Source organism: Pogona vitticeps, chromosome 2 (assembly GCF_051106095.1).
Source record: "Pogona vitticeps strain Pit_001003342236 chromosome 2, PviZW2.1, whole genome shotgun sequence".
In the NCBI taxonomy this organism is placed as follows: domain Eukaryota; kingdom Metazoa; phylum Chordata; class Lepidosauria; order Squamata; family Agamidae; genus Pogona; species Pogona vitticeps.
The window spans coordinates 93611026-93683114 of NC_135784.1; the positions used below are offsets into that span (position 1 = coordinate 93611026).

At 41.6% G+C, this 72089-nt stretch overlaps 1 protein-coding gene across 1 annotated transcript; it reads left to right on the plus strand.

Annotated features, from left to right (window-relative positions):
• Window positions 1–5332: 5332 nt before the first annotated feature.
• On the plus strand, window positions 5333–38253 carry SPARC (secreted protein acidic and cysteine rich). The gene is made up of 10 exons (XM_020809969.3): window positions 5333–5792; window positions 26528–26597; window positions 28549–28599; window positions 29792–29876; window positions 31030–31151; window positions 32351–32471; window positions 35083–35216; window positions 36016–36164; window positions 36625–36773; window positions 37471–38253. Exons 2-10 carry the CDS (start codon window positions 26541–26543, stop codon window positions 37497–37499), a joined length of 897 nt encoding a protein of 298 aa, XP_020665628.3. The 5' UTR covers window positions 5333–5792; window positions 26528–26540; the 3' UTR covers window positions 37500–38253.
• Window positions 38254–72089: the final 33836 nt, after the last annotated feature.

Here is a 72089-nt window from a genome sequence, read left to right on the forward strand (position 1 = left end):
ATTTATTTAACAGCTTTAATAATAAATAATCACATGCCATCAAGTCAGTTCTAGGTTATGGTGACTCTTTCCAGAATTTCCTAGGTATAGAGTAGTCAGAAGTTGTTTACCATTCTCTTCTTCTGGGGGCATCTTTTCCCAAAGCCACACAGGCTGGCTCTTCTCCCAGGAAGTACAGTGGGGAATCAAACCCCCAATCTCTGGCTCTGCGGCCAGATACCCCACTCTCTGAGCTATCCAACCAGCTCATAGATGCCATCATGCCTATTTTGTTCCCGCAATACAATTCAAAGCAGTATTTATATCTAACTTTTGCTGGGTATCACTCGCTTACTATTTTAGTTTTTGTAAATTCAGGCTAGTTTCATGATAGTGTGGTTGAAACTTTCCAAATATGCACATTTACAGCACAAACATAACTGATTGTGCCACCAAATCTCATCAGTATTTAGCAAGAGAATCAATTTTCCATGCCCAGGTTATAACAAATGTTGTGATAATAGATTAACTTAGATCAAGTGCAGAGTTCCCCTTCTACACTGCAACTGCAACACATTCTTATTAGACATGGTATATTCGTATTTGTATCCTGGGGGGGGGGTGTTGTTCTCATTGCCCCAATTGTAGAAGTAGCCCAGGTGGTGCTTCCCCACCTCCCCACACAGCCAACCCTCCAAGAAGGAGGCGAGATGACAAGTCTTCCCACTCAGCCGTTGAGTTGTCAGCTGTGTGGGGAGGCAAGGAAGTGCTGGCTGGGCCACTTCTGTGATTGGTGCAGCAAGAACAACATTCATGACAGTAATTGGACCTGCGAGTTTGGGGGAGGGAGGGACTAGACTTCCCAGGCACCTGTGGTGCTCATATTCTTATTTGTATCCCCAGGGATATGAATATGACTATCCCACGTCTAATTCATATTGCAGTTACGTGCCATCAAGTTGGAACCAACTTGTAACGACCCTAATATGGCTTTCAAGGTAAGTGAAATATTTAAGAAATCATTTTTACCAGTTCCGTACCTCCAACGAGTTTCCATGATTGAGTGGGGATTCAACCCCAGGTCTCATAAGTTCTAGTCTATCACTCTATCCACTACATCACAATGGGTATCCCAACTAGATTCCTAGGGGTTCTTAATCAAGAGAACAAGCTTCTAGGCCAGCACCCAGGCAGGGACCAGCCCTCCAAAAATGTACCTGTTAATGAATTAAGGCTGCAATGCCATGGATAAGTACCTATGTGAGAGTAAGTCTCACTAAACTCAGTGGAATTTACTTCCGAAGTGATACATATAGGTTGTTGTGGGTTTTTCGGGCTCTTTGGCCGTGTTCTGAAGGTTGTTCCTCCCAACGTTTCGTCAGTCTCTGTGGCCAGAGTGCTGTCCTCTGAAGATGCTGGCCACAGAGACTGGCGAAACATTAGGAAGAACAACCTTCAGAACATGGCCAAAGAGCCCCAAAAAACCACAACAACCATTAGATCCCGGCCGTGAAAGCCTTCGCGAATACATTGATACATATAGGGTTGCACTGAAAGCCCTGGATTAGTCATAGTGTTATTATGCACATTCATCCAGACTAAGCTTTTTATTAATTACTGGCTTGCCTGAGTGGGGTTGCTTCAAATGTGTTTTGATGTTGCTTCTGTTTACCATTTTTACTGTGGTATTCATTTGATCTTTTTTAGTATTTGTATACTCATTTTTTTAGCTTTAAATATTGTCTTTGAACGATGTGAGCCACCTTAGTCCTTAGGAGAAAGGCGGGCTAGAACATACATACATACATACATACATACATACATACATACATACATACATACATACATACATACATACATACATACATACATACATACATACACACACACACACACACACACACACACACACACATACATACATACATACATACATACATACATACATACATACATACATACATACATACATAAGCAAGTGAGCAAGCAAGCAAGCACATTTGGGGGGAAAAACATCAAATGCTCCAACTACTGCCATCATAGAAAAATGGTGACTGTGTTCTGTCTTGTATAAGCAGGTGCATAGTAAGTGAAGTGTATTTTATCATTCAGTGGACTTAGTGATTTATTTTATATGGGGAGGGGTGTTCAGATTATTCATAAGTATCCTTCGCACTACCCAAAATCATTTTTTTCAGTCTGTCAGGAGCCAAGACATTAGTCAGTTTTGTCGGCTGCTCATTTTTGCTTGCATGGCACTAACCCCAATAAAATGAAAGCCAGGCTTCGGTTTTTGCCTCACCAGCATTATGCAGAGAGAGAGAGGAGAGGGGCTGGGGTCTAACAATCTTGGCACTGCCCTCTCAGTAGAGTCAGTGCAGCTACTTCTCTGCATTAGCCAATCCCATCCTAAACCCGCACAGGATGCCGTGCGCTGAGATCTACGAAGGACAGAGTTTAGCCAGGAATCTCTACTGCACATTTTCTGATGCAACTATAAAACAAAGGATATTGCCTTTCTTGGTGTTCTACACTCAGCTGCCACGTATATAAAGAAGTTACCATTCTAATTATCTTGCTGGCTCTGTCATTTGTGCTCTTTCAGGGAAGGTTTTACTGCAGGCCTCAGTACGGGAACAGCTGCCACGTTGCAAGTATAATGAGAGGTGGTTCCACTCTTTAAACTTTTCCAGATGTTCTTGTCTTAACAGGACAAGTCCCAGCAGCTACACCATTTCAATGCCTTAACAGAAAAAAAAGGCATGAGTAATCTACTGTTGAAAACATTCAGCCTTGCTGGTGCAAAACAAGTGAAATGCAAAACTGGAAATTGTATTATATGGCAGGACCCAGTGTAGCTGGCACCTCTTTTTCTCCAAAAACTGCAGAAATTCTGCAGGTGACATTTTAAACATCTCCATACACTTAAAAACATCTATTAAACACCTACATGTTTGGCTGCTGCTAAAAAAGACCTCAGCCTATGCACACTGACCTGGGAGTAAATCAGTTTGAACATAGTGGAGCATCATGCTGAGCAGACATACACAGACTTACTCAGGATATGCTGCTAAGTTAGGGAATAGAGCACATGAACCATTGTTGTTATAGGTCATAAAAATTGACAATACATGAAGATACTTACTAACGGTCTATTGAGCCAGTGATCACATCACCCTTGAATTTATACCATATAAACCATCTAATCAATACCATGTGATCTAAGGTTACACTTCTCATGTATTCAGCCTTATCTTTTGCTGCTCAGACTCATAAATACCTCAAAACGATCTAATAACTAGGAAGGCCTTGCTAAATCTAGACTAGACATTAAGATTCAGTCTTGTTTGAAATGTCTCTTGAGGGAAATTTTTTCCTGTTCCAGTTTTGCTTTTCAACTCATAAGTAAAGAAGATCCAAGAAGAACTAAAGCTATTTTTCCAGAGATGTGAAACTTTCCCTTTTCATCTATGTATGCTGTAGTTATTGAATTTTGGACCACTGAGCACCTTGATAGTCCATCTGTGGAGAGTTATGATGTCAGAACAGTTTATCTGGGAAATCAGATCAAAGTGAGCATGGCAATTCCCTTATCCCCACTTGTCTTGATCCTGATAATGTAACGTGGAAAACCAGTAGAAGGGAATAAACTGGAATTGGCTCCTGTAGCTTTGGTGTTGCATATGTAGACACAGAAAAACACACAACCATTATCATAGAAAAGTGTAATAATTTTAAAAGTGTTTTCAAAAAGCAAACAAACAATACCTGTAACCACATAAAGGCCTGGGTAGTCACCCCAATTATAAAATGTTTCTCAAAAGAGAAAGAAGGGAAGCGGTAGTGAACAGCACAGGCCCCAGAAGGCCTCTGCATGCCCATGCTTGTCTCAATGGCGCCAGGTGATGGCCCTGCCGCCATCACCTGGCGCATCCTGGATGGCTGTTTGGGATGGCCATGGCCACGAGGCACAGAACATTAGCTTCAAGGTCCACTTCTAGATGCACACTGAGAGCATACAACTTGAAAAAAGGCAAGCTGAAATGTCCCGGCAACGTCTCACTTGGTAGTTCGGGTTATGTCCATGTTCTGAAAGGATGTTTGATTCAGTACTTAATTGAAAATGGACAACTGTAGTCCAACAAACATTTTTGTCAGGATTGTTGGATATGTTGGCTTATGCTGCTGAGAGCTGCAGTCCAACAGTCTTTGGATGGTCACAGTCATCTGTCTGAGAGGATAAAGTTTGGAAGCATCTAAACATGAGGGAGGAAGGAAGGAGCCATAAGTTACAACAACCACGTGCCACAGCTAGGAAGTTGAGAAAGCTGCCAATCGCATCTAAAGTGCACTCTAGCAATATATTCTAATTCATTTTACAGCAGATGTTAAGTCACTTCCCACAAACCCGCTGGCCACAATCCAACACAGAATTAGTGCACTTAGGCCCATTGAAATCAATATCCTTAAGCTTTGCTGGATTGTTGCCACCCAGTATCTGCAACATGTAAACAAGCCCAGAACAGTCTGACGGGGTTGCGTGTTTTTTTTTTCCTCCTTTGACGAAGGATACACTGCTGCCCTGTATCCTTAGGCCCAAGGGGAACATGAATTATTTTTCTATGTGGCAGGAGACCCCAATTCCATCCTAAATTCATACTGCTGCTGCTGCTAAGAAATGGCAGTCCTGTGCCGAGCGCTCCCCCCTCTGTACTTTGCAACAGGGCTCATGGTGCTGTTACACTGAGTCCATCGCAGGCTGCCACTGAGCCAGGAGGGTGAGGGGAGAGTGTGAATAGAAACATTCCATGTAATGGCATCCGGATACAAGGTAAGTTGAGCTACATGTAGTGGAGGAGGAGGAAGGAACTTTATTTGGCTCCTATGGTCAGGAGCAGCTGTATTTGTTTCCTTGTTTTTGTAGCACAGAGGGTCAAGCTCTACACTATCCCGTGGACAGTCCAGTCATGAATGTAACTTGCAATGCAGGTTAGTAAGTCAGTGATAACTTACATTGGCTTTCTAACCAGAGGGTTTACCTGTGGCAGAATAAGGGCCATGGCCATATGGGGGAGCTGGTGGATGGAGAGAAAGATCATATCAATGTGGAAGTTCCTTTATTGAGAGAAAAGTGGGATATCGAATGAATGAATGAATGAATGAATGAATGAATGAATGAATGAATGAATGAATAAATAAATAAATAAATAAATAAATAAATAAATGAAACATAAAGCCAACAGTAAAAGGTGTCTACAAAGGCAAACAAAAATAGTCACATGCTAGTTGGCCAAACTGCTTGTCCTGCAAGTTGTCACAACTCACACCATAACTGCATTTTAAAAGGATTATTACATTTGGATTCTCCAGCCCAGTTGTGCAGCAATATGCAAGTACGTCCATCAGTTCACATCTTTTTCATCTCTGTGAAAAACAGCAATCGTACAACCATCCCTCCAAAAATATTTCTGAAAGAATCTTAAAACTGTCAATATCTGCCACCCATCTATTTTGGAGGCTTTCCCCCTCTCTGATACTACTTGATTGCTTTGGTCTATCGTTCCAGCTTTTGGCTGCAGCCTCGGAATATATTTTGGAGGGAGGCGGTGGAAGAGCTCTCTTGGAATCTGAAGGGGAGAAAAAAAATAAATTGGAAAATAGAGGAGGAGGAGGAGAAAGAAAAGCAGCCAAACAGAAACCCTGCCCAGCCCAGCTCTGAACGCTTTCCTGTTGCCACCTTCTGAAACATTTAGATTCCTTCAGACCCTTGAGAGAGGCTGAAGTTTTCTCAGCTCTGTCGAACTGTTCTTGAGGTATGACATCACTTTTTTCTCTATTATCTATTTTCTATGATTCCTTATTGCTCAGATTCCTTTCTGTGTTGCTAAGCAAAGAAGTCGCAAGTTGCAAAAGATTAAATGTTAGCATTTTCATTATGAACTAACTGGAGATGAGAAGACAGTTAGTCGCATTGATATGTGGGAATATTCTGCATTTTATTAGCTTTCCTTTGCTATATATCCACAAATATATTCCTTGCTATGCCTTACTTTTATGCAATGCAAAAACTATTTTTCTGTCATGGTTGAAGTATGTTAATGGCTTTCACCTGATAGCATTAAAAAAAATAAACAAGGCTTTGCTGCTTATATCAATATATTTCTCTTACCATAGACATGTATTTGTTTACTTGCTGCAGGCTACAATAACTTTGAAGCCAGCTATTTCTCTGTCTTCAGGATTTCACAGTTAATGTCCTCCGCCCCATTAATTAATTAGATCTGGCACACAGAACATACCCTATCATTGGCTTCTAAAGTGTTCCTGAGGAACTGAACTTGTTGAGGGGTCTATAATGGAGCAAATTTAACCCAATCAAAAGCCCATTAGAATAATGGGAGATACTCCCTTCCCCATCCTTATTTTGGCCCATTTAAGACAGCTTGGAAGACTGACAAGAGAGCATAGTGAGAGAAGAATTAATTTCCAGCCAGAATATTGTAAACCTATTAAAAATGAAGGGTGGCTGTTCAAAAGAACTTTATTGCCTTTAAAGGCAGCATCTGCTTTCCTTGCTCCTACCCGTTCAGAATCGCACTGCGTAGGTCTGAATAACTCATTCCCTTCTCTCTACATTGAGCAGTATTTTATTCCAGAAGACAGCTAAGACAGTTAACTATAAAATGCATTGAAATGTAAGTGCCAAGAAAAGGTTTATCCAAGGCAAAGAGAAAAGGATTAAATTGCTTGGGGCAATTTATTCTCACCAAGGGATGAAACACAGAAACAAAAAATACAATAGATTTTTTAATTTTTTAGTCTGGAAGAGAAGCTGAAAGGCAGAGATATGTGTGAAGAGGATTAAAGTAAATGCATGCACAGTTCCATGAAACGGCTCAGACAAAGCCATTGTCTGCCACATAAGCAAAGAGGGAAGGGAGGGGGTGCGGGAGAGATATCAACTTTTCAAACTTTTGCCAAGCTCCACCTCCAGGAGGAACCCCCCCTTCTTCTCTGGTATGACTCTCCCACAATGGAATGTCGGCTCCCATGGAAACTCTTTCAAGGTCTTCTGGTTCAAGAGATGTTCGGCCTTTATGGCCTAAGATGCGGAAAGGGAAAGATGGGCTCAGCCAGAGCTTTTTCTTCTTCTTCTTTCCCTTTTTGCAGACTTTAGTTGCTGAAAAGTTTAAAGGCCCATGTCGAAACACTGTTAGATTGATTTTGAACTATCCTACTATACAATACCTGAGAGGATTTGAAAGGCCATAAGAGAGAGTCTCTTGACTTCTAACCTTTTTCACAAAGAGACTTTCCTGCCTATTATTCCTAGCCTCCCTGAGCACTTCTTTGGCAGAAAAAAACTGGAGTATAAATCAATTAATTAATGAAAAAATTAAAATCTGATACCTTCCAGACTGCCAATGTGAGTCTTACCACATGCATAGCAGTCAATCGGAAAAAAGAAAATTTGACCTTGTATCCCTAGACCCTTGTGACCCTGACCTTAGTTTTTGTCAGGGATCATTTTCTGAATCTTTCCCTTCAGCACAGAGGTGTTCTGAAACATATGGAGTAAAAATAAAGCACAAAGGAAGCTTCTGCCTCTAATTATAGCCTGCTTGTGGCCACCTTGGATTAGGATGTATAGTTTCCAGGCTTCCTTGAGGCTCAACGCAAGGACAACAGGTTATGTTCTTCCAAACAGCCAGTTTTTGGAAGGCACACTGAAAGAACAGTAATTAAGCACACATGTATGCCAGCTCTGTCTGTTTGTGGCTTAAAACAAAGGATTATGATTCAAGAGACTTGCCCCTAATTAGACATGGCTGAGTGACTAGTAATTTAGCTATTCTTCATTAACTAAGAGGGCTGCAGATATCTTTTTTGCAGTGGTGTACATTTGTATTTGTCTGTGAAGAGAGAGGACGAACTGGAGAGGAAGAGGGAGAGGGAGAGAGGAAGAACTGGCGTTTCACAGGTGGAGACCATCTGGGCTTCCCTCCAATCCAAATTTCCGGTCACTTTCCCTTCAGGACACAGTACTGGGAGTTGACAATGTGGCTTCTGAACAGCTGGGTTTGCTTTTACGGTGCCGCTGAACCCATAAAATAACATGACCAAAATTAGTACGAAAACAACAATCCAAACAGGGACTTTCCTGCGGTGGATGTCTTTAGCTTAAGGCTTCCTTGAAGTGTGTGGGGTATACCAGTTCAGCACACTAAGGGAGAGCTCATGTAACGAAATGCTCCCCCACAGAAGATGTGTCCTGTACATAGAAAGCTAACCGTCACAAGGCATTAACCTGGTAAGTCTTCCTTGCTCAAGCCCAGCACTACCACTGCCAAGTCCCACAGACCAATTGGAGCAAGGCCCCACTGCCTGCTGCCTCTCCCCAAGCTTTCTCAGCATGCAGATTTTTATGCACAACAACCATCATGGCAACCTTCCCAAAGGAATATAGCCAGATCGATATTCCAGACTTAATAAAAGATGTGTGTGCTGATTTATATTTAGGAGTAAGAGCTATAAATAAATATAAAAACAGTAACTTTCAGCATAGTGGATAAGGCTGTGATCAGCTGACCAGCATGTACTTACTCAGTCTCCTATCCAGATGCTAAGGCTTGGTAAGCAACTTTAAGATCCTTGTTCTTCTTTCTTATGACCCTTGGACTTCAAACAGAAGATGCTTTTCAATAATGGACAGTTCTTTTTTAAAATGGGGCAAATGGCCATCCTTGGCATAAAACAGGGTCACAGAGGCCCCTGTGATGATGTAGGGTGTGCTTGGAACTATCTCTATTTTTCTGGTGGGAAGAAGCAGCAGAGCATAACTCTAAAATTCTATTCAGACATTCCAAGAAGATTTAATGTGAAAGCATGATCAAGGAACAAATTCTAGGCCCACACCACTGCCGGTTGCTACCTCCAGTTAAAGAAGGACTGCCTGAAGAAAAGCCAGTTGGTGAGACAGGGGTCCTTTCTATGCTACTCAGAAAACCCTGATTTTTTAGTTGTGCGGGGAATTCCCCTACTATAGTGGAAGACTTCCTCTTCCAGAGAGTCTATTATTCACCTGTGGAGATAGTGATAGTTGCAGGTGGGATGAGAACTCTTCCCCTCCTCACGTTTTCAAATTCATCCCTTTTAATATTTATTTGAATATTTATTTAAAATATTTTACTCTGCCTCTGTCCTTAAAATGGATCCACAGCAGCTTGAGTCATTTAAAAAAGTCAATATCTGAAAATTAAAAAATTAGTTTTCCAAATATTTTTAAAAGAATTTTACAAATTATACTTAAACTGCTAGATAAAAGCATTACTAAAACAGATTTAAAAGCAACCCAAAATACAAACTACCCTGTTTTAAAACCCCACTTAGGCAGCCAGTCATTCAGGGGAAGCCTGACTAAAGAGAAAGGTCTTTGACTGCTTGTGGAAAAACAGCAAAGACGGGGCCAGACTGGCCTCCTGTGGGAGGCAGTTCCACAGTCTGGGAGCAGCAACAGAGAAGGCCCTCTCCTGTGTACCTACCAAATGTAGCTGAGTGGGTGGTGTGACCAAGAGAGAGGTCTTTCCTGATTATCTTAATACATGGCCAAACTCATAAAAGGAGATGTGGTCCTTGAGAAAGCTTGGATCCAAACTGTTTAAGGCTTTTGGATTAAAACGAGCTCTTTAAATTGAGCCTTGAAATGGATTGGCACCCAGAGGAGCTGCTGTAACAGAGGGTTATGTGATCCCCGTAACTAGCTCCAGTTAGCAATCGGGTTGCAATGCTTTAGACCTGCTGACATTTCTGAACATTTTCCAAAGCAGCCCTAAGTAGAGTACGTTATAGTAATCCAGTCAGGATGTAACTAAAGCATGTGTCACCCTGGCAGGATCTGACCTTTCCAGGAACAGGCGCAGCCAGCACACTAGTTTTAACTATACAAATGCACTACAAGGAACCGTCAGGAGGGTAGTGGAAGGCAGCAAACAAGTTTGAATGTATGGTAAAAAGTAATTAGGGCTTCTTCCATGACTCATTATGCCATATACGCAAAAAGTTGATGTCAGCTGGACCAAAAGGAGCACAAGAGATTTCTGCTGCAGTTGTTCCCCTGCTGGCAGTCAGGAAGTGTTTGATCATTCCATGACTGCGGAGGGACCATCAAGGGAACCATCAGCAAAGATGTGATCTGACGTCCTGTGCTATAAGACACCCCCTTCCCCATGCACACACTTCAAGAGCATTTTGCCAGTGAGTCCCAAGAATATCAAGCTAGGATTGTTCCATCTGCAGTCTTGAAGTTATATGGTCAAAGCCTGGAAGTAATGATTTACAGGTAACAGTTAACTAAAGCAAGTTACTTTTTGGAGGATCATAAGGAATGGAGTTACATTTCAAAGGTCTTATTGTAAAAGTAATATAACTAGCATGAACAAAATTACTGGTATTAGTTACTTTCAAAAGTAGTTTGCAAAGGCATAATTTATACTTCTTTCTCTCAATAAAGAGACTCATTGGGACTCAAAAAATCAAAGAGCATTAGAAAAGATTCTCGCCGCCCCACCTTAAAACCCATTCCTTGGCAGCTATTCAGTTGCTGAAAACCTGCCTGAACAGAAATCAGAAGGCAGACAAGCTGAGAACAGAATACTTCTCAAACACTGCAACAAAAGAGCAGGAATGAATTATGTCTACAAAGTAACTTTCTAAGCCGCAGCTCATGTTTACCACTTTAAGAAAAACAGTGCCCCAGTTCATTAAACGGTACAATGGTATCAGTGATCTATCTGATTTTATTTTCAAAATGGTTACATACTAATTTTTTTTCTCTTTACCATACATTCAGACTTGCTCATGGCCTTCCACTATTTTAAACAGCCAAAATCCTAATTGCTTAGCATAGTAAGATGCAACTACAATAGGCTCATCGAATCAGTAGGGATTTGATAAGCCAACTCCTCTGTAAGCTTCATTGATTCAAATGGGCCTACTCTAGTTTCAACTTAATATACTAAAGTAAGTCACAACTAGAATAGAGCGATTGGAATCGATGGAAGTTATGGAATTGATTCACCCAATCCCCACTGTTCAATGGGCCTACTCTAGAGCAACCTAGTGTGTTAAACAACAGGATTTCAGTCCACTGAGATTTTTAAGGACCAGTACCTCTAGCATGCTTTCTCTTTATAAAACTACGCAGGTGGAGCCAAGGATCCAGTGACTGGATGGCATTGAACTCCTTTAAAAACAAAAGTGCACTGAGATCATGATACCTCTACAATGCAGAGCTTGGAAAAGACTGTGGTTTCCAGAATCCCTTCAAGTTAGCATGGCCGTGCCCCATGCTGGCTAGGGGATGCTGGACTATGCAGTCCAAAAAGATAATTTTTCCCAACCTCTGCAAGGTGGAAACAGAATCCCATTCACAGCCTTGGCCAAATTCCCATTGCCATTTATTGATTTATCTGCTTGTTAATGTTATTTATATTCCTCCTTTGTCATCTGTAGGACCCAAGGTAATTTACAATATGAATTGAAAGCTTAAAAAAACCCCAGCCATGGTAAATTACATTTTTAACAGTTTTTAAAACAACAAATCCCAGTTACCAAACCACTGTTAAATAAATTATTGCATTCAAACCAAACACTTAATTAACAGAATTTAAAAGCCATCGCAAAACAAAATAAAAAGAAGAAATACAACACAGTTATCACACCCTTTAACCAGGTTGGCCATCAAAATACCCTGGATCGCCTTTGCCATTAACTCAGATGAAGTGCTTAGCTGTAATGTGATTAAACAATGACAGAACGCTAGGTCCTAACACTTGTCTGAAGATGGAAGAAGGAGGAGCAGTTTACCCTGATGCACTGTAACATACGCTTGACTAGCAGAACATGCATAGGAATTTGTGTGACAGTCAGCATAAATATGTAAGTCCAACTAAATTCATTGCAGAGCTGGCACGGCTATCTGCCATCCTTATATATCAGAGCCCTAGTGCATTACCAGGATCCACAGCTTATTCATTATCTTGGGGTCTCTCCCTCTCCCCCACCCCCGTTCAAGCACTTGAAGCAGCCCTAGACAGTGGAGTCCATCCTTCCTTTAATTGTCCAGAAATATAGAACTACGTCATCCTGTTGGAATGTTTCTCTGGGGCATTGTGGGAAACTAAAAGGACAGCTAGCCCAGCATTCCCCTACTTGGCATTCTCCCCAGATGTCTTAATTGATGTCCAATTTCTATCATCCCCAATCATGATGGCTGGGATGGTAGAGATTACTGGGAGGGAGGGTCACTGAGTGGAATAACATGGGGCTCAACAATGCTGTTGCTATTGTGATCTTATCAGTACCAGATCATCCTAGCAAAGCATGGTGAAAGTGGTGGGGCTTACCACGGGACACTTGTCTATGTGCTTTCAGATCCGGAGATGGTACTTACTCTGAAGTCAGTATCTGTGCTGTGCAAATCACAAACACAAAGTGGCTTTTCTGGAGTTGTCATACTGAAGTCTCACTCATGTCTGTGATACTAATCTGCAGGCACTACTTTGTGGAGAGAAGTCTTTAATTATCTATTAGCATGTGAGCCAATTTACTGGACAATCACCAGGACATATGGAAGGCATGGCAGTTCTAAAGATCACTGTAAATGGATCAGTGTTAAATGAATTCTAGGAGCAGGATGTTGCAATAACAATATAATTATTAATAAAAAAATATTGTGCCACATATCTATATACCAGAGTACAGGGAGACTAGTCTCAGCCTCTAAGTAGATAATCTCTAAATATCAACACGGGGAGATGGTGGATGGAGGGATATGACATAAGAGTAAAACATGCACTTGTTTCTATTCTGTAGACTTAAGTTTTGGGAGCTCTAGACCAGAGCAACATTCTCTTATATAGATCTCACCAGATGTCTTAGACGGCAATTTCTGTCATTTCCTACTATTGGCCATTCTGGCCAGGGCTGTTAGGAGGGACACAGTTTCTGGATGGCTGAAGTAAAAGGGTGACATTCCAAAGATTTTTTCCTGAAGTAGTTATGTAACAGTTTGCAGATATGATGAGACTCAGCTGTCAAGTTGAAAATTAGACCATCTCTAAGTCTCTGAAACCACTCCTCTTTAAGATGGCTTTGCAATGGCTTATGAAACTGTCAAGCCACACATGCAATACCTGGCCCATATGAGTGTACTGTTATGTGATAAACATGCTCGTCAGCCAAGAATATATTGGTTACTTAAGAAAAACTGTATTGGGAGACTCTGACGCTAACTACATGGTCACTTAGTCCACTTTTTGGTCCATTGCAGGGATGGCCTGGTTCACTCCTAAAGACAGAGATGAGACAATGTCTTTGCAGGAGCAAACCAGCCTGCTTCCAGAGTGTTGCTCCTTACACCTTTTTCACGTCTACTTTTTCGGTGTGAGCAGCATCACTCTGGTTTGGTTCGTTCCCAGTATGTGTGAGATCACTGGGAATGAACCAAAGGTTTTCCTTTTTTGATTTGCCAATATCATGAAGTGGCTTAATAATGCTTCCTCTGCTTGTCAGCAGAAGGGCAGTTAATTTTATAAAGATTTTATTAGGGCTGCTGAATAACACTACACCAATTTTTTTAAATTTTCTCTCCCCTGCCTTAAAGGGCTGGTTGAGAAACTGTCTCCTGCCATGGATTTGGCTTATAGGAACTGTGCTGCTTATATGCCACCCCATATTGCTTAAAGGACTTGCTGTACAGTTTACAATTTAATTATACAGGCTACACATTGCCCCCTGCCCCCAGCAACTAAGTGCTCAATTTACTGATCCCTGAAGGATGGAAGGCTGAGTCAACCTCAAGCCAGCTACCTGAGTCCAGGATTGAACTCTGTTTGTGAGCAGAATCTTCACTGCAGTACTGCAGCTGAACCACTGCACCATGAGGCTTATTTAAGACAAGGGAAACAAGTATATTAAGATGTTCATCGGGTATGTGTATTAGGTTGTGGACAGGTTCTTGACCAGATCTTCAAAAGAAATATATTAAGTATGCATATTAGGTATACACATGTCTAACACATATTTGTAATACACGTACCTAATACACACTTTGAACAAGCAGACCGAATAAGGTTGCTTGACGTCTCTATGCCCTTTGGATGTAAGGATCGTACTAAATGGCATAAAGGATTTCTTGGCAACTTTATTTAGCCAGTTCCAGCCCAGCCATGTAGACAAGCCCATAAGTACTCAAAGGTCTATATACTCATTTGTTTAGCAGCAAGTCTCATCAAATGTAATCGTTTGTTCGTTCATTTAGTCGTTCAGTCATGTCCGTCTCTTCGTGACCCCATGGACCAGAGCACGCCAGGCCCTCCTATCTTCCACTGCCTCCCGGAGTTGTGTCAAATTCATATTGGTTGCTTCGATGACACTGTCCAAGCAACTCGTCCTCTGTCATCCCCTTCTCCTCTTGCCTTCACACTTTCCTAACATCAAGGTCTTTTCCAAGGATTCTTCTCTTCTCATGAGGTGGCCAAAGTATTGGAGCCTCAGCTTCAGGATCTGTCCTTCCAGTGAGCACTCAGGCTTGATTTCCTTTAGAATGGATAGGTTTGTTCTCCTTGCAGTCCAGGGGACTCTACTTCTATTAAATGTTATTGAGACCTATAAATAATGAAAAACAACACATATTTACTTTATGTGCTTTAAATACTAATTAATTGTGTTTGTAACCCAAACCTCAACACTGGAGTCTTTCTGAGTTCTTACAAACCCAAAGAAAAGCATTTATAGGGCAGGGCAGGGTATCTGCAGCCTTCTATATGATACTGGATTGCAGTTGCCATAAAAACTAGCAAACACAGCTGAAGTGAAAGATGGTGGAAGTCCTACTCCCACGATATTTGGAAGGGCATGTTTCTCATCCCTGACTCATAACTGAATAGGTAAAGGTTGGCAAGTATTGTTAAAATGAAAAGATTCCTATATGAAAGTACTGAAACACAGTATGTGAACACTTATTGCTTTATAGTTAGCCAGGCTGTATGCATAAACAGAAATTAAACCATTCTTTAAAATAGTATTTGGCATGTAACATAAGAACATATAAACAATCAGAAAAGCATAAAGCAGTGAAATAATAAAATAAGCATTCCCAAACAAGTATCAAGTTACGAAATTAACTGGAAGTGCTTGTGAAGCAGGCAATGAGTCCCGTCTTTCCATTAGTCACAATATAATCAGAGTCAAAGTTGGTTTAAAAACCAGCCTGCCCATAATCCAATGTTCCATTGTCATTATTTGATTTCATCAGTTAAAATTCTCATCCTTGTTAACCGAATTAAAGACTCAATAGATAAATCCACTGATGAAAGCAGGCATGCCCAGTATAATCCAAATTAAAATGGCCACATTCCCAGGTTTTATGTTTCACACTTTCAGGATGATTCCCCTTTCCTTAATTTAATCTCCCGTGCACTCAGTTGGCCCAGCACACAAAGGAGATGTTTCAGGCTAGAGAAAGATTGGGATTTTAAATCCCTTTGTCATCTGGAACCCTTCTTGTTTCTCCCATGACTGGTTCCAGCATTTAGTTTTGCAAAACTTAGAAACTTCTCACTATCCCTATCTGCCCACAGACCATGATATTTAATTTCCACACACCTCAGCAGTAAACAAACAAACAAACAAATAAATGCGCCCAGTGCTTAAACACTCTCTGAAATATTGCTATAGCTTGTATTTTCTGAAGCTCACTCAACATGAATTTAATTTATGTAAAAAAGATACACACACACCGAAGAACTTTCAAGAAAAATGTTGCCAACAATACTTTACACATGTGTTTACATGGCTATCACAACAAACCTATGCAAAAAGCAGCACACACCAGGGATTTCTGCCATAGATTTACATGGCATTTTAAAGAGTTGCTTCATTTTGCTTGTGAGTGGAAGAAAAAAAAAGAAACCGAGTGTATAGAGAGTCATCAAGGCCCCCTCCTCAGAGAACTTAGGAAAAGAGGGGCTGAAGGGAGAAGAAAAGGTCGTAACCTTCAGGATATATTGGAATCAAGCTAACTCCTATGTAGACACACCAAGGGGATTTTATTTTGGCCAAGATTTCAGCATATGGCTAAGAACAAATAGGTCTTAAAGGCTGCGATCTGACTCACAGTTCCCTGGCAATTATGAGACACAAGTTAAATAAAATGTTCAAAAAGATTAACATGATCACTACTATAACATTCCACTAGCAATTCTTGTGTGAGGAATATGTTTCAAACGTTAAAAATAATGTCAGTGCTGCAGTCCAGTCCTTACTTTCCTAGGAATAAGAACTCATAGAGATACGTGAGATTTACTGTTGGGTAGGCATGTATTAGATTTTACTGCAAGTTTCTTTTATATAGGTTTGATTCCTGGATTTATTTAATTTAAAATATTTTTATCCCACCTTAAAAAGAACCCAAGGCAGCTTCTTATTATATTATTGCAATATAACAACCATGGGGAGAAAAGATAGTTCATCTTAGGGGAAATCAGGCGTGAGTGGAAAGAAAGGGAAGAAGTCTCCCAAAGTTTCCATACCGCTTGTGTCCATGCCACGAGTCTGCTTTTACCTTACCGGTCAAATGCACCTCTTCTTCCTTGTTCTCTTCTTCCAAACTTTTAAAGCTCACGTCTTCTCCAAAATGAACCTGCAGTTCCGTGCAGAATCTTGAATTTTCCAGCATGCCTCTGGAGCTCTCACAGCCATTTGGAGAAAAAGGAGTGTTGGTTCTTGAGGCTAGTGGGAGGGGTGGTGATAGAGAATATGCTGATGCCAAACAGAAGAAAGATGACAGAGACAGCAAGGAGGGTGGAGTCAGGAGGTCACCGCCATACTGAGAAGACAGAAAGTTCCCAAGGCTAGTCACAAAACAAGACAGAGGTCAAAATGGAGAACAGTCTTCCCTCATGCCTGACAGATAGCCACACTTAGTTGCATCTTTACTGTAACTCTGACCAGGTAGAGCTGCTGAGATGCTCTCTGGAAAAGCACATGTTCCAGGCCTGCCTGCAGCTTCCCTGCTGCTGGTTAGGGCAGACTGCCACCTAGTTGTTGAAAATGGCACTATAAGGCACTGTCAGCTTTAAATGAATTAAAATCAATCCATTAAAAATCAGTTTCACTGTCTTGAATGTACAGCAGGCACACAGACAGACATGTTGGCATGTACCCTCCTTTATTAATACAGATAGCAAAATACACGTAGTTGGATCTACATTTAGTTGTACCTGAAGACAGAAAGGCCTGGTGTGCTCTGGTCCATGGGGTCACGAAGAGTCGGACACAACTTAACGACTAAACAACAACAACAACAACAAGCACAGATCTATTGAAATCAGTGGAATGTCAGTTAGTTATGACTCATTTAAGTCTCTTTGCCATTAAGAGATCTACTGTTAACATATGGCTTAATATGGATCCACTATATTACATGGGTGTCCATTACATAAACTTAACCAGAACTTCTGCCATGTGTGGATTGTGCTGACTCTTCCAAAGGGCAACTGTGAAAAGCTCTTTGATGGCTTCAGACTTTCCCCTTGTTGCTGTGAAACCCACAAAGTGGAAATATACAGGAGGAAGGAGAGCTGTTAGAAAATGAACAAATGCAAGACTATTTTCTTCAATTACCGAAAAGTAAAATAAACCTTCTGTTGGCTCTAACTGAGATTGTGGACCAAAAACGAACAAGGCTTTCGCACAGATTTTACAATGGAGGGTGTTCAAAAAGATTTTATGAACAGAATTAAGCCATTTAAATCTAAGCATGTTTCAATTTCTGAGTCATAGCCAAAATACCACATACTCTTGTAGTTTCTACTAATGCATATGGTGGATGGCATTTGAAGTGCTTCTCACTAATTAGTTTTCTTGGAAAACAGGCAAGACCCTTTGCAATTTTTCTTCTGTGCTTTAGCACAACTGGATCAGCTGTTGGCCTTTCCGAGTTCTTACATCTGTCTCTCAAACCTTGCTGCTCAGGCTGAAAAGCTACCTAGCTCAGCACTCTCTTCTACAATGTCCAAACACTGGTAGTCACTGGTTTTTCAAATGGTCAGCACAGCAAAATTGAGAAAGATGCATCTTGAATGAACTCTGAGGGGAGCAGTTTTAATTACTAGCATTTTGCAAACCACCTGTATGAATTTCCTATCTGTCTGAATGGATCTATGTTGATGGAGCAGGTGGGTGAAAAAAATACACTGGTAGGGAAGGAGAGAATGAATGGACCTTTTCATGCTTTTTATGCTTCATTCTTTGCCTTGCAACATGGTGATAATAATACCAGGAAAATCTGCCATATGGAGACAGGTAGAGGAAAGTTCTAATTATGACTGCAATACTGTATGTGGAAGTGCTAAATAACAGCCAAAGACTATTCTTATGATTTCTATGATCATGTTGTACAGTCAATATTAGCATACTATTCATTCGTGCTCACCAGTTTCTCATCTATTCCCAGAAAGAAAATGCCACAATCAGGTTATGTATTGAAAACTATCTAAGAGATGACACTTTTTAGGAAATCCATGGACTAGGGCCCGCAAGGTCAATATCCTCCATCATGCTAACTCATAAAGAATGATGTGCAGGCAGTGAGAAAAGGAGTGCAGACAGGGCCGTTGGCCCAGTGGCTTACTCCTGGCTCTCAAAGTAACTCTCTGAGAACACATGCCTGCAACCAACGCCTTAGAGAGTATAGATTGTTTAACCTAGTGATGTAGAACCACAGTCCTTCATTTAGCTCTCTTGAAATCCAAATCTGTTCTCTGGGCTTCCCCAGAAGTTCATGCATACCTTGCTTTCCCATGACACCATTGGCTGGTTACTGAGATTAGTTCCCATTTTAAATGGCTGAAATAACTCTGCTGAGGTTTAATTTGTGTCAACAAGAACCCTCAGCAAAGACATACTGATATTTCTCATCCCCCTATTTTGCTTTTGGGCCTGCCTCCTCACCCATCAGTATGGAAGGCATCCCTAGATAACTTACCTGAAATGGAATACAGGCCTCAGAGTTAAAGGTTTCCCCACCCTTGACTGCCTTGTGAGAGCAGAACAAGGGCTTCAACCATCCACCAAGCTTCTTCTGTTTATCCAGACATGGTACTTCTGATTCAAGGGTGCCAGCTCTAAAACTAGGAAGGTATACCAAAGGAAAGCAGAACCGCTGTTAAACAGAATGCAGGTATTCAGGTATTAGAGAAAGAGAAGAGAGACAGACAACCAGGGGGGGGGGAGACTGTTCTTGACATCTTGGGCAAATTCAAGTCTCTTGTCCCCAAGACAAAAACAGAAAAAATATAACCTGTAATACTTTTTAAGGCTGCTACTAATTTCTTGTAAGGTTCAGAGTGATGTATATGATGGTATGATCATCATAATTATTACCATAATCACATGCTGCTTTTTTAAAAAAATGTGGCACTGTATATGTGTTGTAGATTTAAGTTCCAGACTTATAGAAATGAAGGAAGCAGAAAACGTTAGGGTTACTGCTATAGGCAGGAATAAATGAATCGGAGCCACAGATATAAAATGGTTTTGCTGGTGAAATATCACCAGTTACGTGCCAGAAAAATAAATAAATTAAAGCCTGCTAAGTATTTTATAAATATTCAGGGTTCGTTGAACCTTTTGTAACTTTCTGGCAGCTGCTACCAATCTTAGGCCCATAGGCATGAACTTTGGCTTAGAATGGATATTAGATATGATACAATTACTTGCAGGCTACAGATGAGTCCAGGAAGCTGTGGCCCTCTAATTGCTGCTGTTTTTAAAATTTCTATTAACTTGACCAATAACAAGGCACAACGGGAGTAGTATTCAGCAACATCTGAAGGTGCATACATTCTCCATCCCTGCCATTGACTATAAACCAAGAAGAGTAAAATGGGACACCTAAGAAAAGTTTACACAGCCAAGGTCCCTTGCAACCGTCTATGCAACATCTACAATTGCTTTATGCAATCATTTATGGTGGTAGTCACCATGTGGTGTTCTTTCGCCTTCAGAAGATGCTTCCTTAGACATACACTCTGAAATGGTGGGATGCATGTCTTTGCATATTAGTTCCTGGGCATGTGAGCCCTCATGGTTTGCTTGTGGCCTTCCACTGAGCAACTGATCTGCCATTGTAAGAATAAAATGCTAGACTAGAGAGGCTTTTGGTCTGATCCAGCCAATAGTTGGAAATGTTACATTTTTGAACTATACCATATTTTTTGCACCATAAGACGCACTTTCCCCCCACAAAACAGGGGGGTGGAAAGTCTGTGCGTCTTATGGAGTGAAGAAAACAGATTATATTTTCCTGTTTTCTTCTTCTAAAAAATTGGTGCGTCTTATGGAAAGGTGCGTCTTATGGAGCGAAAAATACGGTAACTCCCAGAATCCTCAGGACAACAAATTCCAGATAAGTAACATTTCCAAGCTCTGAATCAAACGTGGATTTGGGTTTTTAAGAGTTCTTAGATTTGATTTTATATACTTGACCACATGAGGACATTTCCTCACCCCCCTCTCAAGGGAACAAGAAAGAGGAAGGATATGTGTTGTTCTGTAAGCCATAAAGACAGCCCATTCCTGAAAATGAGGCTGAAGGATATATATTAGAATATCAGCTGTGAGTGTGAAACAGGCATGTCTGAAGGTATAATTTAATTTAAAATAAATTATAAATATAATAGAATTTTAAAGCACCATCCAATTGCTCTCCAGTTTACAGCAGTATGCTTCACACTGAGCAAATGGGTAGAATACTGCCTACATGTCTTCCTCTATGCCTCTACAAGTTGAAAGGTAGATCAATAAAGACTGAAAATTCAGAGGCCTAACTACCTCAGAAGTTTAACAACACCAAAGAGACACAGTGACTTGGTAAGCTTACATCCAGTGTTCACTTAAAAAGTAGTTCTATACAGTGACTCTGGAGACATAAATATGGAAATATATTTTATAATCTGAGAGCAGCATGTTTGAAAGGAAATTAATAACAGCAAGAGAATGATGATAGAGAGTAACAATGACATAAATGTAAGATCTCATTATGATAACCAAGGGTTCTTGCTCCTGACTGGAAGCCTAATCAGCTGAGAGGGCTGTGTGATAACTGTAAATGGGCAGGGAGTGATATAACAAAGAATGAGAGAAATATGAGTGAAGAAAAAAGTTCCCTGCTTGTCACAGAATTACCACATGCCTTTGCATCTGCCACTGACAGGGCTTCACCAAGATACCCTCAATTGTACCTCAGGAAAAGCAAGCATATACAACTAACATGTGTAAGACCAATAAAACATATATTTGGATAGTTCACATAATCTTATTTTGCTACCATTAGAGATAGGAATGACATTTGTTAACCACGTTTGCCTTTTGAAGCCCAATTCTGAGGTTTGATTAGACAGTGTTCTCACTACCTTTGAGGCCAGTCTTCCTAACCTTAAGGACCTGTTCTAAAAATGCAAGTTGACATTCTTGGGATCCTTGCACTTCTAAGAGATGCAAACTGTACACAAAGCATTTTAACAATGTGTTAAAGGAATGTGCAGATTAACGGTGGTTCTTGCAGATTCTATCCTAACGCTGCAAATATTATCACAGGATTTTTTTTCTCATAATTTGAAAAGAAAACATTAAGTACAAAAAAATTAAATAAAATATTCATTTGGAATTTATTTGTAAGAAGACAGAATTTGTGGAGAGCGTGAGGAATGATTTGTTTGTACTTCAGAAAAAAGAATTGTGGACATGCTTAGGAACAATTTGTTTCCCTCATAAGATACAAAAGAAAAAAATATTCCAGCATGTAGGATCTTTAGCAAATACTGACATCTTAGCAAATGTAACAGTCTAGATTGCAGCTACACTCTTAATTTCTTTCTTTCTTTTATTTATTTAATTTATATCCCACCTATCTGGTCTTTTGACCTCTCTAGGCAGCTTCCAGATACATACATAAAACTACAAATAAATATTACACCAAAAGTTATTACCTTAAATAACAGATTCTACAAGATGGGAAGAATAAAAACAAACAAAATAAGTAAAGAAAAAAGATCAAGTATTGACTGGAGGGAGTATTGTATTGTAAGACAGATGGAAGTACTGATCTTGTCAGTGAAACACTAGAGGCATTTAGGCTTTCTTGGCTGGTTAAACCTGAGACAAATAGAACTGATTTGTTGTTCCAGTTTATCCCTCTGTTATAAGACATCTAGTGGTTGAAGAAGGGAAGTGGTGATCTCATGAAAAGGAAGACAGGACTCCCGTACCTTTAACAGATGTGCAGAAGAGGGACTTTCCTGCTGAAATTCACATTTCCATCTAACAGTTAAAGATAAAAAAAAAAGCCCTGTCCTCTTCATGGTCACCCTAGCAATTTCTGGTTTTCTTTGGCAACTGCAGGGACCTCCGCTAACACCTGCCAAGGGGGGAGTTATATCCTTCCTTCCCCAGTCTGGTCTTCTCAGCAGAGCTTGGAAAAATTACTTTTCTGAACTACAACACCCAGACATCACTTCCCTCAGGAGTTAATAGTCCAAAAAGGTAACATTTTCAAGCATGCTGGTATGGAGGTGCTAAGAGTTGTAGTTTTCTAGGCTGTGGCTCTGAGCAGCATCAGGTGGCTGAGTCTAGCTGTCATTCATTTTGCATGACGTTTTTGATTAAGTAGTAGTATTCTTGGGAGCTGTGGGAAAGTAAAACAGGAGCCCTCTGGCACCTGGTACAGTTTCGAGCTGTTGGTGCCGACTGACATTTTTGCCGTGTCCCGCTGTTAAAACGTACAGAGTGTCAATTTGTCCAGAGTATGCTCTGACTAGCCATTTTTTTTCCAGATATTCATACAAATGCATTGATCTCTTTTTGCTGAGTTAATCCGGGTCTGAATCTTGGAATTGAAAAATATGTTTTTTGGGGAGCTGAGGCTGTGACAGTCCTACACATGGTTGAAATTAAGCCTCAGACAGCATGTCTTAGGTCCTATTCCCCCCACACACACACACACATACGCACACATTTAATGACTATGACACAAGTCCTCACAATTTTATTAGGGAGCTTCAAGGGCCTGTCTGATCTGCAAGGCAAAGCTTTAATGCAACCCCTCTCGAAAACAAGTTCTCTTACTGAGGCCTTTCTTTGCATTGTTTTTAAAATAAACTTGTTTCCTGACTCCAGCGACAGATGTTTATGTAAAGCTTGTTTGCTCAGAGGGCTGCTCCATGTCCTGTCCCCCTCCAAATACAACAGTGGCAACACTGATGATTGCTGGCTTGTTGTCAAATGGGCTCCAAACACCAGAGCGAAACCCCAGGCTTTGAAATCTCATCATCTCTGGCACAAGGCATATTGCTGAGCTTGTAGTCCAATATTGACCAAAGGGAGCTGGAGGGGTGTTGTTTTCTAAATGCACTCCTTGCCTTGGCTTGATACCCCACATGTAGTTGCAAAAGGGCAGTGCGGCTATCATTCATAGGCAGGGCTAGAGTATATTCCCTATTTTTTGTCTGCGGCGCCCAGAATCCCAATCCAAAAGAGCCATTGGCTGTACTGGCTGGGGGAACTCTGGAGTTGTAGTCCAAAATAAGTAGTTTCTGAGCTCTATACCTGGATCATAAATGGAACTAGTTGAGGCAAATAAGCCATGCTGGGCAAAGCACAAGAAAAGCTCTTATAAATCAGGAAAACAGCCACATCCAGCTGTATTTTTCCACCCCAAAAATGTCTTTTGAAAGGGGAAGAGCTCTTGACCTCAGCTTCAGGTCTTGGCAATGGTGGAGGATGCTTTCAGCAGCCTCCAGAGCAAATAAAGGAGGGAGGAAGGGACTCGGTGTACTGAAAAGGGGGAAGAGGGAGGGGGTGTCAAGGGAAAAGGTTGTGCAAGCATTAGGCAGTGGGTAAGTTGAAGGGAGGGATGGGCCTCTTCTCCCTGTAGTTCCCTTTGCTTCTCACCTGATGGGCCAATGGCGACTCTAGAGTGACAGGAGATGTAACCCAGCATATACCTGGAGGGTGCCTTGTTGGAAACCCCGCTATTAACTCTTATGTCCAGAACATACCATGCAAAAGAAGTAAAAAGCAAGGCCTTCCTCCAGATACAGGGGCTGTGATATGAACATTTTTAGTCCATTTCACTCTTAGCATTGCTAATAGCCTATTACATTCCGAATTAAACAAAGGCTGAACTGGACATTTCAAAGGTACCCAATGCTTATAAGCTACTCAGTGTGGTGTAGGTGTGGATCGAGTGATGGACAAACACTCAGTAGACCTTAGTTCGAATCCTGGATCAGCCATGGAAAATTCACTGGGGGTGTGGAACTGGTAAAACCACTCCTTAATATCTCTCACTTTCTTTGAAAGTCTCATTAGGGCTCCTGTAAGTGGAATCTGACTTGATGGCATTTAACAGCAATAACAGTTATAGCCTCACTAGCAATATCTGAAAGGCAATTGTGCATTTAATGTGCAAAGTGAGTGATAATAACTCACACTACAGTTTGTCATAGAAACAGCAGGGGGTGCATTCATCCATCATGTTAAAAATTTGCCTGCGTGCCTTTAAATTTTCTTGTAGCTATGGTGGAATGTGCACCCTAAGGTGAAGGTCAAAATTTGGCATTTTGTGAACTTTCGGATGACTTGGCAGCATATCTGTGTTTCAGATGAATTAGTCTTTAACCCTGCACACATTTACATATGGGTAAGCATGACTGAACTCAGTGAGAATAGCTGCCAAATAAATGTGCATTGGGATCATATCAAAGATCAGTTTTCTTCATCCAGATGACATTATCTTCAAAATAAATATGCTACATGTAAAACTCAAACATTTTTCTGTTAAATCTCAGTTATTACCAAAAATTAACCCTTTGGAATACAGTGGACCTTCGACTTACAGACGGCTCCACTTACAGACTTTTCAAGTTACAGGCTTCTCTGGCCGCAAAATTTAGGTTCAACATGCAGCCAGAGAATCGACCTACAGACCGGGGAAAAAAACCAAAATGGAACAAAAATGGCCGGTTACGGATTAATCGGTTTTCATTGCATTGTAGGTCAATGGAGCCTCGACCTACAGACTTTTCGATCTGCAACCACCATTCCAATACGAATTAATTCTATTAAGTCGAGGGTCCACTGTATTTAGAGGCCCTGCTTCTAATGAAAAAAGAGATCCATGTGACTTGTGCTTTACTTGAGAAATTTCCTGTCAGCTTTATTTTCACATTCCATCTGTCAGCAAATATGCCACTAGCAGGGAAGGCCACTTCTGAAATATTATTCAGCTTTTCAATACATATACATTTTGAAATCTAAAGGGGGAAATCCACATTCTTGTGTATTTTTCTTCTTTGTTAAAAGATGGAAGTGATTAATGAACAATAGATGCTATCTGAACATTTCAGAGGCATTGGGAAATATCACAATATATTTTTGGGCAACAATTCCCTTGGCTTTGACCCATCACTACTTTGTGAATGCCTTTCCTAGTTATGAAGGCAGTCCTTAAGATGTCCAGATTCTTGCCTTTACACTAGACACAATAGCCATTCATCCTTTCTCACACTTCACACCATTTTACACTAATATAAATATTCAAGTTTTACATACTACACTATGGCCATATGGGGAAAAGATCTTCAGTTTACCCTGAGGAGGAGACTGGATCAGAGCCTGAAGAAGAATCCCCATGAGATTAGAGGCCTGTAGATGAGGACTCCTCAGTTGTAGTTTCTGCCAACCTGCAGATAAGCGAAGAATTTAATCTCTCAGGATTTCCTTTGTTTATGTTCTCAAGCAATGGCTTGGCTGTACAAGGATGTGCTCAAGTACAGTTGTAAAAGTCTGGAATCTAAGAAGAGCTTTGGACATTACACAGTAGAAAGAATAGGAAGCATATACGGCTCTGATTGCCTCATTTCCACACTTATCTATAACATCTTTGAGTGAACGTTGTACTTCCCATGTTGGTCAGATAATGCAGATGTGTGGAGAACTTACTTATCTGAACATATGGGAAGATGCCAATGTTCCATTTTGAGCATTGCAATGCTAGAACTAAGTGCCTTTTAGAAAGATCTTCAGAGATAATTTGTATCAACACTGTGAAAAGCCTTATGGTACTATCACTTGGCAAGCTGCGTATGTGTGTATCAATACCATTTAAGGCTTTGTGGTGGGTATATGTCAACTCCTGGCTTGCTGAGTGCACAGCCCTAACATATCATAAAAAGAAACAACTTATTCTACTCCCATAAACTTAGTGTGGTACTTACTGTGTTGTACTAGGACTAGTGCTAAAAGCTTCAGTCAGGCCCAAGGTAAACAACACAGATAGCATGTCATTAGAAGCAGACCTTCCTGATGAAAAACATCTGATTGTTCGCAGCACTGTGCTTGCCTTGTTTTGCATTGTGAAATTATGCTTGTTTTGCTTTCCCCAAACTGTATATAATTCAAACTCTTCTGTCTCTTTTCTACCTAGGTCTCACAGCAAGATGCGTGCCTGGATTTTCTTCTTCCTCTGCCTGGCAGGCAAGGCCCTGGCGGCACCAGTGAGTATCATACTTAGCCTTGCAAATGTCAGACTCGATATTCACAGTAGGATGACCACCTTTTGACAGGGAGAGGGCCTGGGGCACCACATCTCCCTGCCACAAAAAAGGTCTATCTGTTGAACATCTGATGCAGCCAGCCATCGTATAGGCTCCTGCAAGGGAGGAGAAAACGCAAGCTAGCAACCAGTCAATAGAGCAGCTATGTCGTTAACTATTTGTGTTTATACCAAAAGTAGAATGCTTCCAGGATCCTAAATTTGATTTAATCTCTTTCTCTTCCCCCCCCCCCCAAAAAAAAAGATTCGGCAGAGACTGATATAAAAGGCATTTGTTTTGAGTACAGAACTGAACGCAGCCCCACTGGATAAGAATCCACTCTTGATTATCCCAAACCAGCTTCATTGCATTAATTAGGTAGGGAATATGCAGTTCTCAGATGTTGTTGGACTGCAACTCCCATGATTCTTCACTATTGGCTAGAGTAAAGAACAAACTGCAAACCAGCAACAGCTGGAGGACCACACATTCTCTGCTCCTGGCTGAGGGCAAAAAAAGAAGTAATTTGCTGTTAGAAGTCAAAGGTCATTGCTAGTTGATTGCAGATCACTTGGACTTCTGTCCTGATCTGTCTTCAGTCCTGGTTTAAAGAATGTATGGGTTAAGTGTTTATGGAAAATATGGCAAGCAAAGGCTTCAGATGAGAGCAGTGCATTGCTACTTCCAGCCTCTCTCTGGCTTTGGTTCACTTTTATCTCCCCTACTCCATGATGTCTTCCTCTCTGTGAAAGCTTCTGCTTCGTTCATGTTTCCTTATCTTCATCTTCCTTCTTTTCCCTGCCACCATCTCATTATATCCAGATATTTTGTTCCGTTTTGGAACAAATTTTGCAGCTTGTAAAGGTTCCATTTTGGAAACAAAGAAAACAACTCATGCATGGCTTACAGGCAGAGGGTTACTTTTTTTGGATTACAACTCCAAAATATAAAGGAATGGTTTGGGCATTATAATTTAAAAAAACAAAAACAAAAACAATTCTTTCAAGTTCAAGATACACAAAAATCTGCCAACAGGACAAAATACAGATGCACACAAACATACCTCAAGCTCCACTTTTCTCAGAAGACCTGTTTTCAAAGGCATGAGTCTCTGCCCAAATCATGCCTTAAGGATAGGAGTGTTGTGAGAAGTATTGGCAAAGTTCCTAGGATGGGGCCTAAATTAGGGGACAGTAGAAATTCATGAAGCTTAACCCATTGAATTCTCAAGAAAGTTGTTTTGAAGAGAATGAGTTCCCAATCCTAGGCAGTTTCGTAGAAATACGCCTTTTCAAATTGTTGGATTTCTGTCTGCCAAAAAAAAACCAAAAAAAAAAAAAACCCACAAAACCACAATAGAAGAGAACTCTATCAGGAAACTGACCCAACTAAGCAGTGCTTCCAGGGAGTTTCCCCAAAAAATGTACAAGGTTAAGTAAACGCTTTGACTCTCATGCCAATCCTGCAAGGTAGAACAGCCACTACACCCATGAAACACACAGGCACCCAAGAATCCAAGGCAGGAGCGATACAGAGTAAACATAAAAGAAAACAAGAAAGCTAACTAAACTACCTAGTACTTACATATAGTGTAGCAGCAGCATAATATCAGAGCATGCACAAAATACATCATGGTATAACAACACAGAAACTGACCACAGCATCTTCTAAGAGAAAACTAAGCTCACTAAAGTAACTTTTGAACTTCTTTCTATGCCTTATTCATCGCCTTCCAGAACTTTCAAGATGGTAGCAATCTGGTTTCAAATTCTCCCAGATGTCCACAAAGACAAGAGCAGTTTCTGCCTTCTTCCTTCACCACGGTGGAAATTATTCCCTAATTAGCATAATACCAGAAAATAAGCCAACTCGCCTTGGAGCCACTCTAAAATTTCTTATTTCTCTCTTACAGCAGGAGGCTCTGCCAGAAGAGATGGAAGTAATAGAGGATCCAGCAACAGAGGTATGAAGAACCATGCTATCGACTCTCTCCTTTCTCTTCCAAGTGCTTTGTTGGAGTGGCTGGCAAGCTTTGCTTTTCTGAATGTGTGATCATGAGCTGAGAGGTTGCAGAGACAATTTGAAATATAAGTATTGTCGGTATCACTTAATTCTGCTAATAGTCCCCTTTGGGTGTCTTCTACACACACACTTTAGAGTCTTTGTGCTCCAAACCCAGGGAACATGCAGCTCTCATATGGAGCTGCATGTTGCCTAGGTTTGTAGCACAATATAAGAGCTGCACATCGTGTGTGTGTGTGTGTGTATACGTGTGTGTGTATATGTGTATATACACATACACAGAGAGAGAGAGAGAGATTGAGAGGGGGGGCTTTGTCTATATAAACATCCTTGCTCAGAGGATTTGTTGGCTACCGGCTACATCTGTTGGCTACTGACCAGAGCTTGGAAATAATGAGCTGCACAGTCACATGTAATGACTGAGTTTTTGTGAGGATGATAACAAAGTTACATCTAAAAACTAATATAATGAGAAGGAACAACCAAGCAGGAGGAGTTTAATGAGTACATCACTTATTACATCTTATTCACCTTTAAAAGAGTATTCAAAAGCATTCTGAACAGAATTTTTCAAGTACAGTATTATGCCATTCTTTAATTAATCCTAATACAGTATTCCCTTCCTTAATTGTAATGAATGATGGGGGTGGGGGAACTTTGCCATGAGCTGCTGACTGAATTTTTTAAAGTAAATTATAACCTCTGACAGTATGAAAATATTTTTGTACAGTGTGATGCTAATTCAAAGCAGCCTGCCCTTGTTTTTATGATGGGAGATTATAGTTGTCATTGTCATCATTCATTGTATAATCACCAGTTACAAATGAAAACATCTCCATGAGGCTTGATTTCCTTCTATTTTATTGGTACTGTCTTTCTCTTTAAAGGGTATGTTCTAGTATGGTACAGTATATGGTAACTGATCTATTCCAAGAGAAACACTAGCTGTAGTGCAACAGGAGTTGTAGTGTGGAGGGTGCCAGGCTGGGAAAGCTAGTAGATCCCCATTGGGGGAGGGCACCCATATGGTGAGGAGGGTGGACTAGTAGTTTCTAACCTTTTATATAGGGCGTCTCTTCTGTAAAGGCCATGGGTAAATCAGTGCACACCATTTATTCTGTCTCTTTACTCAGGAACCTGTGGGCATCAACCCCGTTCAGGTAGAGGTCGGAGAGTTTGAAGAGCCTGTGGTGGATGCCGAGGAAATTGTTGCTGAAAGTAAGTGGCTTGGGAACTTTACAAAAGGCATGTTTTCTACATACCTGGTTTTTGTCTGTAATAGAGGTATACCATATTTCCCCGAAAATAAGCCCTACCCCAAAATAAGCCCCTTCTCCAACCAGCCACTCCCTTCCCAAGCACCCGGTAGTGGCAGGGGACGATGGGCAGGCGAGGCTCCAGCTGGGGTGCCAGTAACAGTTTTGTTCACCTCTTTGTTCTGGCTTCTGAAGGCTCACGGTTTGCCGGTGGCTGCAACTTGAGCTCCAGCCGGCTCCAAGCTGAGCTGAACCATGGTGTTGCACAAGCGGGTGAGAGCGGAAATGACAGAACCCATGGTGGCGGGCAGGGCTTCTGGCCGAGGACTTCATCCTGGGGCCAGGGGAGGAGGGTCGCCCACCCTCGCTGCTCAGCCCTGCCTTCCAGCAACTCACGCCCCTCCTACTCTGCTCTGGAAAGGCAACTTTACAGGCTGCAAATGAGAATACTTTGGGCGCCAAAAGCATTCCCCCTCAATCTCTCATTTTCACATGATTTGAATAAATGTACATGAAAAAAAAATAAAACATCCCCTGAAAATAAGCCCTAATGTGTTTTTTCGAGCAAAAAGTAATATAAGAACTGGTCTTGTTTTCATGGAAACACAGTAGCTATCAGGTCCAGAGGACCTTGAGGGAAGGAAATTACCTAGAAGACACAATCCCTCTGAAGCCAGTTCCTCCCACTCTGATTTGACTGCTGTGAGATCACTGGTATCTTCATAGGCATTATCTACAAAGTGCATGGGAAAGGCTTTCACAAACACATGTAGGTGCCTAATATAAATTTTCAGTACATGAAGCCTAATAGTCTAAATTGACAGCCTAGCAGAAGAAATGGCTGCCACTTGATAGCCAACTTCTATTTCTTTCCATTGTTTCCTTTTTGGTGCCCATCAATAACAAACATAATAAGCTGGACTTCTCTGGGCGTTTTACTCCATAAACATTCTTGTTAGCCAGTCCCATGTCGGTGAGCCAAGCAAATATAGAGCAGGAGGGCTCAGTTAAGTGAAAAGGCAGAGAACGCCTCTCCACGAATACTTGTCCGGTTCTTTATGAAGCACCAATGATTCTGTTTTGATTTCCAAAATGGCTTCTCTGATCTTGTTTAGACCCCTGCCAGAACCATCACTGCAAGCACGGAAAAGTCTGTGAACTGGATGAGAACAACACCCCTATGTGTGTGTGCCAGGATCCCTCCAGCTGCCCAGTCAGCGCTGCAGTGTTTGAGAAGGTGAGAGGAGGCTTTAGATTTACAGCAAGGAGGAACGAACTGAGGCCAGTACAGCAAACAGTCAAAAGTGGAGGTTTTGAATACAGTGATTACTTTAAGTGTCACAGAGTGGCTCCTGTATATCAGAGTTTGCTTCTGGTGATGCCCACAAAATCTGGCTTGGGTGGATATAATTGGAGCTGATCACATAGTTCTCTAACAGACTACCAACAACTGAACCTCTAAGGGCATGTTGGACGTTTCCTGTGTAACTGCCCATAGTTTAGTAGTAGAGTTTAAACTCAGTGCTCATTGTGACAGTTCCCTTGCTCATGTTCCCCCTGGAGGGTCCAAAATGTAAGGAACTGTATCAAGCAATTTGCACAATTTTCAACTCCACCAGGTTTTTTGTAAAGCAAATGGGTTAATTTTCCACTCAAGACCAAGTCACTCCAAAATACTTTGGGAAGGAGGCTGAAGGAAGCTGTGATTTGAATGTTTTTCTGCCCTCACTTGTTAGAACTGATCTAAATAACTATAAGGTAGTGTAAAACCTGCTTTTCTTGTGATAGCGCATTGGAAAGGATGTGATGGAGCAGCTCCAGAAATGCTAACATGGGACTGCCTTTCCCCCTCAGGCTCTTATTAGTCAAGGACAGGAGTAGAGGTAGAGATCAGATTGCCTTGGCTGATGACCTGCAGCAGATGTAAAGAAGTGTGTCTGTTCAGCCTCTCAACAGTGTTTGATAAGAATTGGGTGAGACAGATCATAGAGGAGAAGAGAGGGCCGTTTCTTGGCAGTAGTTCTTGTCCTATCTGTTGAGTCTACCAAGGGGTTGCTACTCTGCCCCTTGGAATTTGTTTCAAAAGTATAGCAAAGTTTCTTCCCATATGCAGTGGTCTTTCAAATCTATACGCAGCTGCTGAAAAGGTGGTCCATCAGATGAGGTTGCAGTGCATGACATCAATATACTGGCATCCAACTCTAGCTTTTTATTTGCCTAAGATAAGAAATAGTTCAGTCCATGAACACATATTCGGTTCAGTTATGGCAATGGGTGACGGCTAATACACTGGGGCTTAGATCAAGATGTGGCAGACATGTCTAGCCTAGGTCTGAAGGGTTGCTCTCTTCCCATCTTGCATAAAGTAAAAATGACCCATGCCATGTTTGGACACTGTCACTGTCACTGTCTAATGCAGCTCCTCTTTTCACAAAGGTATGTGGCACTGATAATAAGACATACGACACCTCCTGCCACTTCTTTGCCACCAAATGTGCTTTGGAGGGAACCAAGAAGGGACACAAGCTCCACCTGGACTATATTGGGCCTTGCAAATGTAAGTTTTTAGCCTAAGGTTTCAGAACAATCCACTGAACACAGTAACTCTCCAAGAATGACCTATGTTCACTATCTTTTTAAAACAGCAAAATCCTAATGTGGGCATAGGTATATCTAGAGTATGAATGCATCACCCTAATTCAGCATGTTCACTATAACTGTGGTGACGATCACAATTTTATGACCTTCACCTCATCTGTTTGCAAAAACATTTAATCGAAAAAAGTTACAGTTGGGAAGAATGCACTGAAATAGGAGACCCATGTGCCTGAGAACTGGGTCATGGAAAGGCAGGCTATACATATATCCATATGATATCAACAACAAATACGTGCATGTAGCTGAGCAATCAGCAGAGGGAATCTTGCAACTACATTACATGAGATGCTGAAGTGGGAGAGGAAACCAAGGGTACTTCTACAGTTAGCAGGTAGTACAGAAATGCCACATTTTGTTCACTCTCTTTTTACATGAGATGCACAGAAGACCGTAAACGAGTCATTGTGTTGTGTCGCATTGTACCAGCCTCTATTTTCCTGGTGGGTTCTCCATTGTTTTTCAGCCAGTAAGAAGTCTGGCTTTTTAAAAGAGAAGGGAAGAATTACATAATCTTCAGAATCAGAGGTACATTTAGCACTACCCTTTCAGCTTTTGAAAAGGGCCATGTCCTAATAATGTGTCAGGAACATCAGTTCCTCAGGTATGATGAACACAGAATGTGTGATGAAGATGGCTTTACTGTGTTAGGCATTGGCTAGGTATGTTTAACATCCAGCAGAGAGGCCAAAGGGAAAAGGGAGGCAGGGGTCCTGCATTTTTAACAGTAACACAGAAGGAATTTCAGCATATGTAAGTTACAGAATGCTGGCTGGAAGGCTCAGTGGTTGAGGTATCTGGCTGTGGAGCCAGAGCTTAGGAATTTGATTCCCCCCTGTACCTCCTGTGAACAGAGCCAGCCTGTATGGCCTTGGGCAAGATGCACAGTCCACGGATGCCTACAGAAGGAAAGGTAAATCAGAAAACCCTGGAAAAGGGTTGCTATGAGTCAGAATGGACTTGACGGCACATGGTTATTATAAACTTACGTACATGATAAGGAACCTTTGCTGACCAGTTTCCCTGTTCTACATCACTGTTAAAAGTGCAGGAACCCTGCCCCTTTTCCTTTCTGGCCAACTTAGTTTAATGTTCTCCCCAATTTTAAAACAGTGGTGATTTTCCTTGTTGAGTAGTTTCATTTACAGTGCTAGACAGCTCGGCTGATAGGCTTTCTCTGGTTTTCCTGATGTTTCTTACATAAGGATTTTGGCCCTAGATGTCAAGTAAGGGACAAAGTAGACTGTCAAGACCAGTACAGCATTATCTTCCAGCAGCCTGCTGGCTTTGCCTCTGAAGAACAGCCATGTTCTTATTAGCAAGTGTTTTCCTGGCTTCTCTTTGCCCTGGCTCAAGGTATCTGCAGCTGCTCCTGATGTTTGTGGAACACACTGTGGGCTACGATGATTTCCTGTTTCCCAGTAATCCACTATAAGGTGTCCTGTGTAACTAAGAAGCTCCATAAGACTGAGTGTGGCATTAAAAAACAAAGCAAAAAAAAGGGGGACAGCATAAATCACAAATATTTTCCCAGCCTTATTTTCTGAGCAGGAAAGGCAGAGTTAGATCATGTCAGAACACCAAATGTGTGGTCAAGGCAGTTTTACAGTATTAGCTGCTGTAAGGATATTGTTTTTCACTTCACATGGGTCCTAATTTTAAAGCAGGCAGCTGTCTCCGAACCTCGTTTCAAGCAATACATTAAGATTCCTGTTCCCTATTTATCTGAATAATAGTGGCTAACATTTAAACAAATGTGGCACTAAACAAGTTGAATTTAGACCATTAGCAATTTAAGCCCTAACCCAAACAATGAGAGCTGATTAAGTCAAGTGTAGCTTATCTCCAGATGTGATTGACTATACAGTAGCTCCCATCCATAGCCAGCATGACCATTGAGCTCAGGTAGAGTAAATAAATAATATAAATAATTAATATAAATAAATGACAACGATGAGAGTTCATGATATCAAGTGACACCCAAGAGAGAAATTTTGAATTGGGATGGGGGGAAGCTCCAACTACTGCTTCTAATTACATGCAGATTTTGAGATGCTTGAAATATATATTCATGTGAATGAAAATCAAGGGGTCTCTCACAGGTTAAGGAAACTATGATACTTCTGGTCTGATTCAGACCACTAAATTCTGCTGTTTGTGGAGGATAGCTTTCCTTGTGTGCAATACAAAATGAAACACAGAGAAAAAATGTTTAACTGAAGAAGGAATGCCACTGCCTCATATCTGATGGGATGTTGTATCTAATCACAGGGCAATCATTCCCAGCCTTCAGTCCCCAGATGTTCCCAGACTAAAATTCCAAGAAGGTTTAACCACTAGCTGTGCTGGCCAAGATTTCTGGGAGCTGTAATCCAGGAACATCTGGGGAACCAAGATTGGGAACTACTGATCTAGGGCAACATATTTTGTTACAATTGTTTGAAGTTTAAAGACAACAAAACCAGATTGTGTTTTACTGTGACTATACCAATAAGCCTCTTGATGTGTTTCAGTGATTCCTCCCTGCCTTGATGCTGAGCTGACCGAATTCCCCCTGCGCATGCGTGACTGGCTGAAGAATGTCCTGGTCACTCTATATGAGCGTGATGAAGACAACAACCTGCTGACCGAGAAGCAAAAACTCAAGGTGAGCATGATCAACTCATATGCACATCTCCAGACCTGTACAGTGGAGAAATCTTCCTGAAGTTCCAGTCAAGGTCAAGATCTACCAACCGTATCTTAGCAAGGCCAACACAGCTACGATAGTTTTACAAAATGTGGTGCCTTCCATATGTTTGGAATTATAGTTGTCACCAGTCCTAACCAGTATGGCCTATACTGTTTTGCACAGTAACTGAATCAGATTAGGATGGGTTGGTCTGTTGGAAGCTAACCTAATTCAATTACATTTCATATATTATATTGTAATATATATATGCTTGTAAATGTGTCTCTATTATGGCAAACCCTCCAGATAATGTTGGAATGAAATTCTCATTGTTCGTCACCAGTGGACATGTTGGCTAGGGCTGACAGAGGTTGTAGTTCAGAAACATCTGGAAAGCCACATGTTTCTCCCCCTTTGCAAAAGAGACAGAATTGGCAATAATACATGGATGTTTAATATATACTTCTAGCAATGTGCAATGTCATGTGTGCAGTGACCTCAGCTGCTCAAACATGAAGCAAACTATACATCTATAAAACCCGTCCTCGTATATCACCTTGCCTGACATTCCATTTATATGCAAATAGTTTTCACCAGATGGAAATTTCTCTTGGGATAGTAAGGCATGCACTAAATCTCATGCCATACCCCCTTAATGCATATTTTTGCCAATAATTTATACAAAGCATCTCTGTAATTCTTCAGGGTAAGGGAAGAAATTCCAAATGGGAGGAGGGGGACTCAAACTCTTTTTAAATTGCACATTGCAATTCAGGTGAAGAAGATCTACGAAAATGAGAAGCGCTTGGAAGCTGGCGACCACACCATGGAACTGTTGGCCCGTGACTTTGAGAAGAACTACAACATGTACATCTTCCCTGTGCACTGGCAGTTTGGTCAGCTGGACCAGCATCCCGTTGATGGGTAAGAATTGACCTGTTTGACAGTGGAACAAAACTTCTTGGAGCATGTTGGACTCTGCTTCATTGGGAGGATATTAACAGAGGTTTTGTAACTGTCTCTCACAAGTGTTTTAGCTGTGAATTTTGTGCATTAGTTAAATGACCTTGAAGTCCTTTCAAATGCAACAATTCTAGAGATCCAAAATGATATGTGGTCATTATCTCAACTGGACAATGAGCCTGTTGAACAGACTAGCACAAAAATATAAAGAAGAGTATGAAAAAGAGCACAAGTGCGAAAACTTAATTTGAGGGATGAGATAATTCCTCTTCCTACAACTCCACTTCATGGCTACTCCTGCTCTGACTCACTTGTACAGCCATAGTGATCAAAGGAAAATCCTTTTGTTCTAGGAAAAGTCCTAATTGATGCTATCTTCTTGGTGGGGTTGTGATTGTAACCCTCTTTCCATTCTTTTCAGATACCTGTCCCACACCGAGCTGGCTCCTCTGAGAGCCCCCCTCATCCCCATGGAGCACTGCACCACTCGTTTCTTTGAGACATGTGATCTAGACAATGACAAATACATTGCCCTTGAGGAATGGGGCAGCTGCTTTGGCATTAAGGAGAGTAAGTATCACATGTCCATTCCTAAGCCACCAGCAAGGCTGGTCCAACAAATCTGGAAAACTACATGTTCCCCACCCTTGGGCTATGGAAAGTATTCCCAATTCCAAATATCTCTAATTTATTCTACTTGACTTAAGAGTGCTTGGGAGATGTGTTAAGATCATAAAGTAATATCAGTTGCTAATAGTGCTATCTTATTCACGACTCCTGTTAGATAACTCTTCAAGAAGTTACTCTGTCAGGTAACTTCTTCTACCTGATGAAAAATGGGTGGAGCAAATGGCAGACTTATTTGACATTCATAATTACTATTTTATTTCATTTTCACTTTATTCTTTTTTGAAGCAACTCATTCATTGGACTGTAAAGTTGTCTTCCTGCCTAGCAACCTAATTTGATTAACTTCATCAGCAGAATATATTCATACATACTTTAAATGCTACATCTTCCATAAATCAAATGGCTCTAGACCTAATCAGTATTCTGGCCAATCAGTCAATCATAGATTTCTCATCATATAGTATGGCTGTATCCAGCAAAGATCTATGTTCAAATCCCAACCATGTAAAAAACTGGCTTAGAGGTAACAGCAATAATGAACGCTAGAAGAGGTCAAAAAATCACATTGAGATTGACTAAACTCACCCACAAATTAGCAAACCTGTTCTTACTTTTTTTCCCCCTTTTTCTTTTACAGAGGATATTGACAAGGATCTTGTGATCTAAACGGAGCATCATAATCTGTTGCCTACAACTCAACCTTTTCTTCCATTTTTAACAGTTTGAAGGGTTTTTTTTGTTGTTGTTCTACTGGGGACAAGGTGCTAATATAGATCTAAACTTATATATTAACGGTGCTAAAGAAAGAAACAGAAAATTGTTAGTAGCCTAATCTATACCACTAGATTATTCAGCTCACGCACTCATCTGTGTTTCTATTGACCTTTTAATTAGACTGTATCACTACAGTGGGAAAAAACCCTACTTCTGTTCAAAATATCTATCCCTTCATTGATCCTCTCTTTCTTTTTTAATCTTGGTTAAATTTGGGTTATTTAACTCTCAGGCTAAGGAACTCAAAACTCCCTAATTAATAGATGGATAGAAAGGAAGGTGTACCAAAAAAAGGGTATTGAGAGACAAGGCTTTGCAGAGTCAAATGGTGTCGCTGTTTTTATTAAAAAGTAGGTGACTTGGATTTTATCCCTTCGTGAAATGGAAAGTGATGGCAGTGGAAGAGGCCTGAAAATTTCAAAATGGTGACTTTTTAAATTGCAGTTTCTGAGCTGACAAAACTGAGCACAGATTCAAACAAAAATAGTAACTGAGCAAATGAGGCATGTGGGAGGAAAAAGTCTTGTAACCCACCCATCCCCCTTTAAAATAAAAAGTTAAAAATGCTACCTGCTTCATTGCTACTCAGTGACTGTATTGTTTATTGCTTTGTTTGGCATGCTTTAAAAGTCAGATTTCATTCTCACCTAAGTTTGGTTGTACTTTTTTTTTGTTTGGTCTTTTATCCTACTGTGATTTATTTGCAACTGAAACACATGTTGTAAGACAAAACAATGTTTCCCTATATATCATTCCTCCATAACTACAAATGACCACTCCAATATTTCTGTCCTGTCTTAGGAAGCTAACTTTGTAAGTGATGCTCTTACTCAAAACATGGTATGTGGTGCAGATTATTGACCATATGAGGTTTAGCTGGGTTTGGATTTCTTTTAACTGAAGAGTATCCTCATACAAAACCTTATTAAGGTCACTATAATTCAGTTCCTGCTTGACCACAGATAACTAACTAGTTGTAATAGCACTGAGATACCAAATGTGGTATAGCGGATAGAGTGATCATTTAATGGTGCAGCAGCTAGATAGTCCAAGTATCCCAGCAAGAATCAGTCTAGATCTTCCCACACAGAGGCACTTTTGGGTATGGAGTATCAACCACATTGCATCTCAAGCAACTCTGTCTAAACCAGTTTAGAAAGCTTTTTTTCCCTTTAAAGCAAAAAAAGAAAAACAAAACACCTTCCCATCTCCCCTTCCATGCTCTGCCTAAACTGCTTAATGATCTTAAGGAATTAAAAGCTTCCCTGATGCTCACCTGTGGAAGGAAAGAGAAACAAGATTTTCCATTTCTTTTAAATTGTTGCTAACTGGCACTCCACATCAGCAATGCTTTGAAAGGATTGAAAACATCCTTTCCCTTCCCCTCCAAGGCAAACAATAAGGAAGCTTTCCATTTTTCTAGTTCCTTCGGTGGCCTCAGCCAGGTAGCTCTTTAGTTTAGTCCCAGGAATCACAAGCCCTGGAATCAAACCAAAATGTTGTGCATTAAAACAAAACAGTAGCTCCTGACAAGGACCGAAAAAGGTGAAGATAGTTATCAATCATGGGCAGGCTCATTCAAAATGCCATGTACATTGAGGTCTCTCTCCAGGAAAAAGAATGAACTAGCCTATCCCCATCCCCAACCCCAACCAAGCTACAGGACAAATGTCCATCGGATCGTACTCTAAGGCTCTGGATACCATGGGATCAGATAAATCCCCACACAGCCATGGGAAGCAACTGGGGAGGAGTGGAACTTGTTCCACAGACTAACAACATGCTGGGTAAAGAAATATTTTCTTTTGTGTGTTCTCACTCAATTTGAGTTTATGTCTTCTGGTTATGGTATTGTGTGAGAAGGAAAAGAGCTTCCCTCTACCCACCACTCTCTTCTGAACCTTTTCCAGTTCCACAATGTCTTTTTTGAGATGTGGTGACCAGAACTGTACGCAACACTCCAGGTGTGGCCTTACCATCGTTTTGTACAATAGCATTATAATGCTGTCTGTTTTATTTTAAATCCTCTTTTCAATGATCCCTAGCATGGAATTAGCCTTATTCACTGCTGCCGCAGCTCTGTGCCTATTCACTTTAATACAGCTTAGATTCCTTTCATTAAGACTGAAACTCTGAGGGCCAATCTGTACTCTAGACTGGCACTGGTCAAACAACAGTGTCCGTAACCTACAAATTTTGGGAATTGTAGCTCTATGAAGGGGCCCATCAAAAATGACTCTGCTCATGCACCAAACAACTATTCCCAGGACTCTTTGAGAGGAAATTGGTACTACCTACACACTGGAGAGATAATGCTCCCAGAGCTTTTCTCTAGGTGTGCAGCTATGCTCTGTACCTACTTCCTCTTCCATCTTAAGGCTTTACCGATACAGCAGATACGAGAGAACAAAGCAGAAGAGGAACCAGATGTAGAACTAGTTGAAATGGATGGTTAATACAGTGGCTTGCTGAAACCAACGTATGAGGAAACATAAAGGCTCTTTACTAATTAATATGAACATGTAACTGAAAGTTGTTATGGAAAAGAAATGCCTCCCATGTCTTGGACTGCTTCAGATTATTCAGAAGGATGTCTCAGTCATAACTTTTTTTATGCTTATGTTTGTCACACAAACAAACGTCTGCAAAGCAGAGCCTGGAAAGTAATCTTTAGAAAGAATTACTAAAATGAGAGGTTGAAGCTCTGTGCAAATGAATAGTGAAGAAATTATGCACTGGAACATCATCCTGCCACTGCTTAGCTATGGATTGCTTCAGCATGTCAATACAGCCATTCTTCTTGAAAGTAACTTTCCAAGCACTGCCCTGAAGTTAAACACAAGCACACCTCTCATGGAAAACTAGACATGTACCAAACTTCAATCATAAATGTTAAAAAAATTATAACAAACCTCTGCCAACACCACAACATTCAGCAGAGAGCTCTTCAGCAGAACAAGGTAGAGCCGATGTTAACTGATCAATCTGGAAAAAATTTAATCAGAAGGCATTTATGCTATAGCTTGTCAACTGGGGTGTGGGGTGGGGTGTGTGTCTCTTCCCTACAAGAGGAGGGCAGATCTGAGGACAACTCATGTGTCTCTCTCTGGGACAAGATGACACTATTCTCCCTTTTATGACATAGCAGCAGGGGTGGAAGAAAAGGAAAAGAAAAGAAGGAAGCAATATTGGCTTGTGCTTCCTATTTTGCCACTAGTGGCTGAGTAGATTCTAAGTCACAGTTTCTTCTCATGTTCTGCAAGCTCCTGATTTTCATACTTACAAAAAAAATACTCAAAACGAAAACAAACTCAAAGTTATAAAAACAGAACATTGATTATTCTGGTCAATACCAAGTCCTGAAGTGTTTACTTGGAATTCCCATGGCCATGGTAAACCATGATGCCAAGTTTAATGTCAAGGACATTAAACTATCAAAGCTCATTTCAATCTACCAACATCATCTCTAGGTTTTGCGAATGCTGGCATTTTTAATATCTTTGCTTTCCTTAGCTTAGTGAGTGCTTCCACATGGGTGTTTACTCTGGAATAGACACACTTTGCTTACTCGCTTATTCTGTTGCTTTTTCACTGTGTGGAAATGGGCAGAAAGAAGGGAGAAAAGCAAGCCATACCAACATGATGTAGCAGTAGGCTGTTCTCTATTTACTCCTACAAGTCTTGCCTCACCAGCAAAGACCAAAGCAGAAAAAACAGCTTGTTTTTTCACTTTTTAAAAGAAGTAATGCGGCGAGTTGTACAGATTTGAAAAAGGCAGGGCAACCCTAGAAGAGAACAATGAACATCTATTTGAAACAGTTTCCAGTAACCCAGTGGTTCCCAATCTTGGGTCCCCAGATGTTCTTGGGCTAGAACTCTCAGAAATCCTGGCCAACACAGCTAGGGGTGAAGGCTTCTGGGACTTTTGGTCCAAGAAACATCTAGGGACCCAAAGCTGGGAACCACTGGGTTATTGGAAAGTAGACATGGTATTAACATACAAGCCTCATTGCCGAGGCACATATGGAAACCATATTGTAGGAAAGGAAACAGGTTAATAGAATATATATAAGCAGCACATCTTGCAGTTTGCTTTTTAATCCAAAAAATGTGCATTCTTCTTCATGTCTAGCATGACCGCAAGGCTGAAAATTCAAATGCTCCTGCTCTTTGGTAGTAGAACTATCATATGCAAAAGAATGTCTTGCTGCATTTTCAGTTTTTCCCCTTGCTTAACATCAGGACTGTGCCTGAAATCAATTAGAGCATCAGGAATTCAACAGTGAGCCCTAAACAGATGAATCAACTAAAAAAATGTTTCTGAAGTGCTCTTAGTGGCCTGAATCAATCAGCTGTTGTACCAACAACTAAATCTTTCCAACAAGGTCATGTGCTAGCACTACCCTGACAACAAAAATGGAATTCCAGCACAACATCATGGTTGCCATTGCTACTAGAACAACAGCCATCCCCTTCAGACATAATGCAAAAGGCCACGCTGAGGAAAATGGAAGAAAAAGGATAGTGTGCCGTGGGGAGTCAAGCGACACTGCAGCCAGTGTAATACAAGATGTGCGTAACAGTAATCTTATGACCTAAATCCAATTATTTGTCCCAACTAGAGTAAACCTATTGAATTTAATAAGTGTTTCCTTAACAAGTTCCTAGGAATTGGAGCTATATGCCCAAAAGCTGGCAAGTATGCCTAGCCACAGCTGCAGCAACAGTAAATGCTTTACAAGAAAACTGCAACAGAACGCCATCAAACAGGATGCATGCATGTGCTGAATGTATCTCTACCCTAATTTTTATTATTAAGAAACAGTATGAAAATCAAGAAAGTACAATAAAACCCAACTGGTAAAGAGGCAGAACAAAAAAAGAAAAAAAAACAGCTTTGTAAACTTAGTTCATAAACTTAGTTTACTTCGTACTAGAATCATTACAACCACTAGGGTTGAATAACTGGTGAGGTCAGGAAAATGCTTGGGCAAATAAGAAATATCTCTACAAGCAGCAGGAATGCCCTAATATGGGAGCCTGCCTGATCTCAGCAGCGAGATTATTCCACACAGTCACCTCCTCCATAGACGTAACTTCCACAGTTGTACACATCTGCGGAAGTAAAGCATTTGTCTGGAAGCTTCTGGATGAGATCATCTCCAGAATTATACAGGAATATGTGGTGCATTTTTCCTCACCTAGGAGTCTTGCAGAACCTATCATTCATAATACTGAAATGCTATCTGAAGGAGTTACATAAGCTGGTAGGAGACTTGGCCTGGGTAGCAGCATATTTATTGACAATGATCATTGCTTATAAAATTTATCATTCTGAAGCTTCACACATCTACTGAATTTAGATGTATAGAGCCTCAGAACTTCTGACAGAGATACTCTTGTTTGAGTTATTAACTTGAGCACAGTTGGTTCTGTAGTTATGAGAGATCCCATTCCTCTGAATAACTGAGAGGATTTAAGAGTAGATAAATGCCAATTTGTGTTTTTGGACTACAACTCCCAGAATTCCGAAGGCAGCAGGGCCACAAGTCCTGCTGCCTGCAGAATGCTGGGAACTATAGTCCACAAACATGAATGTACACAGTCTGAGGGCAGATATATCAGGGCTTGGGGTCGGAAGGGAGAAGGATCAGTGTGGAAAGAAGACAGTGGAACATGTAAGATCCACAGCAAGCCATATGTGGGGGGTTTTTTTTGCCCAGAGGTTCTCCCTCCTTGATAGAAGCAGTGTAGATCTGCCCCAAATAAACATGATTTGATTCTTTGAATTACAAATAATTTCAGTGTTGTTTAAGAACTAATTTGTTGTCTATTGATATATGAACATGCAAATCAAAGACATATAAAGCAGAATATGTTTTTGGCTGAATAAAAATTCTGGGAAGATTGTTACAGAACTAATGCTAATGAGAAGCTTTCTTTTTAACAGTGTCTGGATTGGGAGGGCACTGTATAGAAACCCTTGAATATAAAGACAGATTATAAAATTTTTACGGAACCCTTGCCCCAAACTGTTCCCTACCCCACAAAGGCTATAGGACATGATAAGGGTGTATGGATTTTGTTAAACAGCCTGATCCCAACCCCATTATTCACAGATGTTTGCACAAGGGTTCAGATACTAAAGCTTTGTTGTTGTTGAACAAAAAAGAATTCTCCTTGTAAACCATTTTAGTCTACAATATACAATTGGTTATATAATGTACATTGTGTATATACAGTACATTGTATGCATACAGTACTGCAGCTGGCTGGATAGATCAGTGGGTTAGGTATCTGGCTGTGGAGCCAGAGTCTGAGAGTTCAATTCCTCACTGTCCATCCTAGAAGAGCCTGTAGAAGAAGGGAATGGTAAACCATTTCTGATTACTCTCTCTCTACCTAGAAAACCCTGAAAAAGATCACCGTGAGTCATAAATACCACTTGGCCATGGAACTGCGCTGGAAGACTGGACATGGCAAAATCCCTCTTTAAAAATCCCACTTACTTTATAAATCCTACTAGGGTTGCTGTCAGTTCTGACTTGGCAACAGATAACTACAGCGTTATACAGACTCCTGACTTCAATTCTCAGAAACCCCTGAAACGCCTCCCTTTGCAGTGTAAGCAATGGGATTTAAGGAGCCCTCAGTGTGGCAACCCCTAACCTGGAATAGTTGGGGCAATACAAATGTACAGCAGGTTCCCAGTCAGGCTTTTATCATGCCATCACCCTGCTTCTTCCACTGAATTTTACAGACAGTTATCCTCCACTTGCATGTCCTCCACTTGCAACCCTGGCCTGTTTTTCCATTGCACCTTTTTCCTTGCTTTATAGTATCTGTCAGGAAGGCAAAAAGATAAAATAGCTGCATAGTACCTTCCACTGCTAAGGCACCTGACTGGAAACACTCCTGGAATTCTCTTGGGCTGTTATCTTATCTCTCTCAATCCTCTCTGCCAAGCACTGTTAAGGTGGCGGAACCCCACCACACTCAGGAATTAACTGGCAAATGCCCAGTCACGCCACCGTCCTTTTGGTGCCTCCAACGTTTCCCTTCGACAGCAAGCGTGGCGAGGATGGGCTGATGAAGTAGGGCTCGGGAGACCCGAGGTTCGAATCCCTGCTTGGCCCTGGAAACTCACTGCGGGTGGAATGGGTAAAGCCAGCCCTTAAATATCTCACGTGCCTTGAAAGCACTATAAGGAAGGGAACGCACGCCTCTTCTCCCCACATCCATTCTCTCGCTAGTGAATGCGGTTGTAGTTAGGGAGAAGCGGGCGGGGAGGGCAAGAGAGCTGGCCAGCGGGAAAGATCAGCCTTTCAAGACCTGATCACCAGCCGCGCCCTCCCCGCCTAGCGCTCCCTCGCTCGCTCGCTCGCTCGCCACGCGGGCCCGCAGCATTCCATTCCCCCTGACGCGCCCGCGGGTCTCGCGCCAGAGCCGCCGAGCTCGCGCTTTCGGTCGCTCCGCCTCTTAGGGCAGCGTCCGCTCAGGCCTAAGCTTTCGAGGCCTCTCCCCCGCCATAGCCGACCAAGCAGAGAAGAGCGCCCGCGCCTGGTCAAGGTAGCGCGCGCCCTCTCGTGGAGGACGCCGTCAAGCCCTCCCTTCTCTCTCTCTCTCTCCTCATATATTTTCGCGCTTGTTTGTGTGGCCCCCCCGTCCACTTCCAGAAACAAAGCAAAACAACCCAGAATAATTTAGCTATATAAGTAGGGTCTGATCTTGGCTAAGGAGAGGAATGGCACAACCACCCCCTATATATGCTGGCTTGGAGAGGTTGCTACTTCGGAATATATTCCCTAATAGATTTCTGCAGGACAATTGAATATCTTAAGGATTCTAAGGTTGAATTTGTCTTTACCTGCTGTTTTATTCTGTTTTCTGATGGCAGACTATCTTGAGCTCTGCCGAATAGCAGACAGGTGGGGTAGAAACGTAACAAAGAAGAAATAATAATTGTGATGGGAGTTGAAGGCTGAGCCACACCAGACGGCCGTTTGTTGCCCACCCCATTTAAAACAATAAAATATGAATGTATATAATGTAATAAGGATAATACATTTACAATAAATGAACGAATGAAGTTTGTGACCAAATACAATAGGAACTGACTCCTTAAATGAAGACACCAATTTGTGTTTACAAGAGCTGAGCGGGGCAGTTGAGAACAGGACATTTGGGAAATTGCTCATTCATAGGGTCACCATAAGTCGGAGGTGACTTGACAGCACTTAAGGACAACAACGTTTGTGACAAAGGCACTATAAGAAGTTGGGTGTGTGTTCAATGAACTCAGCTTGGAAACAGCCGGGGCATTCCATGCAGCTGGGAAAAATCAGGACAAGGCCACAGGATCTTAAAAACAATACAAATGTGGGAAATGCAGGAACAGGTGATACCTTTATTAGACTATTAAGAAAACAAACACAAAATTAAGCAAGCTTTTGATGATAATTCATCTTCCTCGGGGTATGGACCAACTTCTCGTGGGTAGTTCCAAAATTATATACATTTACAGTATTAAGATTGAGGGGAGATATGACATCACTTTTCAAATAATTGAAAGGCTGCTATAAAGAGGAGGGGCAGGATCTTTTCTTAATCATCCTAGATTTCAGGACATGCAACAATGGGCTCGTGTTACAAGGAGCCAGATGAGTATCAAGAAAAAGTCCTATCTGTTTAGCAGCATTGCAATCGAACCAATTAACTCGAGAGGTGGTGTGCTCCAACACTGGAGGCATTCAAGAGACATTTAGATATCCACCTGGCAGATATCCCTTGATTTGTTTTCCTACAGTGAGCAGGAAGTTGGACTTGGTGGCCTTACAGGCCCCTTCCAACTACAGTACATGGTTCTACGAGTCTGTGATTCTAAATTCCCAAAGTTTCATGGCTGATGTGGAGGCTAGGTTAGCTTCTTAGGTGGAAATAGCTGCAATCTGCAAGCAGCCTGTGGGAGGAGGGTGTGGTTTCAAATCTCTCCTCCGGCCAGTATTTTGGAATTTATAACCAACTTCATAAACAAATGGAAGCCAAGAACTCTGAAACCTGAAACCCCTTCATTTCCTCCTTCTGCCTTCTTTTGAAATTCAAATAATTTATATTTGGCTCGAGAAACAAAGTAACCCAGAAGCATGGCAAACCTCCATCAGAGTAATAATAGGTCCATCAGGACTTATTATTATTATTTAGTTAACCACCAGGAGCAGCCGATTTTAGTCAAGTTACAGCCAAATCAATAGTTTTAGCTGGAGGATGTTTTTGTTAGCATGCAGTATTGCTTATCTGGTGTCAAGAGTCCATGATGTTCAGTAACTCATTTTGGTCTTCAGTTGGTGTCCTGATCGGCTGGTATCTTACATATCTCACAAAAAAATAAAGTCAAGTCAATTCTGACTTGCATATGGTGACCCTTTCCAGGGTTTTCTAGATACAGAACACACAGAAATGGTTTACTGTTCTGCTGGGGGCACCTTGGAGCTGTGCAGCTTGCCCAAGGCAACACAGGCTGGCTTCACTCACAGGAGGCCAAATGGGGAATCAAACTCTGGAATTCTGGTTCCACAGCTAGATGCCTAAACCAAGAACCTACATGAATATAATCTATGGACGTAGGCTTGTTCTCCATAATCTGGTTTTTGCATTTTTGCATGCAATATATATAAAGTTCACACAGAATTTACCCATTAGGGAGTTGTTGCTGCATGAAAGTCCACACCTAGGGGCAGGCCCAGTAGGTTGTTTCCTGCTAGCCCATCACCCCCACATCATCATACATGTTGATCATGTCCACCTTAGAAATCACACATTCGAAATTATAAGTGGGTAGAGAAGCTATGTAGATGTTCTCCTGCAGTGACCATGAGCCCTATTCAACATAGCCAATTGTGGGAGTTGATAGAAGTTATCCAGCAACTCCTGGAGGCCCATGTATATCTCTGGCCTGCTGTAAAATTTGACAAAATGCTGCATTTTAAGGCTTTCAGGGCAAATGATGTGTGCTCAAACAAGTTGCATCACAATAGACTACATCATATGTCTTCACCCTCATTATCCTTGTGATGAGATATAACACAATCCAAGGACAAACAAATAAAGGGACTATAACCCAGGTCTTCTCAATAGCTAAATGGCCCTCTCTCCCAAGTAACCTAAGAAGCTCCTCCGCACCCTGAAATAGCAAGGGGAGCCTCCCAAACCTGCATGGACTACAGGTTTCAGGCATTAAGAGAGTCTCGACTCCCTCCTTGCCACCAGGCAAATAATAAGCAATGGACTGACTACTGGGAAATGGACTTTGAATTAGGAGATGCTGTCCTTTTTATAAATATACTTCGATACATCACAAAACATTCCAGGTGTACTATGTTTTGTGATGTAATCATATTGCGTGTATATCACCGTATGCAATGTAGTTAGTATGCTATTTGTAATCCTGAAAATGACAGGATGTGTTCTCCTGTCGAAAGCTTGATCTTTTATTGTTTTATTAAAGTTTTTTACTTGGAAACTAAGCCTGTGAGGTTTTTGAGCCAATTCATTCTGTTTGTCTGAGTTTACTCAATTTTTCAAAAATTATATTTGTCAAAATATGTTTCTGTTTTGAGTTTTTTTCCTATATATTTTTGTTAATTTTGTTCAAAGTTCCCTTGAGTTCCAATTTTGGGAGAAAGGCAGGATATAAATCAAATAAATAAATGATAAAATAACAGCATGCTTATTATGGTGATGAGATAAATTAATATGACAGGCAGAACATAGAGGAGAGAGAAGGAGAAAGAAAGGTGGAAGAATGGCTTTTTCATGTGCAAATAATGAGCTCCCTGCACTTATAAAAACTTTTTACAGCTTAAAAAAATGCCTCCTATTGCTACTAAAGGAAGGGAAGTTTATGCTTTCTTGGCGCTAAGCCTGGGCTTTGCTATTAAGTTCTTCCTGAAGGCCAAGTTGAGCTAGCATCAAACACTCTTCCCCATCTGTACAATGACAAATAAGTCAGCCTGGCTACTTTTTTGTCAAAAGGATGTCCACAAGAGGTCAGTAAGTGCTAAGGATATATTTTACCAAATAACTGCAATAGTTCCCAAAGTTGATTCTGAAAGTATGATCAGATGAGGGTTTAGCCTGCTGTTTAGACCACTGCAGGGATGGGCTGGTGGGTTCCTAAAGACAGCAATCAGATGGCGTCTTTTCTAGAGTGCACCAGTCCACCCGCAGAGTATTCCTTCCTGCAGCTTTCTGGACCCCACTATGGGGCTTCTACTTCTTTGGTCTGGGTAGGACCACTCAGGTTTAGATCAATTCCAGTGCATGTAATTCCTGGAACTGATGCAAAACAAGCTTTCCAGTTTGAATTTCCTGATATTGTGAAGTGGCTTAATAAGGCAGCAGCTTCATGATATAGACAAATTAAATACTTCCTCTGCTCCACAGGAGTGTGCAATTTCCAAAGGCAGTGCAAAGAAGCCAAAGTCTCCTGTGTATGTGCACGTGCATGCGCTCTCTCTGCGTTGTCTTTTTAAAAGGGCCAAGTGGAGCAGCAGCAATGGCAGGAAGAGACAGGAGGGGGATTTTTGTCTGCTTTTTTACTGGATCTTTTAAAAAAACAAATAAAAATTCCCCATGTTGCCCCTGTTGTTCCCTCCCACTTCTGAGAATGGGCTGGTGTGGACCAAACAGGGTTGCTTTGGATCTGCATGCAATTTGAATGCAAAGATCACACCAAATGGCATAACAGATCACCCTATTTAGCTTGCTCCAGCCCACTCCACAAGAGATGCATAGACAAGCTCTTTTCACTAGCTTTGCAAAATTTGCCTGCATCCATATTGAAAGATACAACTTGGACATTTTTAAATAGCATAAATAGATATTTCACCCTACAGGGTGGATCAAAAGACACCCAGGAGGACAGTAACAACAAGGGCTTTTTGATAAGCACACAGTTCTATACAATCAAAGATGATGATGAGCATTTGTAAATGTCATTTCTACCATTTTGACTTTCAGCCTACATTACAGCATTGTACTACACTGCTTTTAAGTTAAAAATTGCCTTCAAAACGACGATGTTTTGCTGGTTTTGATCTATAAAGCTCCATGTAGTATCTAGAGCTTTATGATATCTGAAAGATCTTCAGAAAAGGCCCTTCTCTCTAAACTGGTAAAATTGAATTTGTTTAGACAAGCTTTTAATTAATTTGGGAGTTTTTGATACTGTGTGCTGGACACTGTTTTTATTTATATAAAATATATGTTTCTAATAACTTTTGAGGTGCCTTAATTGGGAGAGAGGCAGCATATACATGAGAAGAACTAAAACTTTAAAAAAATACCCATCTATTTACTAATATACATTTTGCAGGAATGCTCAAAGCTAAGCTTCTCTTCAGCATACGAAAGAATCTTTTCTGTTTGTGCAGGACATGCTAGAACTGTGGCTGACTTCCCTCGACGTTTAGCCTCTGGCTCCACCTTTAACATGTGTGGGCACAACTAAGAAGAATCTGTAGAACACAAGCAACCCAACTTCCATGATGAAAGAAAGGGCATAATTTGTGTTGGGAGGCTCTCAAGCTGTACTTCCCTGGGCATAAGCTACATTCCGTTCTCTAGAACTTTTCTCCTGAGTAAACATTCACAGGAGTATTGAATGTGTGAGGAAAGAAAAGTTTGCACCTACAGTATTTTCTTATCTGGTTATTTAAAAGACCCCTAGGGACTGTGGCAAAACTCTTTCTGTCTTTTGAGGAAACCAAGGCTAAACAAATCTAAAGAAGGCAGAGGAGGAAATCTGAAAGGAGAGATTGACGTCCTTGTAATTACCCGGGGCCTAAGCAGAAATCGGTATGTTAACATCTGAGCACCCATTTGGCAACCATGGATCAATAGCCAGAAACTATGATGATGACAACTTTAAAAAAAGTTTAACCTTCTTTTCTTTAGAATTTTACCACAAATATTTATTTTTACTCCTTATTTACTCACATCATCAATAAAAGCACTGCCCACATGTTTTCATTTCTCTTTGTTTGCTAACGAGTTCCCTCTTGTTTCTTTCTTCCTTAAGTCGACTGAAAGTTGTTCTGATTCACACACTTTCTGATCTGCTAGATTTGGTTACATCTTTCTCCCCAGGTACATTCTCGGCAGTCTGAGGAGGTTACACCACAACTTGAATTAAGTATTGGCAACTACCACAGCTCCAATATGACAGGAACGATTCTTTCAATATAGGTTGCACTTTGAAAAGAATAGTGTCTGGCCATTTTTAAAAAATTAATAATAAAAAAAACAATGGAAGAAGGGGAGGAAAATGGAAGCACGTTGTTGTGCAGCATTATTGGGATACAACTACATTATGATTTAGCTCCCATTTTGTCTCCCTTTTAGGATGGTAAAGTTTGGTCTATCTTGCTATGACTCCATGGAGTACAGCTAATAGTGAACCAAAACCAGCCTACAGTATTTCCATGGCCGTGCAGATCTTTTTGTTGCAACAAGAGGAGCTACTGTGTGGTGTGTGTGTTTGAGCAACCGGGATTGCACCATTTCATTTTGGTTTCTGGTATGTGTGATTATCTATATCTTTCCAAAGCAGCAGTGAGGATGTGTCCTAGGGTGACATTGACAGTGACATCTTCAGGTGGGTTTGACATGGCTGTGTGTACAGCCAGAACACGCCTCCTCAATTACACAAGTCCTCGACTCAAGACGTTTGCTTGTCCTGAAATTTGAGATTGCTTTGGCGAGAAAGGGCACAGAAGGAAGGGGCAAAACAGAAGGCACAACTTTCTCTTCCCTCTCCCCAACCTGATTGGTGGTCATTAAGAATTTACTTGCTCACCTCTCTTCCTGGCACTAACAAAAGGAGGAGCTGGCATGGACAATAAAAATTGACCAGATGAATGCTGCACTATTATACCAATTCAGTGCTGTGTCACCCAAAAAAAAGTGAGCACTGTCCGTGGCATAGCATGGGTTGCCAGCACCTCGGGCAAGGCGAGTATCATGGCCCCTCGAGTTCACCTTGGGAAGCAGCAGAGGAGGGGGCACAACACTGATGGAGCTGCCTGCCCAGACTGCCCCCTCCATGTGGCCTGCCCTCCCACTTTGTTTACACTTGGGGAGGGAAGCCAGGCTGCTTCAGGCCACCCTTCGCCCATTGGGCCGCCATTTCCAAGGAGATGGGTCCTCTCGACCATTGCCCCACTGTTGCCACCACCATCTGTCCAGAGGGGGAAATTAAGCAAGCAAGACAATTGCAGCCTGAAGAGGGGAGGCGAGAGGAGGGGAGGCTTGCCCGTTTTCTCACCTGCTGTGTGCTCAGCCTTGTCTGATGGCTCCATGGCAAGGCTGAAATCCACCCCTAAGAATTTTGCACCCAGGGCTACTACCCTGTGTGTGTGTGTGTTTAGTCGTTTAGTCGTGTCCGACTCTTCGTGACCCCATGGACCAGAGCACGCCAGGCCCTCCTGTCTTCTACTGCCTCCCGGAGTTGTGTCAGGTTCATGTTGGTTGCTTCGCAGACACTGTCCAGCCATCTCATCCTTGGTCGTCCCCTTCTCCTCTTGCCATCACACCTTCCTAACATCAAGGTTTTTTCCAAGGACTCTTCTCTTCTCATGAGATGGCCAAAGTACTGGAGCCTCAGCTTCAGGATCTGTCCTTCAAGTGAGCATTCAGGGTTGATTTCCTTTAGAACTGATAGGTTTGTTCTCCTTGCAGTCCAGGGGATTCTCAAGAGCCTCCTCCAGCACCACAATTCAAAGGCATCAATTCTTCGGCGGTCTGCTTTCTTTATGGTCCAGCTCTCACTTCCATACATCACGACAGGAAAAACCATAGCTTTGACTATTCGGACTTTTGTTGGCAAGGTGATGTCTCTGCTTTTCAAGATGCTGTCAAGATTTGTCATCGCTTTCCTCCCAAGAAGAAGGCGCCTTTTAATTTCAGGGCTGCTGTCTCCATCTGAAGTAATCATGGAGCCCAGGAAGATAAAATTTGACACTGCCTCCATATCTTCCCCTTCTATTTCCCAGGAGGTGATGGGACCAGTGGCCATGATCTTAGTTGTTTTGATGTTGAGTTTCAGACCGTTTTTTGCACTCTCCTCTTTCACTCTCATTACAAGGTTCTTTAATTCCTCCTCACTGTCTGCCATCAGAGTGGTATCATCTGCATATCGGAGGTTGTTGATATTTCTTCCGGCAATCTTAATTCCGGCTTGGGTTTCTTCCAGTCCAGCCTTCCGCATGATGTATTCTGCATATAAGTTAAATAAGCTGGGGGACAATATACAGCCTTGCCGTACTCCTTTCCCAATTTTGAACCACTCAGTTGTTCCATGACCAGTTCTAACTGTTGCTTCCTGTCCCACATATAGGTTTCTCAGGAGACAGATAAAGTGGTCAGGCACTCCCATTTCTTTAAGAACTTGCCATAGTTTGCTGTGGTCCACACAGTCAAAGGCTTTCGCATAGTCAATGAAGCAGAAGTAGATATTTTTCTGGAACTCTCTGGCTTTCTCCATAATCCAGCGCAAGTTAGCAATTTGGTCTCGAGTTCCTCTGCCTCTTCGGAATCCAGTTTGTACTTCTGGGAGTTCTCGGTCCACATACTGCTGAAGCCTACCTTGTAGGATTTTGAGCATAACCTTGCTAGCGTGCGAAATGAGTGCAATTGTACGGTAGTTGGAGCATTCTTTGGCACTGCCTTTCTTTGGGATTGGGATGTAGACTGATCTTTTCCAATCCTCTGGCCACTGTTGAGTTTTCCAAACTTACTGGCATATTGAATGTAGCACCTTAACAGCCTCATCTTTCAAGATTTTAAATAGTTCAACTGGAATGCCATCACCTCCACTGGCCTTGTTGTTAGCCAGGCTTTCTAAGGCCCACTTGACTTCGCTCTCCAGGATGTCTGGCTCAAGGTCAGCAACTACATTGTCTGGGTTGTCCAGGATATCCAAATCTTTCTGATATAATTCCTCTGTGTATTCTTGCCACCTCTTCTTGACGTCTTCTGCTTCTGTTAGGTCCCTCCCATTTTTGTCTTTTATCATGTTCATCTTTGCGCAAAATGTTCCTCTAATATGTCCAATTTTCCTGAACAGATCTCTGGTCTTTCCTTTTCTGTTATCTTCCTCTATTTCTTTGCATTGTTCATTTAAGAAGGTCCTCTTGTCTCTCCTTGCTATTCTTTGGAAGTCTGAATTCAAGTTTCTGTAACTTTCCCTATCTCCCTTGCATTTTGCTTCCCTTCTCCTCTCTGCTATTTCTAAGGCCTCGTTGGACAGCCACTTTGCTTTCTTGCATTTCCTTTTCTTTGGGATGGTTTTCGTTGCTGCCTCCTGGACAATGTTACGAGCCTCTATCCAAAGTTCTTCAGGCACTCTGTCCACCAAATCTAGTTCCTTAAATCTGTTCTTTACTTCCACTGTGTATTCATAAGGGATTTGGTTTAGATTATACCTGAGTGGGCCAGTGGTTTTTCCTAATCTCTTCAGTCTAAGCTTGAATTTTGCTATGAGAAGCTGATGATCAGAACCGCAGTCAGCTCCAGGTCTTGTTTTTGCTGACTGTATAGAGCTTCTCCATCTTTGGCTGCAGAGAATATAATCAATCTGATTTCGATATTGCCCATCTGGTGATTTCCATGTATAGAGTCGCCTCTTGTGTTGTTGGAAAAGAGTGTTTGTGATGACCAGCTTATTCTCTTGACAAAACTCTATTAGCCTTTGTCCTGCTTCGTTCTGAACTCCAAGGCCAAACTTCCCTGTTGTTCCTTTTATCTCTTGGCTCCCTACTTTAGCATTCCAGTCCCCTAGAATGAGAAGAACATCTTTCTTTGGTGTCAGTTCTAGAAGGTGTTGTAAATCTTCATAGAATTGTTCAATTTCCGTCTCCTCAGCAATGCTGGTTGGTGCATAAACTTGGATTATTGTGATGTTGAATGGTCTGCCTTGGATTCGTATTGACATCATTCTATCATTCTTGAGATTGTATCCCATTACAGCTTTTCCCACTCTTTTGTTGACTATGAGGGCTACTCCATTCCTTCTACGGGATTCTTGCCCACAATAGTAGATATGATAATCATCTGAGCTGAATTTGCCCATTCCTGTCCATTTTAGTTCACTGATGCCCAGGATGTCGATGTTTATTCTTGCCATCTCCTGTTTGACCACCTCCAGCTTCCCAAGGTTCATAGATCTTACATTCCAGGTTCCTATGCAGTATTTTTCTTTGCAGCATTGGATTTTCCTTTCACTTCCAGGCACGTCCACACCTGAGCGTCCTTTCGGCTTTGGCCCAACCACTTCATTAGCTCTGGAGCTACTTGTACTTGTCCTCCGCTCTTCCTCAGTAGCATGTTGGACGCCTTCCGACCTGAGGGGCCCATCTTCCAGTGTCATATCTTTTAGCCTTTTGTTTCTGATCATGGGGCGTTCTTGGCAAAGATACTGGAGTGGCTTGCCATTTCCTACTCCAGGTGGACTGCGTTTAGTCGGAACTCTCCACTATGTCCTGTCCGTCTTGGGTGTCCCTGCACGGCATAGCCCATAGTTTCTCTGAGTTACTCAAGCCCCTTCGCCACGACAAAGCAGCAATCCATGAAGGAGCACCCTGTGTGCTCCCATGCTATGCTGTATCCCCTTTTCATGCCATCTTTCCCTCCTTCTCAGTCCAGTCTTGAGGCAAAAGCCTTCAGGCAAAAATCAGTCTAATGTCTCCCATGGGAAACAGTGGGGAAAGGAACCACAGCACAGAGAGGACGGCCGTGCTTGATGGCCGCTCGGCTTAGCCTTCAGTCTAGTCTCCTCTTATTCAGCAAGTGGAGTGAATCTAACCTACTAAACCCATCCCTCTGCCTTTCTTTCTCCAGCCCTTTAACTCTTCCTTTCTCTAATCCCTCTCTCCCAATATGCCTCCAATCCCCTGCCATTTAAGCCAAAAGCATCTTCCTGTTGCCCTTCTTGCTGCTTTGGGGACGAAGAGAAAGACGAGAAGAGAACAAATGAATGCCCCAAAGAGTGAGTTCTTGGTCCAGTGGCAGTGGCATCTCTTGCCATCAGCGATCTCCTGGGAGAGGGTTTTTTATGACCTTCAATAAACATACATATGCAAACTCATATACAGGTACAGAGAGAGAGAGAGAGAGCCCATGTCAATTTCAGTCTGCCCCTGGTTCCACTCTCCACTGGGATGTAAATGTCACCTGAATGCTTTGGGGAGGGGTCCAGTTCAGTGCTATGTCACTTATGAATAAAACAAAATAGAAGTTAGCAAGAGTGGGGAAGAGGACACTGTTAATGACAGAACAGTGTAGGTGACCTGTTAACCCAGTGAGAATGGGAAAGATCTGAGGTGTGGTATGGTTTATTGTTAGGGATGTGGTGGCGCTGTGGGCTAAACCGCAGAAGCCTGTGCTGCAGGGTCAGAAGACCAGCAGTTGTAAGATCGAATCCACGCGACGGAGTGAGCTCCCGTCGCTTGTCCCAGCTCCCGCCAACCTAGCGGTTCGAAAGCATGCAAATGCAAGTAGATAAATAGGGGCTGCTTCAAGTAGGAAGGTAACAGCGTTCCGTGTCTAAGTCGCACTGGCCACATGACCACGGAAGATTGTCTTCGGACAAAACACTGGCTCTATGGCTTGGAAATGTTGATGAGCACCACCCCCTATAGTCAGACATGACTGGACAAAAATATCAAAGGGAACCTTTACCTTTACCTATGATTTATTGTTCTAGGATAAGATAACACTTGTTTGTGCAGCAAAAATTCAGTTTAAATGCCACAAGAGACAGGTCACACCTAAAGAAGTGATCCTTTAGAAGGCAATCAAAACTGCAACAGCTTCCCTGTCTAATCATACCCTCAGTTATCAGAACTCAGAATACTGTGTTTAAAAAGAACTAATTATAGTTACAATCATGCTGGTAGTTTGTTATGCTGCACATTTAACAAATTGTATTGTGGTAAAAATAGACTCAAAAAATGCAGAGGAAAGCTTTCTGGTTCCCTCTAGTAGCTAATTCTAATGTTACATCCTGGAAATGTGTATAAAAGACAAAAAATTAAACTAAAAAACAGGACCCATTTAAGACTTATAAGAACATGACACAAAACCTACAAAATTTCTATCAAAATGCCTCCAAAAGATGCCCTTAAATAGTAATGTATGAAAGTAACTGGACATCACTTGTTACACCTAGTTTGGATAGATGTTACTCAGTCTTTACACCTAGAAAGTAGCTTTGCAATTATAGTACAGTATTAATTGCATTAGTGACCACCCTGTGTTGCTTGTAACAATTTACTTCCAAACTGTGTTAGTAACTGTGAGCTAATGGGATTACGATATTGTTTCAAAGTTTAGATTACATTGTGGCTGAAACAATATGAGGATCTTCTTTGTTTCTTTTCCTAAAGAAACAAACACAGAGGGAAAAATCATATGTGGCAAAGGTGAAAAACAGTGGCTTTCCAGATATGTTTGGCCTGCAAATCACAGCATCCCTAGCTGACATGTGGCAACTGCAAAGGACTATGGGAGCTGCCTTACAAAAGATAAACAAACAAACAAAACATGGAGGGGCACAGTTGCCTCTCCAGTTTGAAACTGATCAAATTGAAAGGGGAGAACTTTGCTCCTTGAACATCTCACATACTATAAAAGCCCTATTAGGGTCACCAGGAGTTGGAGACAACTTGATTATAATCAATATGTTTGATAACTATATGTATTGAGGAGAGATATTTTGTACAAATTGTGTACACACGGTCCCGTATCAAAATGCCACAGCTATTTCCTTTGTTTAGACTCCACATATATGGACACCTGCACTGCATGCATCTTCTACACATGCCTTCCTTCTTGCAGAAGGCTAGAAATGGTGCTAGTTATTACATGGATTTTCCTCCTCATTCTACCTTCTCATCTAGAAGAATGTCTTGTTTTGGAGTGAGGAATCCATGTGGCAAAGAACAAATGCAGTTCTTGTGAGGATTTTCCCAGATCTGGATTAAATCTGTGCACACCAAGTTGATGCCTGTATGCCAGGTTAAGGATTAGAGGTAGGATTTTGGTTTTTATCCCGACGGATTAATTTTGATCCTGACTTACTGGTCTCAGCTTTTATGTAATTCACTGAAATCATTTATTTGAGGTTAACTATATCTTTTTGCAATAATCTTTTTAAAATTATTCTGGTTTGAGCTGGTTAATGGACTGGGGGTGTGTGCCTCACCCCAGAATTTTGAAGGGGGGCATTCCCTGTACTTCTGTCCATGAACCATCTTTCTCTCTAGCTTGCATGTACTGGCTTCCTGTCAAGACGAATAGCCCTATTCAGACATGCAAAACAAGGCAGAATATTCATGCATACACCAGGAACACTCTAGCCCCCTCCACCTACACCATTATAATTTCTGTTGCCCTCCTTCATGTGGAGCTGGATGAATTTAGAGAGGAAGAACTTCTGGACCATGTGCACTGTCCACATGAGCACATGGGTCGGGAGTGTGCAAAATCCCAAATAGTAGAGCAGAAGAAAAAATAAATAAAAAATGGGGATGTGGTCAAGAAGTTCCCATCTATGTCTAGATATTCTATGCATTAAGGTCAATGTTTCCAAGCTATGTAATAGCCGTAAAACCATAATTTTGTTTTCCTCTTTTTGGTGGTTGAATTTGAGTGATTAAATTTTTACTTATGCCTCACCCCACCTTCTGAATAAGAGACTGCAATGTTTATTTTCAAAACTAGAGAAATGTGTAGCTCTGTCAACTCAGGACAGAGCTGGGGATGGGGAGGACACAATTCCAAGGTTGGACAATACGAATGCAAATACACACACCCTTCTCCTTCTCCTTGTTCTTCTTCCATTGGAAGTTGAAAAGCATCATAACTGTTCTGAATTTGGATTCAGCAGCTCCAGATAATGGAGTTGTGTTGCATCTACGTTCAGTGTTCTTCAGCCAATAAGCTCTTCTCCTTTCTGCACTTATTTTCTCCATTACTATGCCTTGAATAATCAACTGTAAGCTTCTGTACTTTTCATTTCTTGTACTATGACTGAAGTGGTCTAACGTTCCGCTTCGTCCACGTTTTATGCTTTCTTGGGCTTTATTCATTTGCTTTAGTACCTCTTCAGTGGTTATTGTCTTAATCCAAGAAATTCTTAGTATAGTGTGATAAGTCCATATTTCAAATGATTCTGGTTGTGTTTGTTTTTGTTTTTTACAATCACCTCTCTTTGACTATAATGCCATGTTGTACCTTAGAATTGAGATGACATAGTTTCATGCAATACGCATACTGAACCCCCATTTTATATGTTTTTATTGCATATTACAGTCCTCCTCTTAAGGAAATTGCTCTAGCCAATCTCTTTTCTTTTACTACATGGCTGGAATACTGCTGATTATTCAACTCAGTTCCAGTGTACAGTACCTGGATGTATCAACATTCTGTTTCCCCTCTTCCAGCAGTAGACAATCTTGTTCTGACACATAAAAAATTCCATCTTCTCCAACCACTAGGTAATCCTCAGGATTTGATCTCAATTGACTTTTTAAATGTAGTGCACCAGCTAAAATTTAATCTTAAATTTCTATAATTGCTCATGTAAGAACTGTTATGTTTTTCTGTAATTCTGTTCTATGCTGACTCAGGAACCTGGGCAGATCGTTGAGTTGTGGCTAGTCATCATGTTTCCAGAAATGGAGACCCTAACCCTTACTCCGCCCCAGTACACATTGCTGGTCTTTAAATCAGTGGTTCTTAACGTGGGCGATAATGCCCCCCAGGGGGTGATTTCATTTTTCAGGGGGGCGGTAAAATGAAAAGGGGTGGCATGGGGGCACTGCAGCAGAAGGGGGGGCGGTAGGGGGGCGCTGGAGCAAGCCAAACCTGTGAAGATGGCTGCAGCCTTTTTACAGTGTGCATGAATATATATTTTCCTCCAATCTTAATTTAGTTTCAGAGTTTTCATCTTGAAATTTTTAGTTCCTGCACTGCAGTTTGTTTTTATGCCCTTTTAATATTTCTTTTTGCGTCTTAAAATTCACTTGCAACTAAATCATTAAATGTTACTTTTTTGGGGCATTTCATTTTCTTGGAATTGAATTTTGTTTTCAGGGGTCATTGGATTTAAGTGTCTCAAATAAATAAATAAATAAATAAATAAATAAATAAATAAATAAATAAATAAGATATCAGCGCAGGGAGGGGGGCGATGATAACTTCCTCAATGGCTCAAGGGGGCGTTTCTTTCAAAAAGGTTAAGAACCACTGCTTTAAATGAATACCTCCACATTTATTGCTGTGCTGGTATCATTCAGACAGCAATTATTCATTTTGAAACCTCTAGTTCAGGATTATTTTTACTGCAAACCTCATGGCTACAGGATCTGCCCCATTTTTTAAATTGTTGTTATTGCTGCTGCTGCTGCTGCTATTTTAGTTTTCTCCTTATTTCCCCATCACTTGCTTGCTGAAGCACTCTTGAGGACTTGCATCCTTTCATGTTTTTGTAGCGACTCGGTTGGTCCTTAAAAAAGGGTGCAGCGAAGATTTGTGTTTGGGTTTTTTTGTTTTGTTTTGCAAGCATCATTTCTCTTTGCTTGTAGAAGTGTGATGGGCAACATGTGGCCCCCTCATGGGCATTTCTGTGGCCCACAAGTTGAGAAATACCCAGTGTGGCATAGTGGGTAAAGTGATGGACTAGGTCTTAGGAGACTTGGGTTCAAATGCTCACTCAGCCATGGAAATTCATGACGGTGTGTGGGGCTGATAAAATCATTCTTTAAATATCTCACTTACCTTGAAAGCCCTAGTCAGTTCCAACTTAATGGCCCATCTCAAAACCTCAACCCCAGGAGAACTCCCCAGACAGAATGTGTGTGTCTGGGTGGGCACTTCCTGTGGGGGTTTTCTTTTTGATGGCTGTAACGGGCAGCCAAAACATCACCTGTCCATCACAGCTGGGCAGTGAGTCATCAGCCAATGGTGTGACGGAGGGTGGAACCTAAGGGGAGGAGCCAGTATAAAAAGGGGGGTGAAGAGTGTGTGAGGGGAGATGGAGATCAGAGATGAGAGATGAGAGATTGAGCTGAGGGTTTAAAGTGATTGTTAGTTATAGGGAGTGAGAGAGCCTGTCAGTGTGAAATAGTCTGTGTGATCCAGTGATTTATTTACAGTGATTGACTAACTGATTTTTACATGTGATTTACCATCCTTATTTCCTGTAATCAATAAACCAGTTTTTGTTTTTCAAAGTTACACTTGTCCTTCGCTTGATTTTAAGGATAAGTTGGTGGCAGCAGAGTTTTAAAGTAAAGTAGCAACCACTCTTTTAGGTTTGAGGGTGGCTGTTACAATGGCCATTTCCCCTCATTGCTGGGCCTGATGCAGCCCATGATGGACTCTGGAGACAAGAACTTGTTGCGAGTGCTATTGAAATTGCCCTTCCATGGTAAAGCTTCACTTACTTGGTATATATACATTCCTGCTCTTCAAGCCTGAAAGCAGTACCACTCTCTTCCCACATCTCAGCGAGTAACTCTACTTCCGAGCAAGGCCAAACTATTATGGAAATCTCTTATGGCCAGCTTCTGACGAACCGCTTTTCTTCCTGCTTCTATTTTTCCTCATTCTCGTCACCCGCATGCCTCCTGCTGCTGAAAGATTTGTGAGTTGTAATACATCTAAAACAAAGAACCCTCAAACATGATTTTAATTATCACTTTCCAGACATGAAAAGCCTGAACAAATCAGAAAACAAGTTGAGCCTGTTTTGTTTTGGGTTTTCTGCACAGCTCTCATCTTCTTCAGATCTGTGCTGTTTTTGGACATCTGCACAGATATTGAGAAACCCTGCACATCTTGCTGCTGTTTGTGCTGTCTTTAGAGGAACATTGTACACAGTTTCATGTGGTAGCAGGGAAGAATACAGCTTTCAAAGGCATGTATTCAGCTTAGGTACAGTATGTTAACACCAAACTCAGTGCATATCTCTTCAGAGGTACATCCCTCTGAGTTGAACTGGATTTTTTCCCAGGTCAGTGGGTGTGGGGTTGTAACCTTAACTAATGGGGTCATGGTGCAAGCAGCTGTCAGGGATACCACCAGCTTGCACTGTTTCTAAAGAATGCAGAGCCAAGACTACAAATATGCTCTGCAGCTGAAATCCTTGCACAACCGGTTGATCGCTATGCTGGACCAGAGCAATGTCTCGTCTCATCCAGCAGGACTTTAAAATCTAGCATTCAAAATCATTCCTGTCAATTTAGTTGTATAAAATGGGAAGAGGCTATTGGACGTTTTGTTTTCATGATTGGTTGCTTTGAATTGCATGTGCATAGGTGAATTGAATGTGCACACTTATCAATATACGCATGTTCCCCACCAAACTGCAAAGAGAAAGAATCCTTTTTTATCCAGCATCACCTGTATAGCCTGATTATTTTCTTGATGGGAAGAGGCAGAATAACAGTAGTTTACATGCTATTAATCTGTAGTTCAGTGCTTCCCAACCTTTGGTCCCCCTCAGATGTTCTTGGACTACAACTCCCAGAAATCCTGGCCAGCACAGCTAGTGTTGAAGGCTTTTTGGAGTTTTAGTCCAAGAACATCTGGGGAACCAAGATTGGGAACCACTCCTCTAGTTTATGTTATCCCTTTAACTACCTGAGATTATTAAAATGGGATAGAGCAAAGATGGAGAACACATGGCTTTCCAGATGATGGTGCAGTTCCCATAATTCTCGTTATTGATTACACAAAGTAAGGCTAATGGGTGTTACGTCCACGTAGAGAGATCCAGACGTCCACGTAGAGAGATCCAAAGAAACTTCTCTTCCCGTCAGCAGTAATAAAAGGATGTGTTATATAAACAGTGGATATATATAAATTCCCCAAGGTTTTGTCTTTTTTGCCTCAGCAATTACAGAAAATTCTGTTCAGGACAGATTCTATAATCTCCTGTGGGATCAGGTAATGCAATCTGGCACATGGAAATACAGATCATGGACCACTCAGGAGGCAAAATTAAGCTGTGATCTACCCAGCAATGGAGCTCAGTGATGATCTGTTGTTGATTGGTGGTGGTGAAAGGAGATAATGGGAAAGAAAGCAAGACTGGTTTTCTTCCAAAGAATATCATAGCAGTTCATTTCCTGATAGCTGAGGCAGGGTTACTTTTATTTCAGGTCAGTTTGTACTTCTGAAATGACTTTTCAAGTGGTGTTGTTCAGTGGAACAGAATGGTTAGAAGGCTGAATGGAGAGTTGGAAGTGCGGATCGTGTCCCCACTAAGCTGTGAAACTACAAGATGGACGAGCCATTCTTTCTCAGAGTCGCCTACCTCACAGGGTTGTTCTGAAGATAACATAGGCAGGAAGAGCGCCACTTATGCCTCTTTGAACTCACTGGAGGGAAGGAAATGTAAAAATGTAACTAATATGTAATAAATATCAGGGCAATCTTTCAAGAGGTTTGTTTAATCTGATTTTCCCATTGGATTCCAAAGCCTGATTTTCCTTGCATAAGTACCACAAGTTTTCAGCATAGCAAATCCAGGCCTAGAAGGCTGTTTTCACACATGGTGTAGATTACCCTGGGTGGATTTGGGGTGCTTTGTATCTGATTGTTTTTATCTTCCATGAAAATGGGCCTCTTAATTATCACTCCACTGCTGAGATTTCTCAAAGAAATTTTCTCTGAAGCACAACTTGTGCCTGCCTGTTAAAATATACAGGCAGTCCATCTATAATGTTCCTTCAGGTGAGTCATTCCCTCTGTATTATAAAAAAAAAGTTTCCTCATAATCTCTTAATAGCATGTGTTTCATTAATGTAGTGTTTATTTGTTTTGCTACTTGGAAGAGAAATTCTTTGGAACCGCTGGTTTTCTGAAAAATGAGACAGCTTAATGTCCTATCCATTCTTTGATAATAGCGCTCATGTTGCTGAATGAATACTCTGTTGCACTTAGAACAATGGTTCCCAACGTTGGGTCCCCAGATGTTCGTTAACGAATATACCAGAAGTCTTCACCACTAGCTGTGCTGGCCAAGATTTCTGGGAGTTGTAGTCCAAGAACATCTGGGGGGGGGAGACCCAAGGTTGGGAACCACTGACTTTGAAAATTCTCTGGCATTTTTAGAAAATAGCATTTCTAGAATATCTTTCTGTTTATTAAGTGGCACAGTCTTAGTGAACTAATCCTCATATTCAGAGTGCTCATTGGAAGGACAGATCCTGAAGCTGAGGCTCCAGTACTTTGGCCATCTCATGAGAAGAGAAGACTCCTTGGAAAAGACTTTGATGTTGGGAAAGTGTGAAGGCAAGAGGAGAAGGGGACAACCGAGGATGAGATGGTTGGACAGTGTCATCGAAGCAACCAACATGAATTTGACACAACTCCGGGAGGCGGTGGAAGATAGGAGGGCCTGGCGTGCTCTGGTCCATGGGGTCACGAAGAGTCGGACACGACTAAACGACTGAACAAAAAACTCCCCATGAACTGGACATAACCTACTGAAAGAGTAGGAATGCAGTACAAACAGTGGAAAGCATATAGGGTTTCCTCATCTCTGGAAGCCTGTTCAGCTGTTCTGGTCCCTGTTATGTTCCTACACTGGCGGTAGGTTTCATCCAGTTCATGGGGAAATAGCAAACAAGAGGCTGTAGCTCAAGTTGTGAGGCTGTGGAGGGAGGTGAAAGTGGAAGAGAGGTGGGGAAAAGTTTTGTGCTAGAGGAGGCACTGGACTGTTTAGGCTCACCAACTCAATGAGGTTCATTCTCCATCAGTTTTTACCTCAGATTTACTGGACATGATACACACAAACCTATGCATATTTGTTTGGAAGTGAATCACAAAGACTTTTTCTCCCATGTAAGTGTGTTCAGTAATAAAGGAAATCAAAAATCTCTATATCCAAACTATGGACAGGTCACTCCAGGTTTTGAGCTCTATAATATGGAGATGTTCCAGCTTACAACCATATCTCTCCCACACACTGTGAATTCCTGCTTTGAAAACTGCTCCTGAAGGCATTGGAGTACTAATAGAAACATTCAAAAAATGTCAGTAGAGCTCCTGTCCACCATTGGGGACAGGACAGGGCTTGCCCCAGTAGCAGTACTGGAGAATGGGCAGTGGGGTTTCTTTTATCCATAAAAAATTTAATGTATGCCTGATTCAACATGTATACATTGTGCATCTCAGACACATACAGGTCTATGAGCATATGTGCTTAGCAATTAATCCTACTCATACAAGTGTTGGAATAAACCTAAGGTTTCTTCCTAAGACAGGTGGCTCTGATAAAGTTTGTTGCGATGCTGCTTCCATGGGAAATAACCATGCAATCTCAGCAACTTGCAGGATTGCCCCTTGCAGATGGCCATGGCTACACAATCCTTACTGTTCTGCTGCTGTTGTATTCTTCCCCAGCTCCTCCTACTTCATCACATGGTAAAAGAAGCCACTTCTAGAGGCCACTCTACCAGGTTGAGTCTACTGCAATTGTACTACCATGCATCCCTGAGCATCCTCAAAGCTGTGCCTCATTTTGGAAGCTAAGCAAGCTTGGGACTGGTCAGCACTTGGGTGGGAGACCACTGGGGAATACATGGAATCTCCAGACAGGGCTAGGAAAGAATCTTGCTCCAAATTCTTGGCAAACGCTGCTGATCAGAAATGAGAAGACTGAACTAGATTGGCCAAAGTTCTGGTTTAATATAAGGCAGCTTTCTGTTTTCTAAAGAGCAGCACACGCTCATATTTTTTCCTTGACTCCTTGGAGGTATGAAAAGATCTATAAAGAATTTAATGCTGTTGTAATCTTCCCCTGAGGAAGAGCGGAGGACAAGTACAAGTAGCTCCAGAGCTAATGAAGTGGTTGGGCCAAAGCCGAAAGGACGCTCAGCTGTGGACGTGCCTGGAAGTGAAAGGAAAATCCAATGCTGCAAAGAAGAATACTGCATAGGAACCTGGAATGTAAGATCTATGAACGTTGGGAAGCTGGAGGTGGTCAAACAGGAGATGGCAAGAATAAACATCGACACCCTGGGCATCAGTGAACTAAAATGGACAGGAATGGGCGAATTCAGCTCAGATGATTATCATATCTACTATTGTGGGCAAGAATCCCGTAGAAGGAATGGAGTAGCCCTCATAGTCAACAAATAGTGGGAAAAGCTGTAATGGGATACAATCTCAAAAATGATAGAATGATGTCAATACGAATCCAAGGCAGACCATTCAACATCACAATAATCCAAGTTTATGCACCAACCAGCATTGCTGAGGAGACTGAAACTGAACAATTCTATGAAGATTTACAACACCTTCTAGAACTGACACCAAAGAAAGATGTTCTTCTCATTCTAGGGGACTGGAATGCTAAAGTAGGGAGCCAAGAGATAAAAGGAACAACAGGGAAGTTTGGCCTTGGAGTTCAGAATGAAGTTTTGAATAGAGTTTTGTCAAGAGAATAAGCTGGTCATCACAAACACTCTTTTCCAACAACACAAGAGGCGACTCTATACATGGAAATCACCAGATGGGCAATATCGAAATCAGATTGATTATATTCTCTGCAGCCAAAGATGGAGAAGCTCTATACAGTCAGCAAAAACAAGACCTGGAGCTGACTGCGGTTCTGATCATCAGCTTCTCATAGCAAAATTCAAGCTTAGACTGAAGAGATTAGGAAAAACCACTGGCCCACTCAGGTATAATCTAAACCAAATCCCTTATGAATACACAGTGGAAGTAAAGAACAGATTTAAGGAACTAGATTTGGTGGACAGAGCGCCTGAAGAACTTTGGATAGAGGCTCGTAACATTGTCCAGGAGGCAGCAACGAAAACCATCCCAAAGAAAAGGAAATGCAAGAAAGCAAAGTGGCTGTCCAACGAGGCCTTAGAAATAGCAGAGAGGAGAAGGGAAGCAAAATGCAAGAGAGATAGGGAAAGTTACAGAAACTTGAATGCAGACTTCCAAAGAATAGCAAGGAGAGACAAGAGGGCCTTCTTAAATGAACAATGCAAAGAAATAGAGGAAGATAACAGAAAAGGAAAGACCAGAGATCTGTTCAGGAAAATTGGACATATTAGAGGAAAGATGAACATGATAAAAGACAAAAATGGGAAGGACCTAACAGAAGCAGAAGACGTCAAGACGAGGTGGCAAGAATACACAGAGGAATTATATCAGAGAGATTTGGATATCCCGGACAACCCAGACAATGTAGTTGCTGACCTTGAGCCAGACATCCTGGAGAGCGAAGTCAAGTGGGCCTTAGAAAGCCTGGCTAACAACAAGGCCAGTGGAGGTGATGGCATTCCAGTTGAACTATTTAAAATCTTGAAAGATGATGCTGTTAAGGTGCTACATTCAATATGCCAGCAAGTTTGGAAAACTGAACAGTGGCCAGAGGATTGGAAAAGATCAGTCTACATCCCAATCCCAAAGAAAGGCAGTGCCAAAGAATGCTCCAACTACCGTACAATTGCACTCATTTCGCACGCTAGCAAGGTTATGCTCAAAATCCTCCAAGGTAGGCTTCAGCAGTATGTGGACCGAGAACTCCCAGAAGTACAAGCTGGATTCCGAAGAGGCAGAGGAACTCGAGACCAAATTGCTAACTTGCGCTGGATTATGGAGAAAGCCAGAGAGTTCCAGAAAAATATCTACTTCTGCTTCATTGACTCTGCGAAAGCCTTTGACTGTGTGGACCACAGCAAACTATGGCAAGTTCTTAAAGAAATGGGAGTGCCTGACCACTTTATCTGTCTCCTGAGAAACCTATATGTGGGACAGGAAGCAACAGTTAGAACTGGTCATGGAACAACTGAGTGGTTCAAAATTGGGAAAGGAGTACGGCAAGGCTGTATATTGTCCCCCAGCTTATTTAACTTATATGCAGAATACATCATGCGGAAGGCTGGACTGGAAGAAACCCAAGCCGGAATTAAGATTGCCGGAAGAAATATCAACAACCTCCGATATGCAGATGATACCACTCTGATGGCAGACAGTGAGGAGGAATTAAAGAACCTTGTAATGAGAGTGAAAGAGGAGAGTGCAAAAAACGGTCTGAAACTCAACATCAAAAAAACTAAGAACATGGCCACTGGTCCCATCACCTCCTGGGAAATAGAAGGGGAAGATATGGAGGCAGTGTCAAATTTTATCTTCCTGGGCTCCATGATCACTGCAGATGGAGACAGCAGCCCTGAAATTAAAAGGCGCCTTCTTCTTGGGAGGAAAGCAATGACAAATCTTGACAGCATCTTAAAAAGCAGAGACATCACCTTGCCAACAAAAGTCCGAATAGTCAAAGCTATGGTTTTTCCTGTCGTGATGTATGGAAGTGAGAGCTGGACCATAAAGAAAGCAGACCGCCGAAGAATTGATGCCTTTGAATTGTGGTGCTGGAGGAGGCTCTTGAGAATCCCCTGGACTGCAAGGAGAACAAACCTATCAGTTCTAAAGGAAATCAACCCTGAATGCTCACTTGAAGGACAGATCCTGAAGCTGAGGCTCCAGTACTTTGGCCATCTCATGAGAAGAAAAGAGTCCTTGGAAAAAACCTTGATGTTAGGAAGGTGTGATGGCAAGAGGAGAAGGGGACGACCGAGGATGAGATGGTTGAACAGTGTCTGCGAAGCAACCAACATGAAATTGACACAACTCTGGGAGGCAGTAGAAGACAGGAGGGCCTGGCGTGCTCTGGTCCATGGGGTCACGAAGAGTCGGACACGACTAAACGACTAAACACAATCTTCCCCTTGCAGCACTGTGTGGGATTCAAGGCCAGGATCTGATTCATAAACTCTAAGCTCAGTACAGCAAAATATCATTGAATTATAAAGAATATTTTTCAAGGTACAGCCTACTTCATTGTGTTGCATGACAAAAGAGCAGTTCCAAATTAAACAGTTATGACCCTTGCTTGCTCAATTCTTCTCATTGCTCATGCACACCATATTTGCATAACATCTGCTCTGCACTTCCACAACAGTAGCCACGGCCAGGCACTATGAGCATTCATAGGTGATTATATGTTAGAGGACGTGTATGAAGTTGTTTGTCTTTTTATCTGTTGACAAAATCTTGTCCCTATTCAGCCACAGACAGGGAAAAGTAAACAGAACATGTTTCTTTAACAAGATGTGTGTTCATCGTGCGGCAATGGAGATTTCACAAGCACCTCATAAGCACTATTTTGGCTATTTTCTTTCAAATATATATTGTTAATTGTATAGGAAGCATTATATAGAGAGAGTGGTCGTATAGGCCAGATGGGCGGGGTATAAATCAAATCAAATCAAATCAAATCAAATCAAATCAAATCAATCAATCAATCAATCAATCAATAAAGTATAATTTGTCATACTATATTGCAATAAATTTTGTTTGCCATTTAAAGGGGTGGCTTAGGTATCTGGCTGTGGGGCCAGAGGTTGAAGGTTCAATGCCGCACTGTGCCTTCTGAGAGAAGAGCCAGCCTGTGCAAACTTGGGCAAACTGTACAGTCTCAGAGCATCCCTAGAAGAAGAGAAAGGCAAACCACTTCTGGGCATTCTCTCACTTCTCATCCTTCTCTTTTAACTCCTAGAAACCTTGGAAAAGGTGATCATAAGTCAGAATTGACTTAATGCACACAAGGAAAATGTTGGGAGGAAGATAAAATGAAAGTGTTAAGAATGGAGAAGGAGAGGGAAATAGATAAGAGATGTAGACATCCGATAGAACTGGCATTATTTCTTAAGGCACAATTTGCCCTCTTTCTTCCTACAGTATTATCTCCCAGGAAAAGAAGCTCTGTACTTTTTATTGCTTGCTTGCTTGCCTTAGGGCTCAATCACACGTGCCGAAAGAACCCCAGTTATATTGATTCTGCTGTTATTTAAATAATTTTATACATTTCTGTTCACATGACACATGGGTAAGATCAATCCATTTGGCCTGCCAATTGTTTATTTCTACCTCACCAGCAAGGTTGTTTTAAAATGTACCGATCATGTATCACTTTAATCCTTATTGTTTCAGTGTCTGTGAATGTTGCTGTCAATTTATTTACTTTGCGAAGGTTTCAGGGTTTTAGGTGCTGTGGTCATTTCATTGCTCATGAGGAGACAGCCTCCCCACCCCCATTGAGGGTGTAAGGAAGGAAAGAGCTTGAGCCAAGAAAGGGACATTTCCTGCTTTGAATAGTTTCAGGGGAGAAAGAAAGGGGAGTTGCATTAACATCTCCTCTCTCTCTCTCTCTCTCTCTCTCTCTCTCTCTCTCTCTCTCTGCTCTTCACAATACTTTGCAGATCTTTTAAAACCTGCTTTCTCCTCCCAAAGCTGTTCAAAAGGGATAAGAAAAATGAAAGGAAAGAACTGAGAGGGAGAGATATGCAGGAAAAATAAGGAAAAAAATACAAATATTTAAAGGAGGGAAGGGAAAAGGGAAGGAAGAGAGAAGGAAAGGGGAGGAGAAAAATGGAAAGTGAACAAAGGAATTGGGAAGGGAAAATTAAAACAAGAAAAAAAGATGGGCTGCAGGTACCACCAGGTTGTACATCGACTAGCAGTTTGAAATGGCAGGAAAATAGTGATACAGTATCTCATATATGATTTTTTTTTTAAGTGCAGCAGGGACCCCTAGAAACAGGATGGCAAATTAATCAATTTATAAGAGATGGCAGATGTCACCTACGAAACTGGCACAAATAACAAGATATGTACGGATTGAACTGACAGCCGTGTGAACAGGCTCAGCCGGTATCGATTCCTAAAAGGGATGAAAATGAAACTATTCTTTTGATACATGTGATTCAGCCCTTATCCCCAGGGCTCTTTATAATTTCTCTTGAAGGTGGTTTCAAATTTATCATAAATGAATGAATTTACTTTATAGCAGTCAAAGACCCGCACCATTCAGTTTGCCATTAACATTGCAAGATGGCCAGGGGTGTTGCATTTGGTTAATTGTCGTTTCTATCGAACTTCTCTTCCTAACTTCATAGTGTTCTTGGCTGTCCATCCGTGTGACTCTGAAAAAGCTCTGTGGAAAGAGTGGACATCTTTCCCTTGGTTTCAACTGAAGTGTTGGAAGCCAGAGTGAGGAAAAGGGACTGCAAGCTCCCACAAAGGTAATTATACAGTGAAGGATAAGACAGATGGAACACACACCCTAGCCTCCTACTAAACAAAAAAGGCAATAAAATCCTGAACCTCACCTCTGAAAATGTCTCTAGAACTCTCTTCTCCTTTGAACATCTTTTTGAATGGAATTTCTTTTCTGTCGAATTGCAAGAGAATGGTCAACATTTCTCACAAGATAAATTGTTGACACAGCGTCAGTTCACAGCCCTATCTAGGTAGACTCCCTGAGTGAAAAACAGGGAGCTCAGCTCCTGCCCTTTCTGTCCTCGATGTCTTTGCCTTCCTGCAAACAGTGTGCGACGAAGAAGGAGAACATCCCTATGCACATACACTCTCTTCTCGAGTTGGAACCTCACGTTCCCAGCATCCTGACTCACATGGAGATTATACATCGATAGTGAAGCTCTCCCTCATCTATGTGTAGGAGAACAACAGATGTTACAGCAGAGGGTGTGGGGTTAGAGCTCCTGTTCTTGGCATGCAGGCACAACTGACTGCCACCTCATTACACCTCATGTGTAGCCCCCAGAAGGGCATTCACGAGCAATGCAGAGGAATATTTTCTCTGACTCAGGGTGAGAGTACATTGCAATTTACCCCACAGTTTTTGTTGGAGTTGGCATGGTTAAAATCAAGGTATACATCAGCAATCACACAACATAATACTAAGCCCAGGGAAGCCCAGGCTTTTTTCCATGGGCATTGGCTTCTTTCTCTTGATCCAGCAGGGAATGGGTTTTTTCATACCAATTCACCTGCTATCACTTTCCTCCATTTTCTGGCATGTGTGATTGACTGTCTTGATCCAAAGAGGCAGCCATCTACAGTGGCATTGACACTGACTTCTTCAGTCGGATTTGGCATTGCAGCATGATAATTATCCTCAACTAAGTAACTGCTGCCTCTTCTCCTCCAAATAGATTTTCTGTTGTTGTTGTTGTTGTTGTTGTGATGATAATGATGATTATGATGCTTGTCAAATTTTGCTGTCCATAAGATACTGCTAAGTGCTATGTCACTTCTGAATATTTTTTAATTAAGAGGGAAAAGAGAAGGAGTGAGGAAGAGGTAAAGAGAGCAGTATTTATAGGATGGGGCTGTGTTCTCAGTAGAAACTGAATTAACTGGAAAATGTTGTGTGGAGTCTTGCAATAGAATAACTGATTATATTTGTGTGGAACTACAGCGATTTCACCAGTGGAAACCAGCAATGACTCAGTTAAAAAAATTTGAAGCACACATTTCTCCATGCTCTTTGTGGGTGGATATCATTTGATGATAGTTTGTTATAGGCGTTAA

Excerpts from the sequence above, each read along its gene's own strand:
- SPARC (XM_020809969.3), top strand. The coding sequence starts at position 26,541 with ATGCGTGCCTGGATTTTCTTCTTCCTCTGCCTGGCAGGCAAGGCCCTG. Across the intron at positions 26,598-28,548 it reads GCAAGGCCCTGGCGGCACCA|CAGGAGGCTCTGCCAGAAGA; the intron begins GTGAGTATCATA and ends TCTCTCTTACAG. Across the intron at positions 32,472-35,082 it reads CTATATTGGGCCTTGCAAAT|TGATTCCTCCCTGCCTTGAT; the intron begins GTAAGTTTTTAG and ends GATGTGTTTCAG.